The sequence below is a fragment of the Siphateles boraxobius genome, unplaced genomic scaffold (genome assembly GCF_051911475.1).
Source record: "Siphateles boraxobius isolate OS27281-9 unplaced genomic scaffold, OSU_SipBor_1 2, whole genome shotgun sequence".
NCBI classification, from domain to species: Eukaryota; Metazoa; Chordata; class Actinopteri; order Cypriniformes; family Leuciscidae; genus Siphateles; species Siphateles boraxobius.
This window is the reverse complement of record NW_027508810.1, coordinates 8594228-8666316: the sequence shown is the minus strand read 5'-3', so window position 1 is coordinate 8666316 and position 72089 is coordinate 8594228.

Genomic DNA, 72089 nt, shown 5'->3' with positions numbered 1-72089 from the left:
AATACTTCGACCTCGTCTAACATACCCAGTGGTATTAGACAAAGTCTCCACCACAATACTGTTGCCGCGATTGTGATGGTGAGAGACTCTGATAACATGGCTCACTCGCACACTAGCTCCACTTTTGATCGCACTGATTCAATGCGCTCCAACTCGAACATTTTGTATAGAAACATTACGTTTTTTTGAGTCGGGGGTGAAGAATGACATGTCTGCCATCCAGTGGAGGGGAGGTCGAACGAAATTTGACACCCAATTTGAAAAAAAATCGGCCGTTTTATTCAGTGAGCGATCTTGTCGAGTAAACTCGACCGTGGCGCCTAGAGTGTTAATCATTCTATTTTTATTTTTATTTTATTTCAGATATATTATCTAAAAACAACCTTTATTATCTTATGAAAGTTTACATATCAAGCAATTTGTATTGTTTTAAAAATGTTTTTTTTCCAGATTTTTTTTTAATGTAGATGACAACCGTGATGTTAATTAAGTAAGTTGAGCAAACCATTTTTTTTAGTGTACTTTTGCTTCACATGTCTTATCCATCTTCTTATTTGTTTCCTGCAGAGGTTGAAAGTCCAGGTTCAGAAAGTAAAAGTCCTCCTCGGTAGTTTGTTCCAATCACCTGGATTTGCTAATTAGCAGTTTTTCAGCCAGTAGGTAGAATAAATTAGTGAAATCAGCTGGCTGAGTTCATGGGTGGAATAAACTTATGGCAGGACTTTTACTTTCTGACCCCTGGATTTTCCACCTCTGGTTTCCTGAGACTTTCGAAACGTGGTTTTACTTTCTTCCACTAGGCCTATGAGGTGTTTTGTGCTTGAAAGGCAGAAGCAAGAACAACCACTATCTAAATGAGAGTAAACAGTTTGAAGCTACATGTACCCAACACTCTGGCCTTTAACTGACTGTCTGCTATCAAAGTCATTGCCAGGTGGTTGAATATAATAAGCCATTTGAAAGCCAAGAAAATTTCTCCCCCAGTGACGGCTGCTGATGGCTGAACTCTTTAATTGTCACACAGCTGTCATTTTTCTGCTATGCTTTGCTTCTCAGGCAGATGAGGACTGTAGGAAAGAGCTGAGTATAAGGTGCTACTGGGTGAATTGCCAAGGGGGCTTTGCAATTCAACTGAGAATTATATCATTTCAGTGAATGCACAATATAATGTCTTTCTTTTAGCATCAGTACTTATGGGCTAGTCAACATTCCGTCATCTGGTTTATTTTTTTATAAGCACGGAATCAAGTATTTGCATTATTCATCTTCTAGAAGGGCGCTCGATCCAAACTTGGTTCCCAAGGTAACCGTGAGCTGGCTGAGGTGAGCCTGTCACTTCCAAGTTTAAGGTTAAAATATGCTTGGGATTCGTTTAAAGTCTGAACTTCTCTCTTGAAGCTACAATATTGATCCTGTCAGCATGTGTTTGTTCTCCAGAGATAGCTACAAAGACCGTGTCTTTCAGAGTCAACCGTTCTGTTCCTTGATGATGTAATTCTCATGTTAGTCGTGAGTCCAGATGCGATGTTTAATTCCAGAAGTGTCATAAGGTTTAAAGGGGATTCTGTGGTTTCAAGTGTTCACACCATTTCATTATGTAGAGAGTGCTACAGTGACTGTTTTTTAAACAGCCACAAGGCTTTCCCATTCATTCTCTTCAACACCTTCTAAATATTTCTCAATTAAACACTTTAAGGCAACAAAAGTATGAGAATTTGAGAAATAGAAAAATGTGTTTAGTAGGGGAAAGATCATCCCATAAATTGTTGAGAATGATGTAATAATAAAAAAAGAACTATGAAATAACTTTCTAGCAACTTCCTAATAAAAATTGTTACAAGTGCACCACACAATCAAAATGTGTATCATGCGATAAAATTACAAATAAAATGATCCATATCATGATACAGTAATTCAGTCTGTAAAGATGATTAGAAAAGATGTGCATTGTGAAAAACGCTAAACAAAAAGCTAAGAAAATTGCATTTTTGTCTAAGACTTCATCCAGATTGGATTCATAATGATGATCAAAACACAGTTGGAGTAGATCGAGTCCATCAACCCCCCCAAATCTTCACAGTCCTATACCTCGGTCAACATTTCATTCAGTAACGTTAGGCAGTTCAGAAGATATGTAAAAGTGTCCCCTACAGCAAAACAGTGGAAATATGGATTACCTGAAAATTCCATAAATGTTTGTGTTGTGTCATAAATGACTTAAAATTCCATCAATCAATTTTCCATAACAAAATGTTTAAATCAGCATTTGGCTCACAGGAACACTAATCTCTACAAAGGTAACTTTAAACAAATTTTGTTTAGAAATATGAATCAGAAATTAGATGATGTGTAAGGCTGGGCAAGGCTTATCTTCCCCTGGCGATAGACTTGAGACTACTGTGCACTTTCTCACTCAAACCACTGCCTGTTGCTGCTTCTGATTGCTTTTAGAGGGAAAAGCTGCTCATAACTACTGGTTTAGAATCAGTTTTCAACGTAATATTAGCAAATTGGCGAAACATTTGGCAAACGATCTAGTTCATATCTGCGTTGCACTCTGAAGAACTACAAGGCTTTCTGTTTAAAACTTGTTTTTGCAGCATTAAGTAATGTAGCCAAACAAAAACATAGCTATTGATTTCTTGAACGCAATGACCAATCAGAGGTGTTTAAGTTTAAGCACTGAACAAAAACTCTGGCATTTTAAACAGTGAGTGGAGTTCTGCACGCTTGCGAAAATCCCCTCATTATAACAAGCAATGCAATAATAAGAGATTCATTGCACAGTCAACTTCATTTTTATTGTAACAGGAATTCTCGAGATCTAAGATGACTAAGCTTTTTAGTGTTTATAAAGGGAGCGCTCATTGCACACTTTCTGCCATGCCAAGTCTCACGTACAGTACGAAATTTAACTTGTTTGCTTTATTAACAAATAATTTATCAGCAGTGTTTATGTTGGGATGTGTAGGTTGTGCGGTGACAAGTAACTTGAAACTATTTAAATGGGAAGCATCTACTTAGACTTACCTTGGAGTTGTTTCATCCTCTGCCTATTGTAGCAAGTGGCTCAATTTTAGCGACTACGCCACCCCAGGTTAACGGGGAAAACAACCCAAATATAGCACACAAATACGTTCCACCTAGAAAAGGCAAGAGGCATGGGCTTCCGTACAGAAAAAATATTTTATTAACACTAAAAGTAAATCAACAATGATTTAAAATCAATAATTCACACTGATCATGGTTGAATGGAGCAAGGCAAAAAAAAAGATAACAAAAGAAATAAACAAGATTCACAATAAATCCCCACAAGATTTACAATAAACCTTCACAAGATTCACAATAAACCTTCACAAGATTCACAATAAACCTTCACAAGATTCACAATAAACCCCCCCCAAGATTCAGAATAAACCCCCCACAAGATTCACAATAAACCCTCACAAGATTCACTATAAACCCCCCACAAGATTCACAATAAACCTTCACAAGATTCACAATAAACCTCCACAGGGGCTGAGGCTTCCGGTCAGGAGCGAGCTAGTGTTCCGGCAGCAGGCCTACCATACGAAGCACACCAACCCAACGTACACCCACCAAATCCACTGCAAATAACCAAAGAGAGTGACACGGCAATAATGAAACTGCAATAACACTCTTAGTGAAGCAAAACCTGCAGTAAGGCAGACAACCAGCCCGCTCCAGGAAATCCTCAGCTCCTAAAGGAAAAGAAAAATATAGATAATTAATAAGCTAAACAAAAAAAACTAAAAAAATATTCAAAGTCAATTTAACGACTTGGACAGGACAAAAACCCCAAAATAAACAAACTATAAATACTATAAACAAATTAAAGACAGATAATAAACAAATACACTGTGACCGCGACAGAAACTCACACCAAATACAGGGTCAACTGCAATAACGTTACGCCTGGAAGTGTTTCTAGGCAGACACAGTCACTCGAAATCACATGATAACTAGAAAACAAATCTACCAAAAAAAAAAAAAAAATGCCAACAAGTGGCAAAAAAACAACAAAATAATCCTTCAAGCCCGCATACACATACTTGACTTAAACATATCGATGTGGAGAAAGCAGCAGCGTGGCTTTAAAGAGCGAGTGGCGGAGAGAGCACGCTATTTAATGCGAATGCTCACTTTGCCCGCTTTATCGTCCACGAAGACCTTCAAAACAGTAAACAAGAAGGTTTACGACTAACAAAGAGATCGACCAGTTACCGGCCTGATAATGCAATGAAATAATATCCCAGTTTACCTACCAGACAGTATGATCAAGTTACACTCCAACATATACCATAAGAGAATCACAGCCTTGTTGACTGCAACAGCTGGTGTTCTGATCAGTTAAACCGCGATGCCACACCAATGGAAGCCCTGAATGCACCGTACTGAAACAAATTGCCACAACCCAAATCAGGACAAAAAAAAAGAAGACTTCCCACTACGCCCCAAGATGGTACCAAGCCTACCTGGGAGTAAGCAGCAACCCACGCGCACAAACCCTCAGCAACCCAGCAGCACACTCAGTCTGTAATTACAACGGAAGGGGCGGGCTTTCAACCATGACGCACCCCAGGAGGCTTGAATGAATGGTTTATATACCCCAAATGGGCAATTGCTCACTGGTCACCTACCAAATAGTACTGACGTCACACGACTTCACTATACTGTGATCAGAAAATTATAATGTATTTAATGTATTCTTATTCAAAACAGAACTTTAAACATAATTAGGCTAGTATGTTCATAAATGACTATAACTCGGAGACCCGCCACCTTCAACTATTTTAATGGTGAGTACACTCAAAGTCTTTGTTACACATCAATATACATATTTGTATTGCTATTTGCTATGTGTTGTTGGAGGAATTGAAAAGCTTTTGTGCATCGTGTTTACGAAATATATCGGCAAAAATGCAAAAGGGCTTTGGTGTGGTTTGATGGACTATCTTGTGTTTTTCTGTATAGAACTTGGTCTTTTTCAGTATTAATAAATAACAATACGTATGTTATTGTTTTAGTGAAAGTTTCTCAGATCATAAAAATGTGTGTCCCCTATGGCAATGAAATGCCCCCCATTCTATATGTTCTGGCGATGGCCCTGCCTTAAAGAAATACACTCATTTTGATGTGTAGACTAACATTAAAGCATGTGTAAAGTGCTCAAATATAATTTTAAGTGAAGGCTACTGTGTTATTTGACTACATCGAAAGTTCATACATTTTAATTGTACACTAAATATCGACTTCATGGACATGGTTTCTGGACCAACATCCTTGTTGTTTTTAAACAACAATTTTACTATATTAGCTAATAAGATTATACAGTAAGTTAAGGTTCCCTTTCAAGGGAACTTCGAGCTGCGTCAAACGCTGCGGGAACGCCCCTGCGTTGTGCGTCATGAAGCACGTATGGAATCAGCCCAATGGAGAGATGAAACGTCATAGGCGGGTGACGTCATCGACCAGGAAACTATAAAGCACCCCAAAAACACAAGCGCATTAGCTTCTGTGCTTTCAGTCGCGCTACATGTGAATCTGTCCCTGTGTGATATTGTCTGTCTTACATACCCTGCACCACACAAACAATTTATCCCTATATATATATATATATTGAGAGATTATGGCGGACGAACAGCAGTTTAGAAAGTGTGTTCCTCCCTGCTCGCGTTATTTAACGAGCGGGGATACACATGATCTTTGTGTTGTTTGTTTGGGAGTTCAGCATGCCCAGTTTGCTCTCGAGGGAGCAGACTGTGAGCATTGCGAGCGTTTGCCGTTAAGGACGCTCCGCTCCCGCCGATCGCTCTTTGAGGAGAGCGGTTCGGTGCGCGCTCCCCGCGGTTCGGGTCCCGCTTCTGCCGAGGCAGAGCGGCGGCACTTATCGTGGGGATCGCAGATGGATCTCACAGCGGGGTTTGAGACGGGCTCTGCCTTATCTCTCCCTTCACCTGTGAGATCCAGTGCCTCAGTCCCGGGTTCGGAAGCACGCGCTGCGGTTTCTTCCGCTCGGGCTGAGGCACCAATGCTGCAGCTATCCAGTTCTGAGGAACTTGATGTTGTTAGTGTTGAGGGAGATGTGGAGGATTCGCCACCCCACACTCCTGAGAGTGATGAGCTTATGGAGGTGTTAACAAGAGCTGTTGAAAAACTTAATATTGAATGGCCAGTGACTAGACAGGAGTCTGTTTCTAAATCAAAGTTGGATGAGAGATTTTTGCCGTCACGTGTGCAGCCTCCACGCCGGTGCCTGCCGTTTTTCCATGATCTCCACACCGAGGTGTCGAAATCATGGAGAAAACCGGTGTCATATAGAGTGTTTAGTCCCCAGACTTCAACATACGCTAATATTATGGGAGCCAAGGCTCATGGTTATGGTGCTTTGCCTCGTGTGGAAGAGACGCTTGCGAGCCATCTCTCCCCCGAAGCAGCATCATCTTTTAAGGCACCGGCATTACCCACCAAGCCTTTAAGAAACACTTCGGCTTTGGTGGGTAAAGCATATTCGGCAGCAGGTCAGGCTGCGTCATGTCTGCATACTATGTCAATCTTGCAGGCATACCAGGCTGATCTGCTAAGGGACATGAGTGAGAGTGAGGAGGTCAGTACTGACGTAGTTCGCGAACTGCGTCAGGCTGCTGATTTATCCCTGCGTGCCACCAGAGAATCGGCCAAATTAATGGGTCGTTCTATGGCAGCTCTGGTGGCCGCAGAAAGACATTTGTGGTTAAATCAGACTAATATTAAAGAGAGAGAAAAAGCTTTTCTTTTAGATGCTCCTCTTTCTCCCATGGGGTTGTTTGGTGATGCTGTGAATTCAGTTATCGATAAATTCCAAGAAGAAAAGAAACAAACTGCAGCTTTTAAAAAGTTTCTTCCCCTTAAAGTTCATGTCCCTGGGGCTGCTGGGCGGGAGCAGCCCCGGCCGTCTTCGAGCTCATCACATAGAGCGCAGCAGAGGCAGAGTGTCGCGTCTCGTGCTCCCCCTGCTGGACAGTGGGCTCAGCCGCGACACTCTCAGCCGAAGCCTTCTCCCAGTAGAACTGATCTGAGGACAGTTATATTGGCTAAGAAGGCTTCGGCTAAGAAGAAGTCCTGACGCCAAGCCGTTCAGGATGCTGAGGGTGGTCCCCACCGAGGCGGAAAGGTGTTCACCTCTTTTTACGGTGCCCATTCCTCCTCGGTGCCCTCAGGGGCTCGTTCTGCCAACCCCGCCTTTATGCCGGGGCACAGACGATCCCAGCGAGCGCTTTCCCGAGGGACGCTCGCTCCCTCTGAGGAGGGTCTCAGAGCGGTCAGACCAGTTGTTCCCTGCCGGTGCGCCGTTACAGGGCGCTGCGTCTGCTGCTCAAGTTACACCAGAGGCCAGTCTCGAGAGGCTGGTACCCTTAGTAGAATTTCTGGCAGAGTGGAAAAGCCTTCCAAAAATATCTCATTGGGTCCTGCAGACAGTAGAAAAGGGTTATGCTATCCAGTTCAGGTGTCGTCCACCAAAATTCAGAGGGGTTCTGCACACAGTGGTGGGCCCCGAGCAGGCTCTGGTATTGGAACAAGAGGTGAAAACGCTCCTTCAAAAAGAGGCTATAGAACGGGTTCCTCCTCCCAGTTTGGAGTCAGGTTATTACAGCCGATATTTCATCGTTCCAAAGAAGGATGGGGGGTTGCGTCCAATTTTAGACCTGCGCATATTGAATCGCTCGGTAGGGAAGCTAAAATTCAAGATGCTCACTATCAAGCAGATCGTGTCTCAAATCAGGTCCGAGGACTGGTTTGTCACGATAGATCTGAAGGACGCATACTTCCATGTGTCCATCCTTCCACAACACAGGAAGTTCCTGAGGTTCGCCTTCGGGGGCGAGGCGTACCAGTACAGGGTTCTTCCGTTTGGCCTAGCTTTATCTCCCCGCACTTTCACGAAATGCATGGATGCAGCACTAGTGCCTCTGAGGCTTCAGGGCATTCGGATTCTCAATTACATCGACGATTGGTTGATTTTAGCTCAGACCGAGCAGATGGCGGTTCGGCATCGAGATGTCGTCCTCGCTCATATCAGAAAGTTGGGGTTGAGGCTGAACGCAAAGAAAAGTGTATTATCTCCTTCCCAGAAGACCACTTTTCTGGGTGTCGTTTGGGATTCGGTATCGATGCGGGTGCGACTCTCTCCGACCCGCATCGCTTCGATTCTCTCAGCTGTGAAACAAGTGAAGCTAGGCCAGCTACTCACTGTCAAGCAGTTTCAGAGACTGTTGGGTCTGATGGCAGCAGCGTCCAACGTTATACCTTGCGGCCTGTTGTACATGAGACCGCTACAGTGGTGGCTCAGGACCAAGGGATTCTCCCCGAGGGGAAATCCGCTCCGCACGTTCAAAGTCACGCGGCGCTGCCTTCGTGCTCTGGTCATGTGGAGAGAAACTTGGTTCCTATCCAAAGGTCCTGTGCTGGGGGCTCTTTGTCGTCGCATAACGCTAACGACGGATGCTTCCCTCACAGGGTGGCCCCCCACCCTGTGAGGGAAGCATGAGTGGGTCATGAGTGGTCGCCCAGCCCAAGGTCTGTGGCAGGATCATCATCTTTCGTGGCACATAAATTGTCTAGAGATGTTGGCTGTGTTTCAGGCTCTGAAACACTTCCTAACAGACCTGAGAGGCCATCATGTGTTAGTTCAATCAGACAACACGTCGGTGGTCTCTTATATAAATCATCAGGGGGGCCTGCGGTCTCGCCGGCTTTACAAGTTGGCCCGTCAGATCCTCCTGTGGTCCCAAGGGAAGCTACTATCTCTGAGAGCAATGTATCTCCCTGGGTATTTGAATGTGGTAGCAGACTCCCTGTCGAGGCAGGGGCCGAGGCCAGGGGAATGGAGACTCCACCCCGAGGTGGTGGAGCTCCTTTGGTTGAGTTTCGGTCGCGCCGAGGTGGACCTATTCGCTTCCAAGGAGACCACTCATTGTCATCGGTGGTTCTCCATCACTCTTCCAGCCCCCCTGGGGTTGGATGCTATGGTGCAGCCGTGGCCGAGGTCACGTCTGTACGCCTTTCCCCCGATTGCTCTGTTACCAGGAGTTCTGGAGAGGGTCCGCCGGGACGGGGTCAGTCTACTACTAGTAGCCCCGTTCTGGCCGGCCCGAGTATGGTTTGCGGACCTGATTTCTCTCCTGGACGGTTCTCCTTTGGAGCTCCCGGTCAGGAGGGATCTACTCTCCCAGGCGGGGGGCACGATACTTCACCCCCGCCCAGAATTGTGGAAACTGTGGGCTTGGCCTCTGAGGGGGCCCAGCTCATAGACTCCGGTCTCTCAACCGAGGTTGTTGAGACCATTCTTAACTCCAGAGCTCCATCCACGAGGAAGCTTTATGCCTTGAAGTGGAAGCTTTTCACTTCTTGGTGTGGAGAACACCTGCAGGACCCAGTTAACTGCCCAGTGGGTGCAGTGCTGGAATTCCTGCAGGAGCGCTTCTCCACAGGGTTATCCCCCTCCACACTAAAGGTGTATGTGGCGGCACTAGCTGCTTACCACGTCCCTTTCAGTGGAGTTTCTCTTGGGAGACACCCGCTTATAACTCGTTTCCTCCGTGGCACTTTGAGGCTGAGGCCAGCAGTTCGTACGAGGGTGCCGACTTGGGATCTGGCCATTGTATTAGAAGGTCTTTCCCTAGCTCCTTTTGAACCTATCGAAGAAGTTCCCGAGAAGTTTCTCACTTTTAAGACTATCTTTTGCTTGCTATCTCTTCACTAAAAAGAATCGGAGATTTGCAGGCTCTGTCGGTTTCACCCTCGTGCCTGGAATTTGCACCTGGCATGGTTAAAGCTTTTCTGCATCCTAGACCAGGTTACGTTCCTAAGGTTCCTACTAATATTGTTAGACCTACGGTTCTGCAGGCTTTCTGTCCTCCTCCATTTATGTCATCGGACCAGGAGAAACTTAATTCACTCTGCCCTGTTAGGGCATTAGACGCTTATGTCCACAGAGCTGCCCTGTGGAGGAAATCAGAACAACTTTTTGTATGTTTCGGGCCACCCAGGAAAGGGTGTCCGGCGTCTAAACAGAGAATGAGCAAGTGGGTGGTTGAGGCTATCTCACTTGCTTATGAGTCGGCTGGCCAGCCTTCACCTTTGGTTGTCCGAGCTCACTCTACCAGGAGTATGGCTGCTTCTAAAGCTCTTTTGTCGGGGGTTTCCCTGAGTGATGTTTGTGATGCGGCTGGATGGTCTTCACCGCATACTTTTATTAAGTTCTATGACCTAGACTTAAGCTCTACCCCTGGGGCACAGGTGCTCTCGTCCTCTGTGCGCTAGTCTCACATGACGGTCATTTGGTCCTATGGCGACGTGGGTATTCGCGTTCCCGCAGCGTTTGACGCAGCTCGAAGTTCCCTTGAAAGGGAACGTCTCGGTTACGTATGTAACCCTAGTTCCCTGATAGGGAACGAGACGCTGCGTCGCTCCGCCATACTCCCGGCACTCCCGTTAGCGCTTCCTTCAAGCCTATCAGAAGCTAATGCGCTTGTGTTTTTGGGGTGCTTTATAGTTTCCTGGTCGATGACGTCACCCGCCTATGACGTTTCATCTCTCCATTGGGCTGATTCCATACGTGCTTCATGACGCACAACGCAGGGGCGTTCCCGCAGCGTTTGACGCAGCGTCTCGTTCCCTATCAGGGAACTAGGGTTACATACGTAACCGAGACGTTTTAGACTTTGGGGCATGAACAACGTTTATTTCTCGGTTTTCAGCATTAGGGTAAGGGCTTTCATTGTTTGTTCGATGGCAGTGTTATTCCTGGACCAACAGGGGATGTTGGTTTCAGACTTTGGAAAATCACATTGTGCAGCATAAATTGTGAAACTTAGAGTAATCTAATGTTCAATCGGGAGCTGTTTCAGCACTTTTGCCACAGGTGGAGCATTTGATGTAACAATTTCAACTCTGTAGCATCAAGGAAATATAAGTAAATGGCTCTGGGCTCCTGTCAGTTTGCCAAGATGAGCTTGCAGTGCAGTGGAAACAAAAGTATACGAATAAACTCACTTTAGGCCATTTTCTGCTAAACCAACTTAATTATGAAAAATGTAAATTTTGAGAGATCTTTCTTAAAGAGTATAATAAACCAACAGAAAATGTAATTTCCCCGAACCCTTCTTGACTTTTGATTACACTGGCCACATTGGTTGATGAACATATCCCTTAAGTTAATTAGCATACTATTGATAGCATATCATTTCTTCATTTGCTATGCTTACCACATACACATCACTTTAATTAACCGCTTCCATATAATGAGCTCATTATAGCATGACTAATTAAACCATAAACCTATGCTTTAACATACAGTACATGCATCAATGAAAACCCACTTTAGCTATGTGCAAAAATAAAATCAACAACTGAAAAAAAAGAAAAAAGAAACATGATGCAATTAAGAGGTTCAAAGTTAGTCTAACTGGACTTATTGAACGATGCCCTCACAGGCTAGTGTTTTTACCTCATTACTTCAACCAAGAGGGCTTTAAGCTCACAACTAATGGGATGTTTACATGTTATGAAGGAATCTGAGAGACAATTTGGGTCTTAACCTTAATTACATTCTTACCTGTAAAAGCAGTGTTTAATATAAGTCATCTGTGTTGGCTACACCAGTAGAGAGCTTTCTTGGTTGAGTCTATTTCTCAGTAGTTAATTTTCATAAACCAATATAACGCTGCTTTAACCCCATGAGAGTATGGATGATTGGGTCTATTGATTTGCCATTTCGGTCCCTGTTGTTTCTGTATATTTCTCATGAATTCCCACTACACAGTTTTTTTTTTCAATTTATGCTCATTGAATTTGTCCTGGTCTTTCAAAATGTGACATGGTTGATGATCGCAATATTTCCTTAGCATGAATCATTCACCAAGAATGCTTTTCATTGTCAGCAGTAGTGTTTTAAAATAACAGCATCCCTCAAGTCTACATCCGGCGAACATGTGCTTGTTCAAAAATTTTGCAGCATGGGTCAGAGTATCCTCAAACGATTGATCTGCACTCTTGTAGAGCAACAGCGTTTCTTAGGTCATGTGCCCAACAGACTTGAAAGAGCCCAAACTTTTAGCCTGCCTGCAAACTGGGTCACTGATGTACCCCAGGCTCAGTTTGGAGGAAGTCCTCCCAGTCAAGGCTGTTGTGCCCTTAGTGCAAGTCTCCATTTCCATGCCCAAGTCACAACTGACCAGACTGGTGTCTTATAATGCAATAATGTTTGTGTGACAGTAAGGAACAGAGCAGAAGGATGGATATGAGTTGTGACACGCATGCCTAAGCTGTTGCCCCTAGGCAGGGACCTGCAGCGATTGTGCCTGCGCGAGGACAGCCACGCCTCACCATGTGCCCAGACAGCGAGAGAACAGCTGTCGCCAGCGGAGCATCGGTTGGAGGAGCTTGCGCGCTGGCACCATGCGTTCTGACTGGCAGCGGGTGAGTGGTCCAGGCACGCAGCACAAACAGACCGGCCCAAAGTGTGGCAAACATTTTGTTTTCATCTCGAGTCAAAAAATGGGAGTCGCCCAATTGGCGAGACCGACCAAATTCAGCATGCAGCGGCACAAGAAGGGCCCGAGCAATATTTCATAACTGTCCTACTGAAAAATAAAGAGGACTTGCTGTTCTCTGATTTTTCATCTCTCTTCTGTCTCATCTCTCTCTATCTCTCTCTCCAGTGAATTTTTCTCTTTGTGCTCTCACTAGGTTTGGCTTTGCATTGCTCCTTGTACACACATAATGTGGCATCTTACATATTTGAATAATTACATTGCAAATCACATGTAATTTTAGAAGAATGTGAATCTAAATGTTAGAAACAATATCTCAAAATGGCAGGATCATCGAAAAATTAATGTGTCTGATGACATTTCTGTAGTTTGGAAATTGATTGTGGTAACAAGTTGTGTTTGAAAATAATGTATCACAGATTGCCACTTAATAAAGGCTTATTTCCACACTGTTCCTTGCACAATACTATTCTATGAAAACACTTAACATAGTGCATGATTTGTAAACAAATACATTTTGATGTTTGCATCACATAATCAGCTCCATAAGGCTGTTCTGTTAAAGTAAACTTGCCCAGTAGCTCACCTGGTACAGCACTGCACTGGAAATGTGGAGTGATTGAGAATGAGTCCCGTGAAACGTGAGTCACAATAAAAGAGCTCAAAGGCACGTAGAAGCATTTTTATCTCCCATTTGTTTTTGTCTGCACAATCAGGTGTGTTTAGGGTTTAGTGTAGGTGGTACGATATTTTCAAACGCAATGGAGCATTAATATTTGAGCGACGCTCAATGGATATTTAATTTCTGAAGAGCTGCAAACCGTACAAGCAATGCAATACAATTTTGCTGAAATGTCACTACAGGCATATTTTTTCCAACGATCCTGGATTGGAATGTTCTTTGTCAGGACTTTAAGCAGATGTTGTGATTGCATGTAGCTGCATTTATCAGGCATTGTACAAATAATATGAGTAATATAGAGGCATTGATTTTTCAATGATTTGATGAATTCGCTCATTGAATAGCATCCATAATTTGACATTAGGGCTTACTACAGTATAATCCTACATCATGGCTGGCTATCTCAATCACATACTTCAGTCATTATATTTTGTAATCAAGCAAGCTTGCACCATGCAATATTCTCCACTGAAGATCGCGTCAGGGGAAATATCACCCATACTATATCTCCCCAATAGAGTTTTTTTTTCCTTGGAGTATAAAACCCCATCCAGTTTGTTCAGAAACTTTCTAGCAAATCTAACTTCTTATACACAGATGTATAGCAACAGTTTCTGCATGTTTTAGTCCGGGTTCAGCTTTGTCAAAAGTGTCTTTCAATTGCAGTAATTTCTTTGACACAAGCAAGTCTTTTAGCCCTGGAAAGTCATCTCCTGACACAACAAGGCGACTCCCAAACACCACATGTTCCTCAAGCAACCAAAAAAAAAAAAAATAGCTAAATTCCATTACATAGAGACTCTGTCACCTAGATATCATCATATAGAAACTGTGACTGTTCCCCGAATTAGGAAATACAAAAAACTTCCTAACCCATCTAAGGGTAAAAATTGAATTGATGTTCAACAAATAAAAAATAGATATACTACAAATTAACAAATGATAAAGCTTGGGTTGCTGAATATTCGATATCTTACTTCAAAAGCAATTATTGTTAATGATATGATTACAGACTATAACCTAGATGTGCTGTGTTTGACAGAAACTTGGCTAAAACCAAACAATTACACTACTTTAAATTAATCCAGCCCCCAAGATTACGGTTATAAACAGGAACCTCATCTGAAAGGCAAAAGGGGGAGGTGTTGTTGTAATTTATAGTAATATTTTCAAAATTACTAAGAAGTCTAGTTTCAAATATAATTCATTTGAAGTGTTGGTGCTTAATTTAACAATATCTAGTGTAAATGATAAATCACGTTTGAGATTTGTGCTGACTACTGTATACAGGCCACCAGGGCACCATACAGACTTTATCAAATAATTTGCTGATTTTCTATCAGAGTTAGTACTGGCTGCAGATAAAGCCCTAATTGTTGGTGATTTTAATATACATGTAGATAATGAAAAAAATGCATTGTGATTGACATTTAAAGACATTCTTAGCTCTATTGGAGTTAGACAACACGTGTCAGGACTTACTCATTATCATACTCTAGATCTAATATTATCACATGGAATTGCATACAGAGAGGCCTCACAAGCTGCTAGATCTGCTTATTTTTCAACCCTATTAGAAGAAAATAAACAAAACCCTAGGTATTTATTTGAAACAGTGGCTAAACTAACGGAAAAAAAAGCTTCAACCCCAGACGTTTCCAAGCAGCACAGCAGTAATGACTTTATGAACTTCTTTACTTACAAGATTGATAATATCAGGGAGAATATTATAACTATGCAACCATGTACTACAGTATTGCATCAGGCAGTGCATTGTAGTCTCCCTGACGAAAAATTTGATTCATTCATTGCTATAGGAGAGGAAGAATTTTCTAAACTCGTTCAATCATCTAAATCGACAACATGTACAGGTCCTTCTAAAAAAAATAGCATATTGTGATAAAGTTCATTATTTTCCATAATGTAATGATAAAAATTAAACGTTCATATATTTTAGATTCATTGCACACCAACTGAAATATTTCAGGTCTTTTATTGTTTTAATACTGATGATTTTGGCATACAGCTCATGAAAACCCAAAATTCCTATCTCAAAAAATTAGCATATTTCATCCGACCAATAAAAAAAGTGATTTTAATACAAAAAAAGTCAACCTTCAAATAATTATGTTCAGTTATGCACTCAATACTTGGTCGGGAATCCTTTTGCAGAAATGACTGCTTCAATGCGGCGTGGCATGGAGGCAATCAGACTGTGGCACTGCTGAGGTGTTATGGAGGCCCAGGATGCTTCGATAGCGGCCTTAAGCTCATCCAGAGTGTTGGGTCTTGCGTCTCTCAACTTTCTCTTCACAATATCCCACAGATTCTCTATGGGGTTCAGGTCAGGAGAGTTGGCAGGCCAATTGAGCACAGTAATACCATGGTCAGTAAACCATTTACCAGTGGTTTTGGCACTGTGAGCAGGTGCCAGGTCGTGCTGAAAAATGAAATCTTCATCTCCATAAAGCTTTTCAGCAGATGGAAGCATGAAGTGCTCCAAAATCTCCTGATAGCTAGCTGCATTGACCCTGCCCTTGATAAAACACAGTGGACCAACAGCAGCAGCTGACATGGCACCCCAGACCATCACTGACTGTGGGTACTTGACACTGGACTTCAGGCATTTTGGCATTTCCTTCTCCCCAGTCTTCCTCCAGACTCTGGCACCTTGATTTCTGAATGACATGCAACATTTGCTTTCATCCGAAAAAAGTACTTTGGACCACTGAGCAACAGTCCAGTGCTGCTTCTCTGTAGCCCAGGTCAGGCGCTTCTGCCGCTGTTTCTGGTTCAAAAGTGGCTTGACCTGGGGAATGCGGCACCTGTGGCCCATTTCCTGCACACGCCTGTGCACGGTGGCTCTGGATGTTTCTACTCCAGACTCAGTCCACTGCTTCCGCAGGTCCCCCAAGGTCTGGAATCGGTTCTTCTCCACAATCTTCCTCAGGGTCCGGTCACCTCTTCTCGTTGTGCAGCGTTTTTTGCCACACTTTTTCCTTCCCACAGACTTCCCACTGAGGTGCCTTGATACAGCACTCTGGGAACAGCCTATTTGTTCAGAAATTTCTTTCTGTGTCTTACCCTCTTGCTTGAGGGTGTCAATGATGGCCTTCTGGACAGCAGTCAGGTCGGCAGCCTTACCCATGATTGCGGTTTTGAGTAATGAAACAGGGTGGGAGTTTTTAAAAGCCTCAGGAATCTTTTGCAGATGTTTAGAGTTAACTAGTTGATTAAGATGATTAGGTTAATAGCTCGTTTAGAGACCCTTTTCATGATATGCTAATTTTTTGAGATAGGAATTTTGGGTTTTCATGAGCTGTATGCCAAAATCATCAGTATTAAAACAATAAAAGATCTGAAATATTTCAGTTGGTGTGCAATGAATCTAAAAAATATGAAAGTTAAATTTTTATCATTACATTATGGAAAATAATGAACTTTATCACAATATGCTAATTTTTTTAGAAGGACCTGTATGTTAGACCCTATACCGACTAAGCTACTCAAAGAGATGCTTACAGAGGTTATAGATACTGTCACGTGATAATCAGGAAACATAAACGAGGACTCAATTGCAGGAAAACAAAAGGTAAGATTTTAATTAACAAGCTAAACAAAATACAAAGTACAAACAAAACTCCCACGTGGGGGGAAAAACCAGAACAATACTAACAAGGCAAAAACACTAGGAACAAGAAACAGAAACTTAGACAAACGAACCAGCACCGGACTGAAAACACAAAGGAGGCTATAAAGGAAACACACACAGGAGGGTAACGAGACAACAGGTGAGGAATGTTAATTACTAAACAGATAACGAGAAGGGAGGAGCTAACAATTAGACAAAGCACATGGCACAGGAATAATCAGGAGCCATGTGCTCACATGAAACTAGACTAAGATAAACACGAGACAGACAGTAAATGTCACCACACAGAACTAGTAAGAAAAAGCAGAACCATGACAGATACTCTTCTTAATATCATTAATTCATCTTTGTCATTAGGATGCGTACCAAAAACTTTTAAGCTGGCTATGATTAAACCGCTTGTTAAAAAAACGCAACTTGATCCTACAGAATTAGTAAATTTCAGGCTGATCTCGAATCTACCTTTTATGTCAAAGACACTAGAAAAGGCAGTATCTTTACAACTTTGTTCCTTTTTAGAAAGAAAAGCTATTTGCGTGGATTTTTAATCAGTATTTAGACCATACCATATTATTGAAACACCTCTCATTAGAGTCACAAATGATTTGCTCTTTTCATCTGATCGTGGTTGTATCTCTCTATTAGTGTTACTCAATCTTAGTGCTGCATTTGACACTATCGACCACAACATTTTTTTAAATAGACTCGAAAATTATGTTGGCATTAGTGGAATTGCACTAGCATGGTTTAAATCATACTTATCTGACCGTTATCAGTTTGTAGCAGTAAATGAAGAGATGTCTTATCGATCAAAAGTTCAGTTCTAGGCCCATTGCTGTTCGCTCTGTACATGCTCCCCTTATGAGATATTATTAGGAAGCATGGCATTAGTTTTCACTGTTATGCTGATGTAGTAAATGAGTAGGGGTCAGACAGGTCAATTTAGCTCAAAATGAATTATTAATTAATTTATAGGGAATCTTAAAGGGGTGGTAAAACATATTTTTTCGAAGGCTTGATTGTGTTTGTGGGGTGCAATGTGCAAAAATTGCATTATTTTTCATATATTTTACCTTTATTCTACACTGCTCTTCCCCTCCCTGTAAAAACTGATGGTTTCCTGGTTCTATGAAGCCAGTCCCTCAAAACTACGCAATGGGCTCAGATTGGTTAGCTGGCCCAGTGTGTTGTGATTCGCAAACCGCCTAGTGCACGTTTCCCGGAAACGTCACGCCCCTTGCCTTTACCGGTAGTTTGCTATGGTAGTTTGTGCTTTGGTGTATTATAAACAATGGCGTCAATAAAACCAATCGGACCCGGGGAAACGTTAGTGAAGATGATTGAGCAGAACCTCTTCAAGAACGGCTGTTAAACGAGGTTTCAGAAAGGTTTGTTTTTTGTTGTTCTCTCATTACTTTTTAGATACTGATATTTAATTGTACTAATTATTATAGAATTACAAAAAAATAAGCTTCATAAACAAGAATTTCATATAATCGTTCTAACAAATTATACTACAGTCCTCAAAGGAATTTGTCTGAGTAAAGACAGTGATCGTTTCTGACTGTATGACACCGTTACTTTTGTATTTTTAGAACGGTTGTAGACAAATAGCTGTCGACAGAACTATTAACCCAAAACGAACACTAAATATCCGCTGCCAAATCAAACACAGAACCATGTTTAGCATGCCTGTAGATAAACACGCATGTAGATAAACATAAAAGCTCTAATACAAAAATAATTTACACTAATTCCAAGTTCGCTGTTGAGATTAAAAAAAAGTTTGTAACGTTAGGTGTTTGTCAGATAACGTTAAGTATGAATGAGCATTTAATAAACCAGCAGAGCCAAACAGTGTTGTCATTTGTTTACTTCCTTGCTACAACGTACAATTAACAATACAAACTATTACAGGAAAACACATCGATGAAAAATAAATCATACTTACAGGTTGTGGCTCGTAAACAAAAGGTTCTGTTTTTAAAGCTGGAACTGCTCCATCTTTCAGGACAAGCCGTTTTGCGAATCCTACATTGAGCTCGCAAAGATTGTGGAAGCTTTCCTCCGGAAAATGTTCAGGACAGAGAGCGAGATTTGGGTCATAATTATGAGGGACCGAGTTAAAAATAAATTTTAACCACTGATCCCTAACTCCCTCGTCCCTAGGAAGGCTGGTGCAGGTGAACAAAGTGGACCTGCAATCCGGATGAAAATAACAGCAGCGTTTCGACGGCATTGCGACAACTCATCTCCAAAACATCAATATAAAATGGCCTCACCCCGCTTATGTATTTTCAGAGGAGGGTTTATGTAAATAATGGGATATGCTGACGTCAGCAACTCCCGAGGAATGTCGTGTAGTCCAAAACCGGTCGTTTGCTGTAGTCCTTAGAAATGTAATTTTTAAAAAGTAAATATCTCCCTTTGCTTTGAACTTTGAGCGCTGTAACTTTGCAAATGTTGTTTATGCTCAAACAGCAACATTACACACTAGCTAAAGTTAGAAAAGTGAAATCGTGTTTTACCACCCCTTTAAAAGAATCACTTAAACGGCGAGAAAATGACTCGTCCAGCGTTCATTTGAACGGGCCGTAACTATCAGCTCTAAAACGGATATAAATATCCAAACTATAGTGAAAAGCTATATATAAGCAAGGTAACTTAGATCAGCAGTTTAAGACTTTAAATTCATAAGCGCATGACACAAGAACAATTATCTTTAAAATACAATCATGACTTTGTTGATTATTCTAACACATAAAACTAATATCTACCATGTAAAGACTCTGGGGCGGATCTAATCCGTGGGGAATTTGCATATCATAATTAATAATTGGTAATTAATAATTATTCATACATGTTTGGATTAGATCAGTCATACATGTTAATAAAACTCCCGATAAGGGATGATATGTAATTTTACCTGCATGCATGCTTGTGTATCCTTGCACTTAACCACAAGTTGATTGCAATTACCTGCACGGACCACGTCTTACAAAACAGGCTAAATTAATTAGCTCAATTGTCAGACTAATATCTGTGGGAATCCACAATATCATCTTACTTTATAGGATTTCAGGAAAAGCAATTCTGTGGCCACAAGAATTGGGTTTCCTGCCCTATAAACACATACTCTTTAAAGTATCTTTAATTTGTAAGCTTGTTGCTATAAGATCTTTTGGCACTTAAGGGACTTAAATGAGCAAAAAGGCAGTACATCAATCAGATGAATATAATGAATTTAATAAGGCAGAACTACTTATGTATTTACTACGGTTACATGGGATATATTTATTTACAAACATAATAAACAACAAAACACGATAAGGCATCGATGGACGAGAAATGCATAGAGTGTGGACAATGGAAACACGTGTGAGAGGGGAAGGGAGAGAGAGAGAGAGAGAGAGAGAGAGAGAGAGAGAGAGCCAAACTAGGAGAGTAGGAGAGAGCCAAACACTTCAATGACCGGGGGAATCTCTAGATTCTGTGGCCAATACTAAGTGATGGATTTAATACCTTTTCTAGTTTCCCTGGGGTGAACTGAGGTCATTCGGGTTGGAGTCAGCATTTTGGTTGGTCTCTCTGTCGTCCCCAAACACTTGACAGCAGTGTCCCGGGCCCTTCCGCATATCTGTACCGATGTGTGCCCTCACGCAACCCGACCTTGAACACAACCGGCAGTGCCAAATTGGTGATGTCGTGTTGCGGGCTGCACCAACGGAGAAATACAGGAAAGTCCGAGACCCGTGCTCAGTCAGCGCTGGTGACGCAGGTCAGACGAACCAGCCAGCTGGACCCCAAGCAGAGATGACTGTCAAATCACCACAGCACGAGAGAAATTTCTACCTACAAACACAAAACAGGATGAAGGACAAGTGAACCTCAACGTGAATTAAAGATCTCTCTATCTAAATCAAATTGAGTGTCTATTTTTTGTAGAAAAATCAAAGGCAACGGTTTTACTAAAATTATGGTACAAACAAAAAGGGAATTATGACAATGTTAATTATCAGAACAACCTAGCCTCCATTCAGAGAAGAGATTAAGTGCAGCAGGAAGAGCACAGGAGGAAGCAAGCTGTAGTGGCGCGTTTGGGCCACTAAGGGTTTGGGACACTTCCTCCTAGTGGTCAACCTGGCTGACAGAGAACTTGATTTAAATTGCATTCAAACTGGTTTAAATACAATTCAAATCAAGCGTATGCATAGATGTTAAGTAACTTCTAGAATGGTAAGGATACAGTTGTCATAACGTATCCAATACATAACGTAACGTATCAAATCAAAATTATTGAAAATAATTTGAAAAAGGAAATATAGAAGTAAAGTCATAAAACCATTCCCAACAGGAAAGGAGACTTAATTCAAATTGATCTTGAAATTTGTTTGTTTCAAACCAAATTTGATTAAGTGTAGGAAATTAAAGGTTGGCATTATATTTGATGATGATCACGACTACGGTGAGGTATCAATGATAATAACCAAAATAAAACCAACTGGGGGAAAGCCACTTCAGAAAAGAATGATGTTAGGAACTAAGTGATGAGCTGACGTAGAGGGGGGAGGCCACAAGGGGCGCATTCCTCCTAAGTGGTCATCAGAAACTGGTACTGCTTACTTTTAAATTTTAAATTCAACTGTGGTTTGAACCAAATTCAAAATAAATGTACACAGTCGGGAGTGAAATCATGTTAGTAAAACTGGAACTTGCACATGCATTGAAAGTTAGAAACACAATTTCAGAAATTCACTGGAAAAATCTGAAATTGTGATGAGAGAGATTGTTTAGGAAAAGACGGCCTCGTTACTAGTGTCCACGAGATGGCGCCATTTCGCTCATGGAGGGTAAAGTCAGGGGGCGGTGCGTAATTCGAGAACTGTCAAGCACTTAGGCCTCAGTGCTGCCCTCTAGTGTTTGTCAGCGGAATAACAACCACCCTGCTTCCATGTGTGATTCAAATTTGAGCGTGCAGACGCTTTGTTTTCTGTAAGATCACACTTATCCAAAATAAAATCTCAGCGTTTTTTTTTTCAGCTATATTTCACAAAACGGCGTGGCAGGAATTTTTTCTACACACACACATAGGGACAACCGGAATTAGGCATCGGTTTTTCAATTCCCACATAAACAATTAGCGCTATTATTCACACGTGTTCGCTTATGAATTTTAAACCTCGGCGGGTTTTTCTATTCGACACACGTGTGCACGGAAGGATTTCTTCGCTTCCACACACTAATATGGACAACAGGAATTATACGTCTGTCGTTCGGATCCAAATAACATTTATCAAATAGCACTTATGATTAAAAATGTTTTTCGGTTTTGGATTTTTTTGGTGCTATATTTTAACAAACACGTCTGGCAGGATTGCTTCGCTGCGTCGTGCAAAAATAAAACAGGAAATATTCGTCTGTTTTTTCGACTCCCATGACATATTATCAAATAGCACTTATGATTAAATATGCTTTAGGTTTTTTACAATTGAGTAGCTACGTCAATGTTTAACCAGGAGTTCATCGTTAATCTAACGATTATAATATCAGGCCTTTCTTAAGAATAGTGAAAGAGCATCGTTTCACTAAATCTAGTCTTCACCCTGACAGAAGAATCTCGTTCGGACAGGGGAGTTTAACATTAAAATGTCACAATTCAAAAGAGGTTTCTTCGTCTTTTGTTGGACAAATTTAATACTATGAAACTGCAGTTTTACTTTTAGTTATTAACAATGGCAAAAGGAATGTTAGACATTATTTTGCAGCTGTTAATGTGCTGAACTGGACTCGGCTTTGTGCCTTTAATCAGTCAGCCAGTGAGTTCGCGTTGCGTTCGCTCACTCGAGGCGCGCGTACAATATTAAATCACAATATAGACATCGATTGAAACTGAATTGCTCAAAACAAGTTTAAAATGTGCCCGCATTATTCTCCACCATTTATGTAAAGACTCTGGGGCGGATCTAATCCGTGGGGAATTTGCATATCATAATTAATAATTGGTAATTAATAATTATTCATACATGTTTGGATTAGATCAGTCTTACATGTTAATAAAACTCCCGAAAAGGGATGATATGTAATTTTACCTGCATGCATGCTTGTGTATCCTTGCACTTAACCACAAGTTGATTGCAATTACCTGCACTGACCACGTCTTACAAAACAGGCTAAATTAATTAGCTCAATTGTCAGACTAATATCTGTGGGAATCCACAATATCATCTTACTTTATAGGATTTCAGGAAAAGCAATTCTGTGGCCACAAGAATTGGGTTTCCTGCCCTATAAACACATACTCTTTAAAGTATCTTTAATTTGTAAGCTTGTTGCTATAAGATCTTTTGGCACTTAAGGGACTTAAATGAGCAAAAAGGCAGTACATCAATCAGATGAATATAATGAATTTAATAAGTCAGAACTACTTATGTATTTACTACGGTTACATGGGATATATTTATTTACAAACATAATAAACAACAAAACACGATAAGGCATCGATGGACGAAAAATGCATAGAGTGTGGACAATGGAAACACGTGTGAGAGGGGAAGGGAGAGAGAGAGAGAGAGAGAGAGAGAGAGAGAGAGAGAGAGCGAGAGAGAGAGCATTGGCAACATTCCCCTGACAGTCCCCTGCCTGTGACAACACGAAAACATCATCTTAATGCTTCTTAGAAGCTCTATAAAGAGATATACTTAAGTTTCTGGGTCTCTCTGTGTCGCGGCATTCCTGCGCGTGCGTGAGCGGAGTCCTTTAGGAAGCGTCACTGGGTGCTGCTTGGCGCGCGTTGAACGGAGTTTCCAAGTCTTTGGGGTAACATTACCAAAGGAAAATAGTTCGGCTAAGTTTGTTTCACTTTGTGGAAGTGAACAGAGTCGACTACGGAAAACAAAACTTTGACTAACAAAGAAAATAAATAAAGATCTCTACGGGGAAATCACGCGGAGTTAACGTCACATCTTCGCATGGCTGGTGAAGAAGCGTGTGTGCGTCTCTCGCCACGTGGTCACGTGCGCGTGTTTCTCCTTCAAAACGAGCGCGCGCTCGTTTAAAGGTCCCTTGTAGATGGATTTGCTGAAGAGATATGTCACGCGGTGTTCTTTTCACTCGTCGATTGGAATTAAACACGGAGACTTATCTAAGACTGAAAAACACAAACTAAACTAGAAACAAATAAAAGAAAGGCGAAGAGCTCGCCCGGAGGCGAGACCTTACATTTTGACAGTCAAAAGTAACAGAGAGCCGAGCGGAGGGGGGAAGCGTCATTTATCACCTTGGAGAAATCCGGCCTCTTCCTGTTGACTTGGCCAATTAGAGGGTTGGAATTTCACAGGCGGGACTTTGGTTTTTATTGCTCTTTGTCTAAGAGAGAGACATTTGAAACCGACGAAATTAGGGTGTTTAAGAGCAGAATCTTCACAATTCTTATAATACTAATGTGTCACAAGTTTAGCAAAATGTAATGTCAATTAACAAATGGGGAATGAAGATTGGAGTTTATCAAGACCAAACTTGCCACAAATGGATTTGGTTAAACATTAGTTGGCCAAGTTTAAAACATTATCGCATTAGAGTTGTCGAGAAACATAGACCAAACCACAAAAAGGCAACTCATGAAATAGGGAACTTAGATACATTGTTCATACAATTCTCAAGTGGATATATAATAGCATATACTGTATATATATGAATACAGGATTCATTTCTCCTCCTTGGTTAGAATTCAGAGAGGGTGGCAGTTCTGTGAACATTCCTTTGGGTCGTAAACGCCGTTATCTAAGAACACCAGTGATGTTAGTTTTGGTCTCTTTTCACTCCAAAGATGGAAAACATAGTAAACTATATTTTTCATTAACTTCTTACATATATTTGGCTCGAGCAAGTTGAGCGATTTCGTTTAATACCAATCACTCCGTGTTTGTTACGCATACAAGGATATATATATAAACTCTTAGACCTTTATAGAAGTCCGCAAGGTTCAACTACATAACTAACAGTCCTAGATAGACAGGATACAGTATAAACTTCAAACATACAGGAATACATCATGTTTACATTTCATAATCACTCATTTCTGGGTTTTAATGTTATAGATGCATATATGTGTGTGTGTGTGTGTGTTGTCCATTTGCGCATCTGGCATTCCTTCCTCGCTGGGGGGGGGTTTGGAGATAACGGTCTTCTTGGATGTTGGCTCGCGAACAAATCAGGATCGCGCGAGGATCTCTGTGGGGACTCATTACGCTGTAAAGGTGTCACAAACTAATCTACCCTCCAGACTGGCTGGCGCTAACGGAAGATTTAGAATTGGAAGAGTCATAGGTTGGGGCTTTAGAAACCCCTGTTAACGTGTGTTTATTGTGTTAAGGAATGCTGACTCCATGATTCTGCGCTCATACCCTACAGTCCCCCTTTTCGTCGGATGACGTCTCTGTGGAGACATCATCGGACGACAATCATCACAATGGCGGATGGCAGGTGAATCATGAGGGTTTTGTAGCAGGTGGTTATTGAGGCTGAGGGCTCAGCTCGATGAGATTCAAAGCGGTGTCTGGTGTGATCCCCTCTTTCCGGGGGTTCCGTCGGAAACCTCCAGACACGGCTTTCGTGAGCTTGGCTGTCGATGTTCGCATCTCGTTGAGCCTCCTATACAGGATGAAGGCCAGGCCTAGTGACAGGATGTGGCTGACTACCATAGAGATACACAGCGCGGTGTCGGCTGCGGTCCAGGCTTGGACAACAGGTGAGGTGTATTTGTAGAGGGTCAGTTGGCGTGGTGACGGCGGAAGCCAGCACCGTTTGGACAAGGCTTAAGGGTATCAGGTACGGTGGAATCCTTCCCATGGCTAGGCTGTCAATGGAAGAGCTCACCTCCCGCAGCATGTCTGCCATCAGGGCTGTGACCAGCTGAGTTTGAGCAAAGTCATTCTGGAAAACCGTAAACAGCTGTTTCATAGAGTTCACGGTCTGGTTCAGCAGGACGCTGTGAGTGTTGAGAACCACCACAGTTCCCCTCAAAGTCTTGCCGATGGTCTGAAGGGAGGCACTTTGTGTGTTGAGTTGCTCTTTTATCTGTGGGATTTCAGTCCGGATTTCGGCCACGTGCCGTCTCACGGTGGCTAAGTTCACTGAGTTGACACTAGACATACCGATGTTAAACAGAGTTCCGACGGCAGCGGCGGCTCCGAGCAAAGCTCCAAGGAACCGTTTGGAGCGGCGGTTGTGTCCACTTAGCTCCGCTTGTGTGACAGTCATTTTCTCAAGTTGGTTGAGCATGTGCCTGACATCGGCCTCAGCGTGAGTGAGGGAGTCCTCTGTCCATCGGGCACCGGCCCAACTGTATTGGGCCACTGCGCTGGGGTAATGTGCTCTGTAAACATTACGCGGGTCTAGTCGAAGATATACTTTCTGGGTGTGGGTCCGGCAGTTGGTGATCAGGAGTCCCGGTTGTTCCCTCAGGACGATGCCTGATGCCGGACCTGGTGAGATGATCTCCGATTGCGGCTGGCCTCTGGTCGACTGAAGGCACAGGATGGCAAACCACAGCAGCATCCTGGTAAAAGTGAAAGGGAGAGAGAAAGAGAAAGGGAGGAAAAATTTCAGCGAGTGTCGTCCTTGGTTGGCTAGGACAGTCTTTCCGCTTTTGAGGACGCCGGTATGCCACTTGGTTCGGTGTCTTGCAAGTGTCTCTGGTGCTGCGGTGTGCAGCACATGGTGCGTCATGGGCATACATTGGCATGACCCCCCTTTTGCACTGTGGCACCACAAGCTGTGGCGCAGTGATGGCATCAGGTGCAGTACGCTGAATGTTGTCTTGTGCACGCAGCATGTGCCGGTAGACGTCGGTTGTCAGGGGCATTGGTTGTCGGTGGGTGCAGACGGCGTTCTTGGGTGGTTGGAGGGGTATGAGAGGTGGTTTCTCATAGTGTCCATTGTTTGTCATAGTCTTTGGTAAGCTGGACGTTAAGGTCAGGTTAAGCAGAGGCTCTGTGACATTTTGTCGCACTTGGGGTGAGACTAATGCATGACCCTAAAAGTTCAGAACCAAGGTTTAATGGGTTCGCTAGGAATGTAGCATAAAGCTATGCGTTTCACGTGTATCTAGCTAGTGAAGTGTGTCTTGTATCCTTATCATCTTAGCTGTGGATGTAAGGAGGCTAAGACTTATGTGGTTCCGAGAGTATTTCCCGGAAAGGGCATAGCCGAGAATTTAATAACTGACTTAAGATGGTTCTTATGACTAAATTATTTCTCAGGACTTAACTAGTGGTTCACTACGGCTTGAGGAAGTGAATGATAGGGGGAAAAAGGACAGCTTTCCTATTCAAATTAGGCTTATTATCAATCCTCAGGACTATAGTTATGCCCTACTAATCGTTGAAATTACTTGTGTTGCAGGGTCATAAAAATTAGTGCACTTGTTGAAAATAAACAAAATCACAAATAAAGGTGTCTCTGTTTCCTTTCCGTGCCCTATGGGAAATGGAACCACATTCCATCAAGAGAGGAAATGGAATTGAATCATATAGATGACCGAAAAGACAAGGTAATAGCTGAATGCTATTATTATTAAAGTAAAAATAAAAATAAAACGTGGGTGAGTGGTCAAAACAGCGGGAATGATCTGAATGTGAGAATAGTCAGTAGCACTAGTGACTAAACTTTGAATTCGCTTGGACCAACACTCGATGGTGGGTTACAGCGGTTGCGTGTTCACGACCACTTTGTGTGTCCCTTCAAATGTTTAGTCAACATGCTGATGAAAATTCTCATTACTATACAGATTCTTCTCTAGCTACACATTTTACATGTACTTAAGCTTAAGTTTAATTGGCGATTTAGCCTACAGTGCTCAGCAAGGCCTATGCCTAAACTAGTGAAGGTGAACTTTAGCTGAGCAGAATTGAAAGTACGGAAAGTGAAGAATTACAAACCCTAACTGGGGTTAAAGAAAGTATTCTAGAATACTTTGGGCTGTATAAACAGCAGCTGTAATTAAGGCTTAAAGTAAATGATGCTAACTGCTAACTGTAGAAGTTATTATTTAGCTTAGCCTAAGCGGGATGGATGTTAGGTTAGCCTAGCCTAAGCTAGATGGATGCTAGGTTAGCTTAGCCTAAGCTGGATGGATGGATGCTAGGTTAGGTTAGCTTAGCCTAAGCTGGATGGACGCTAGGTTAGGTTAGCTTAGCCACCTAGGCTGGTTTGTTTACAACGTGACATCACGAGTTAGCACTTCCTGTGACAAGTCATTGTCATGGGAACTAGAGCATGTCAGAACAATTCGACAGTACCTGAAGAATGTCTGCACCTTTTAACGGGTTAAAAGGGTTATAAGGGGGCGCCTATACTTTAAAGTCTTTTGAGAACTTGACGTTACATTAAGTAAAATGCGACTGTGTTTTGGCATTTGCTAGTTTTACTCATGTAACTCTTCTCTTTACTTAACACAACTTATTCTATTTGTTTACCGAGTAAGGAAATAGATTTGCTGTAAGTCAAAGGTTGTCTAAGCATCTATAGTTACGTCCCTCTCATGCACAAATGCTGGCTCTTCAGCGAGTGAACAGTTTTGATCGCTAGGTAGCTCTCTGCTTGTAGATGCAGCTAAAATTTTTAGGTGAATTACATCAATCTAACAATAATTTGTAAGGCCTTTACATTGTAGAAAGGGGAGCATCACCCAGGTCTACGTATATATAACACTGTCCTGAGCTTCCTTTGTCAGAAACAGGTTTAGCAATACTGCAATTTGGATTTCTTTAACCAAAGCAGGATAGATATCGGTACAGTTTACAAGCTGCTGAGATGAGATTTTTTTTTTTTTTGTCAAACAGACTTACGCTTTACTGCTGAACTTACTTATATTATTTGGAAATCTAAGACTCTTTCACTTACAGTAGAGATGTCAATTCCAGCTATTGTTTTATCTGCATTTAGACAAGCCAGCAACCAGTGATCAAAATGCTTATCGCATGTTGTGTTCCGTTTGGATTGCAATGATCAAATTAAACCTGTAGGTTAACAGTAGTTTCAACTCAGGTGGTTTTCCTACACTATGGCGTCAAGGTGACGTATGCCTTATTTGGAGCTAGGGTTTCCTGTAACCCTTTATTGTCATGGAAACTAATGTTTAGCAGTGTCATTTCAACCAGCATGTAGCAAATGTTTGTTTCGAAAAAGTTGTGCATAGTGTGTTGGCAGGTGAGGCATACACGTCCATTCAAGATTTTCTTTAAATCAGTTAAATTCTAAATTGTCTAATGCAGAGTCTTGCTTCTCTTCGAGCACACATTTTCATCTACTTTAAAAGTTTTATGTTTTATGCTGACCAGGGACCCTTTTACAGAGTCTTGCATTATGTTCATTCTGTGTGCCTTCTGGTTTTGCAGTTCGGGAACAATGGGATCTTAGGGGACCCTTTCTGAGGAGGCCTTATGTGTTAGAGGCCTTCTGTATCAGTTCACGCATCGTTGAGCAGCATTTCTTGGTCTCTGGCGAGCTGGAAGGTGCAGGGTAGTGAACTTGAATCTTGACTTGGTGCTGAGGCTGTGTACCCATGGATGGCTGCTGGAGTTCCTGGGAACTACCTGTTCGAGCCGGATGTTGTTCTGGCTGTACGACTGCACGTTCAGCTGTCACGTTTGGGGTATAAGAGTTCGATCTTTGCTCTTAGCTTTAGTGCCGAGTCTTTCAAAGGGCTGAGCTGACATTAAAGTGAGGTCTGAGCCGGTGTCTACCAGGGCTTCCAAGCTCACCTCATTTTCCAAAGTGATGGCTAGGTAGAGTTTCCGGGCCACCCCCTTTTTCGATCAGGTTCCCCAGGAGTCTTAGCGTAGGGGCTGGTGTGGTGATCGATGGGCGGTTAGGGCCGGTCTTGTGTAGTTCTCTGCGGAGACAGACAGACAAGCAGCATTTCTAGGTATTTTGGGCTTTTGGACCCAGCTGTAGGAAACTGTGCTGTGTCGCTCAGGCTGTGCAGCTGTCAGCTGTGGTGGCTGGGTGATGCTGTCATTTTGTGATGTGACAGTTAGCTCTGTGCTCTGAGGCTGACGAGCAGTGTTCTGGTTGCCTGGTTCAGGTCTTACGCTTAGACATAGGATGTCTGTCTTGTCCCTCTTGTCTCCTTTGGAAAGTCTTTTGTGAAGAAGCTCTTTCAGCGACTTCAGGGTCTCAGCTGTCTCAGATGTGGCGGCACTGTTTTTTTCTGATGTGGGTTCAGACTTGTGCTTACCAGTGGCATGTCGAGAGGGGTTCCGCTCTGGGCTGTCTGGGCTTGATGGTCTGGTCGATGGGGCTCGGCTCTTTCTGGGCCATTGGTCGGTTTCCCATGTGGCTCCACCTTTTGGGTGGTCGGGTGGTTGTTGCAGGTCCCAGAATCTGTCAAAGCCCTCGCTCTGGTGTCTTGGACGAGCACCATCGCAGTAGTGCTGCCCTCTGTTGGCCTGGAACGGTCTTGACTCTCTGTAAACAGGGCTATGGTGTTGTGGGGCGCCCTCTAGAGGCAGCTCTGAGTAGGGCTCAGAGACAGAGTAGATTGTGGGGTTTTTCAAAGTCTTTTCGGACACAGTCTTTTGCTTTGTGTAAGCTTCTTTTAGCTGTTGAGTAGTCATGCTATGTGGTCAGGCCAGGATGTCTAGATGATGACTCACTGTGGGGTGCAGATTTCGGAGAGACAAAGTTCTGAAGTTGAAATCATCCTCCATGCCGGACTGATTGAGGTCCATGGCTGTGATTAGTCTTTGGTCTGATTCTGGATCAGAGAATTCTTTAGTGAAGGCCTGCCGCAGCGGCTGGTAGTCCGACTTGACTGTCTCTGGTTGACGGTCGAGGAAGCTGCGCGCATCACGACTGGACGTGATTCTGAGCAGGTACAATCTGTCCCACGCGGTGACGTTGGTAACAGTTTGTAAGTGACAGTCAATGTCCTTTAGATGGCGTGCACGTTGTGGCCTCCTGCATGGTTCGGAGTGAACATAGGGATGTTTCTGGCCAGCTTGTTAAGTCTTTTGGGAGCCATGCCGTGGTTAGTGGCCGGGGCTCTCCTGGAAAGGCTCTTCCCCCCTCGCTGCTGACGGGGGTTCTTGTGGGCTGGCTGGTGATGTTTTGAACAGTGGGCTTTCACCCCCCTGTACAGCTCTGGGTTCTTGGCTGAAAGGTGCGGACTGGCTGGTCAGGGAAACTTTGTGTTGTGCGTTTCCCCTTCCCGGTCCTTCTGCAGTCTATAAGAGGGTTTCAACTCTGTGTGAACGGTGTCAAGTTCGTGTTCGAGATCTTGTCTCTGCTGAATGTGCTTGTGGATGGTAGCACGGGCCTCTTGCGAGTTTCTTTCGCAGGCCGTGGCTTTCGAGTCTCTTTAAGTTCAGTCTCTGCTCTTTGCAAGGGGCTTCACTTTTGTCGGAGTTTCTCGTTGAGTTCCTCTCTGGTTCTTTTCTCTGACTGCACTCTTTGGTCTATGTGCAGATGAAGATCAGATAGGGCAGTTTGAAGTCTTTCCACTTCCTTCTGTAGCTCGGGGTCGTTGTCATCCTCGGCTTGCATCCTTAGCGTTGCAACTTCGTGCTCCAGGGCGATGCGGCTCCTTTCGTGGAGACGTGCTTGTGCGATCAGCTGGCAAGTGAGGTTGACGTATCTGACCGGTCTTTGTCGTGGGAGCTTTGGCTTGGTTTGTGCGCCATCAGCCTGTCCACGTCTGCGATGCTCTTGGCTCGGGGCTCTGAGTCACTGGCGACCTTGGTCAGGAATGGAGGTTTCATGAATCTCAGCCATGTCTCCAGGTTGTCCCAGCGGGTTGTGGGACTGTAGGACCGGAACATACTGGCTTCACTGTGGGCGAGAGGAACACAACACACACACAGAGAGACCAATGGAACTAAATTGCCCCTTGGGGATTAATAAAGCTATCTGTATCTGTATGCAGGTTCGTTCTACGTTTAACAAGCTATAATACGGGCTATGCCGCGTATGAAAATTTTGGTTAACTGATGCCGACAGTTAAATCATTTGGTAGGACAATTTGGGTAGGTCAGCATGGGCCTGAATAAAGATTTTTAACGGGGCGGTAGCTTAGGGGTCACCTGTTGATGCTAACGGCTTGGTTGTCAAACTATTATTCAGCGTTCCTTGTTGTCTCAGATAGGTTCTGTCTCTAAGTGAACTGAAAGGAGCAGAGCACAACAGAAAAGAGCAATGGCAAGATGGCAAAGTTTTAAGTAACATGCAACCATCCAAGATGGAAGGTCTGTAATGAAATGGCGTTAATAGTACACAGGAAGTGTTACAGGGGAAGAGGAGGCCTAAGCCTGCGATTTGTGGCTAGGAGAGTAGGAGAGAGCCAAACACTTCAATGACCGGGGGAATCTCTAGATTCTGTGGCCAATACTAAGTGATGGATTTAATACCTTTTCTAGTTTCCCTGGGGTGAACTGAGGTCATTCGGGTTGGAGTCAGCATTTTGGTTGGTCTCTCTGTCGTCCCCAAACACTTGACAGCAGTGTCCCGGGCCCTTCCGCATATCTGTACCGATGTGTGCCCTCACGCAACCCGACCTTGAACACAACCGGCAGTGCCAAATTGGTGATGTCGTGTTGCGGGCTGCACCAACGGAGAAATACAGGAAAGTCCGAGACCCGTGCTCAGTCAGCGCTGGTGACGCAGGTCAGACGAACCAGCCAGCTGGACCCCAAGCAGAGATGACTGTCAAATCACCACAGCACGAGAGAAATTTCTACCTACAAACACAAAACAGGATGAAGGACAAGTGAACCTCAACGTGAATTAAAGCTCTCTCTATCTAAATCAAATTGAGTGTCTATTTTTTGTAGAAAAATCAAAGGCAACGGTTTTACTAAAATTATGGTACAAACAAAAAGGGAATTATGACAATGTTAATTATCAGAACAACCTAGCCTCCATTCAGAGAAGAGATTAAGTGCAGCAGGAAGAGCACAGGAGGAAGCAAGCTGTAGTGGCGCGTTTGGGCCACTAAGGGTTTGGGACACTTCCTCCTAGTGGTCAACCTGGCTGACAGAGAACTTGATTTAAATTGCATTCAAACTGGTTTAAATACAATTCAAATCAAGCGTATGCATAGATGTTAAGTAACTTCTAGAATGGTAAGGATACAGTTGTCATAACGTATCCAATACATAACGTAACGTATCAAATCAAAATTATTGAAAATAATTTGAAAAAGGAAATATAGAAGTAAAGTCATAAAACCATTCCCAACAGGAAAGGAGACTTAATTCAAATTGATCTTGAAATTTGTTTGTTTCAAACCAAATTTGATTAAGTGTAGGAAATTAAAGGTTGGCATTATATTTGATGATGATCACGACTACGGTGAGGTATCAATGATAATAACCAAAATAAAACCAACTGGGGGAAAGCCACTTCAGAAAAGAATGATGTTAGGAACTAAGTGATGAGCTGACGTAGAGGGGGGAGGCCACAAGGGGCGCATTCCTCCTAAGTGGTCATCAGAAACTGGTACTGCTTACTTTTAAATTTTAAATTCAACTGTGGTTTGAACCAAATTCAAAATAAATGTACACAGTCGGGAGTGAAATCATGTTAGTAAAACTGGAACTTGCACATGCATTGAAAGTTAGAAACACAATTTCAGAAATTCACTGGAAAAATCTGAAATTGTGATGAGAGAGATTGTTTAGGAAAAGACGGCCTCGTTACTAGTGTCCACGAGATGGCGCCATTTCGCTCATGGAGGGTAAAGTCAGGGGGCGGTGCGTAATTCGAGAACTGTCAAGCACTTAGGCCTCAGTGCTGCCCTCTAGTGTTTGTCAGCGGAATAACAACCACCCTGCTTCCATGTGTGATTCAAATTTGAGCGTGCAGACGCTTTGTTTTCTGTAAGATCACACTTATCCAAAATAAAATCTCAGCGTTTTTTTTTTCAGCTATATTTCACAAAACGGCGTGGCAGGAATTTTTTCTACACACACACATAGGGACAACCGGAATTAGGCATCGGTTTTTCAATTCCCACATAAACAATTAGCGCTATTATTCACACGTGTTCGCTTATGAATTTTAAACCTCGGCGGGTTTTTCTATTCGACACACGTGTGCACGGAAGGATTTCTTCGCTTCCACACACTAATATGGACAACAGGAATTATACGTCTGTCGTTCGGATCCAAATAACATTTATCAAATAGCACTTATGATTAAAAATGTTTTTCGGTTTTGGATTTTTTTGGTGCTATATTTTAACAAACACGTCTGGCAGGATTGCTTCGCTGCGTCGTGCAAAAATAAAACAGGAAATATTCGTCTGTTTTTTCGACTCCCATGACATATTATCAAATAGCACTTATGATTAAATATGCTTTAGGTTTTTTACAATTGAGTAGCTACGTCAATGTTTAACCAGGAGTTCATCGTTAATCTAACGATTATAATATCAGGCCTTTCTTAAGAATAGTGAAAGAGCATCGTTTCACTAAATCTAGTCTTCACCCTGACAGAAGAATCTCGTTCGGACAGGGGAGTTTAACATTAAAATGTCACAATTCAAAAGAGGTTTCTTCGTCTTTTGTTGGACAAATTTAATACTATGAAACTGCAGTTTTACTTTTAGTTATTAACAATGGCAAAAGGAATGTTAGACATTATTTTGCAGCTGTTAATGTGCTGAACTGGACTCGGCTTTGTGCCTTTAATCAGTCAGCCAGTGAGTTCGCGTTGCGTTCGCTCACTCGAGGCGCGCGTACAATATTAAATCACAATATAGACATCGATTGAAACTGAATTGCTCAAAACAAGTTTAAAATGTGCCCGCATTATTCTCCACCATTTATGTAAAGACTCTGGGGCGGATCTAATCCGTGGGGAATTTGCATATCATAATTAATAATTGGTAATTAATAATTATTCATACATGTTTGGATTAGATCAGTCTTACATGTTAATAAAACTCCCGAAAAGGGATGATATGTAATTTTACCTGCATGCATGCTTGTGTATCCTTGCACTTAACCACAAGTTGATTGCAATTACCTGCACTGACCACGTCTTACAAAACAGGCTAAATTAATTAGCTCAATTGTCAGACTAATATCTGTGGGAATCCACAATATCATCTTACTTTATAGGATTTCAGGAAAAGCAATTCTGTGGCCACAAGAATTGGGTTTCCTGCCCTATAAACACATACTCTTTAAAGTATCTTTAATTTGTAAGCTTGTTGCTATAAGATCTTTTGGCACTTAAGGGACTTAAATGAGCAAAAAGGCAGTACATCAATCAGATGAATATAATGAATTTAATAAGTCAGAACTACTTATGTATTTACTACGGTTACATGGGATATATTTATTTACAAACATAATAAACAACAAAACACGATAAGGCATCGATGGACGAAAAATGCATAGAGTGTGGACAATGGAAACACGTGTGAGAGGGGAAGGGAGAGAGAGAGAGAGAGAGAGAGAGAGAGAGAGAGAGAGAGAGCGAGAGAGAGAGCATTGGCAACATTCCCCTGACAGTCCCCTGCCTGTGACAACACGAAAACATCATCTTAATGCTTCTTAGAAGCTCTATAAAGAGATATACTTAAGTTTCTGGGTCTCTCTGTGTCGCGGCATTCCTGCGCGTGCGTGAGCGGAGTCCTTTAGGAAGCGTCACTGGGTGCTGCTTGGCGCGCGTTGAACGGAGTTTCCAAGTCTTTGGGGTAACATTACCAAAGGAAAATAGTTCGGCTAAGTTTGTTTCACTTTGTGGAAGTGAACAGAGTCGACTACGGAAAACAAAACTTTGACTAACAAAGAAAATAAATAAAGATCTCTACGGGGAAATCACGCGGAGTTAACGTCACATCTTCGCATGGCTGGTGAAGAAGCGTGTGTGCGTCTCTCGCCACGTGGTCACGTGCGCGTGTTTCTCCTTCAAAACGAGCGCGCGCTCGTTTCAAGGTCCCTTGTAGATGGATTTGCTGAAGAGATATGTCACGCGGTGTTCTTTTCACTCGTCGATTGGAATTAAACACGGAGACTTATCTAAGACTGAAAAACACAAACTAAACTAGAAACAAATAAAAGAAAGGCGAAGAGCTCGCCCGGAGGCGAGACCTTACATTTTGACAGTCAAAAGTAACAGAGAGCCGAGCGGAGGGGGGAAGCGTCATTTATCACCTTGGAGAAATCCGGCCTCTTCCTGTTGACTTGGCCAATTAGAGGGTTGGAATTTCACAGGCGGGACTTTGGTTTTTATTGCTCTTTGTCTAAGAGAGAGACATTTGAAACCGACGAAATTAGGGTGTTTAAGAGCAGAATCTTCACAATTCTTATAATACTAATGTGTCACAAGTTTAGCAAAATGTAATGTCAATTAACAAATGGGGAATGAAGATTGGAGTTTATCAAGACCAAACTTGCCACAAATGGATTTGGTTAAACATTAGTTGGCCAAGTTTAAAACATTATCGCATTAGAGTTGTCGAGAAACATAGACCAAACCACAAAAAGGCAACTCATGAAATAGGGAACTTAGATACATTGTTCATACAATTCTCAAGTGGATATATAATAGCATATACTGTATATATATGAATACAGGATTCATTTCTCCTCCTTGGTTAGAATTCAGAGAGGGTGGCAGTTCTGTGAACATTCCTTTGGGTCGTAAACGCCGTTATCTAAGAACACCAGTGATGTTAGTTTTGGTCTCTTTTCACTCCAAAGATGGAAAACATAGTAAACTATATTTTTCATTAACTTCTTACATATATTTGGCTCGAGCAAGTTGAGCGATTTCGTTTAATACCAATCACTCCGTGTTTGTTACGCATACAAGGATATATATATAAACTCTTAGACCTTTATAGAAGTCCGCAAGGTTCAACTACATAACTAACAGTCCTAGATAGACAGGATACAGTATAAACTTCAAACATACAGGAATACATCATGTTTACATTTCATAATCACTCATTTCTGGGTTTTAATGTTATAGATGCATATATGTGTGTGTGTGTGTGTGTTGTCCATTTGCGCATCTGGCATTCCTTCCTCGCTGGGGGGGGGTTTGGAGATAACGGTCTTCTTGGATGTTGGCTCGCGAACAAATCAGGATCGCGCGAGGATCTCTGTGGGGACTCATTACGCTGTAAAGGTGTCACAAACTAATCTACCCTCCAGACTGGCTGGCGCTAACGGAAGATTTAGAATTGGAAGAGTCATAGGTTGGGGCTTTAGAAACCCCTGTTAACGTGTGTTTATTGTGTTAAGGAATGCTGACTCCATGATTCTGCGCTCATACCCTACAGTCCCCCTTTTCGTCGGATGACGTCTCTGTGGAGACATCATCGGACGACAATCATCACAATGGCGGATGGCAGGTGAATCATGAGGGTTTTGTAGCAGGTGGTTATTGAGGCTGAGGGCTCAGCTCGATGAGATTCAAAGCGGTGTCTGGTGTGATCCCCTCTTTCCGGGGGTTCCGTCGGAAACCTCCAGACACGGCTTTCGTGAGCTTGGCTGTCGATGTTCGCATCTCGTTGAGCCTCCTATACAGGATGAAGGCCAGGCCTAGTGACAGGATGTGGCTGACTACCATAGAGATACACAGCGCGGTGTCGGCTGCGGTCCAGGCTTGGACAACAGGTGAGGTGTATTTGTAGAGGGTCAGTTGGCGTGGTGACGGCGGAAGCCAGCACCGTTTGGACAAGGCTTAAGGGTATCAGGTACGGTGGAATCCTTCCCATGGCTAGGCTGTCAATGGAAGAGCTCACCTCCCGCAGCATGTCTGCCATCAGGGCTGTGACCAGCTGAGTTTGAGCAAAGTCATTCTGGAAAACCGTAAACAGCTGTTTCATAGAGTTCACGGTCTGGTTCAGCAGGACGCTGTGAGTGTTGAGAACCACCACAGTTCCCCTCAAAGTCTTACCGATGGTCTGAAGGGAGGCACTTTGTGTGTTGAGTTGCTCTTTTATCTGTGGGATTTCAGTCCGGATTTCGGCCACGTGCCGTCTCACGGTGGCTAAGTTCACTGAGTTGACACTAGACATACCGATGTTAAACAGAGTTCCGACGGCAGCGGCGGCTCCGAGCAAAGCTCCAAGGAACCGTTTGGAGCGGCGGTTGTGTCCACTTAGCTCCGCTTGTGTGACAGTCATTTTCTCAAGTTGGTTGAGCATGTGCCTGACATCGGCCTCAGCGTGAGTGAGGGAGTCCTCTGTCCATCGGGCACCGGCCCAACTGTATTGGGCCACTGCGCTGGGGTAATGTGCTCTGTAAACATTACGCGGGTCTAGTCGAAGATATACTTTCTGGGTGTGGGTCCGGCAGTTGGTGATCAGGAGTCCCGGTTGTTCCCTCAGGACGATGCCTGATGCCGGACCTGGTGAGATGATCTCCGATTGCGGCTGGCCTCTGGTCGACTGAAGGCACAGGATGGCAAACCACAGCAGCATCCTGGTAAAAGTGAAAGGGAGAGAGAAAGAGAAAGGGAGGAAAAATTTCAGCGAGTGTCGTCCTTGGTTGGCTAGGACAGTCTTTCCGCTTTTGAGGACGCCGGTATGCCACTTGGTTCGGTGTCTTGCAAGTGTCTCTGGTGCTGCGGTGTGCAGCACATGGTGCGTCATGGGCATACATTGGCATGACCCCCCTTTTGCACTGTGGCACCACAAGCTGTGGCGCAGTGATGGCATCAGGTGCAGTACGCTGAATGTTGTCTTGTGCACGCAGCATGTGCCGGTAGACGTCGGTTGTCAGGGGCATTGGTTGTCGGTGGGTGCAGACGGCGTTCTTGGGTGGTTGGAGGGGTATGAGAGGTGGTTTCTCATAGTGTCCATTGTTTGTCATAGTCTTTGGTAAGCTGGACGTTAAGGTCAGGTTAAGCAGAGGCTCTGTGACATTTTGTCGCACTTGGGGTGAGACTAATGCATGACCCTAAAAGTTCAGAACCAAGGTTTAATGGGTTCGCTAGGAATGTAGCATAAAGCTATGCGTTTCACGTGTATCTAGCTAGTGAAGTGTGTCTTGTATCCTTATCATCTTAGCTGTGGATGTAAGGAGGCTAAGACTTATGTGGTTCCGAGAGTATTTCCCGGAAAGGGCATAGCCGAGAATTTAATAACTGACTTAAGATGGTTCTTATGACTAAATTATTTCTCAGGACTTAACTAGTGGTTCACTACGGCTTGAGGAAGTGAATGATAGGGGGAAAAAGGACAGCTTTCCTATTCAAATTAGGCTTATTATCAATCCTCAGGACTATAGTTATGCCCTACTAATCGTTGAAATTACTTGTGTTGCAGGGTCATAAAAATTAGTGCACTTGTTGAAAATAAACAAAATCACAAATAAAGGTGTCTCTGTTTCCTTTCCGTGCCCTATGGGAAATGGAACCACATTCCATCAAGAGAGGAAATGGAATTGAATCATATAGATGACCGAAAAGACAAGGTAATAGCTGAATGCTATTATTATTAAAGTAAAAATAAAAATAAAACGTGGGTGAGTGGTCAAAACAGCGGGAATGATCTGAATGTGAGAATAGTCAGTAGCACTAGTGACTAAACTTTGAATTCGCTTGGACCAACACTCGATGGTGGGTTACAGCGGTTGCGTGTTCACGACCACTTTGTGTGTCCCTTCAAATGTTTAGTCAACATGCTGATGAAAATTCTCATTACTATACAGATTCTTCTCTAGCTACACATTTTACATGTACTTAAGCTTAAGTTTAATTGGCGATTTAGCCTACAGTGCTCAGCAAGGCCTATGCCTAAACTAGTGAAGGTGAACTTTAGCTGAGCAGAATTGAAAGTACGGAAAGTGAAGAATTACAAACCCTAACTGGGGTTAAAGAAAGTATTCTAGAATACTTTGGGCTGTATAAACAGCAGCTGTAATTAAGGCTTAAAGTAAATGATGCTAACTGCTAACTGTAGAAGTTATTATTTAGCTTAGCCTAAGCGGGATGGATGTTAGGTTAGCCTAGCCTAAGCTAGATGGATGCTAGGTTAGCTTAGCCTAAGCTGGATGGATGGATGCTAGGTTAGGTTAGCTTAGCCTAAGCTGGATGGACGCTAGGTTAGGTTAGCTTAGCCACCTAGGCTGGTTTGTTTACAACGTGACATCACGAGTTAGCACTTCCTGTGACAAGTCATTGTCATGGGAACTAGAGCATGTCAGAACAATTCGACAGTACCTGAAGAATGTCTGCACCTTTTAACGGGTTAAAAGGGTTATAAGGGGGCGCCTATACTTTAAAGTCTTTTGAGAACTTGACGTTACATTAAGTAAAATGCGACTGTGTTTTGGCATTTGCTAGTTTTACTCATGTAACTCTTCTCTTTACTTAACACAACTTATTCTATTTGTTTACCGAGTAAGGAAATAGATTTGCTGTAAGTCAAAGGTTGTCTAAGCATCTATAGTTACGTCCCTCTCATGCACAAATGCTGGCTCTTCAGCGAGTGAACAGTTTTGATCGCTAGGTAGCTCTCTGCTTGTAGATGCAGCTAAAATTTTTAGGTGAATTACATCAATCTAACAATAATTTGTAAGGCCTTTACATTGTAGAAAGGGGAGCATCACCCAGGTCTACGTATATATAACACTGTCCTGAGCTTCCTTTGTCAGAAACAGGTTTAGCAATACTGCAATTTGGATTTCTTTAACCAAAGCAGGATAGATATCGGTACAGTTTACAAGCTGCTGAGATGAGATTTTTTTTTTTTTTGTCAAACAGACTTACGCTTTACTGCTGAACTTACTTATATTATTTGGAAATCTAAGACTCTTTCACTTACAGTAGAGATGTCAATTCCAGCTATTGTTTTATCTGCATTTAGACAAGCCAGCAACCAGTGATCAAAATGCTTATCGCATGTTGTGTTCCGTTTGGATTGCAATGATCAAATTAAACCTGTAGGTTAACAGTAGTTTCAACTCAGGTGGTTTTCCTACACTATGGCGTCAAGGTGACGTATGCCTTATTTGGAGCTAGGGTTTCCTGTAACCCTTTATTGTCATGGAAACTAATGTTTAGCAGTGTCATTTCAACCAGCATGTAGCAAATGTTTGTTTCGAAAAAGTTGTGCATAGTGTGTTGGCAGGTGAGGCATACACGTCCATTCAAGATTTTCTTTAAATCAGTTAAATTCTAAATTGTCTAATGCAGAGTCTTGCTTCTCTTCGAGCACACATTTTCATCTACTTTAAAAGTTTTATGTTTTATGCTGACCAGGGACCCTTTTACAGAGTCTTGCATTATGTTCATTCTGTGTGCCTTCTGGTTTTGCAGTTCGGGAACAATGGGATCTTAGGGGACCCTTTCTGAGGAGGCCTTATGTGTTAGAGGCCTTCTGTATCAGTTCACGCATCGTTGAGCAGCATTTCTTGGTCTCTGGCGAGCTGGAAGGTGCAGGGTAGTGAACTTGAATCTTGACTTGGTGCTGAGGCTGTGTACCCATGGATGGCTGCTGGAGTTCCTGGGAACTACCTGTTCGAGCCGGATGTTGTTCTGGCTGTACGACTGCACGTTCAGCTGTCACGTTTGGGGTATAAGAGTTCGATCTTTGCTCTTAGCTTTAGTGCCGAGTCTTTCAAAGGGCTGAGCTGACATTAAAGTGAGGTCTGAGCCGGTGTCTACCAGGGCTTCCAAGCTCACCTCATTTTCCAAAGTGATGGCTAGGTAGAGTTTCCGGGCCACCCCCTTTTTCGATCAGGTTCCCCAGGAGTCTTAGCGTAGGGGCTGGTGTGGTGATCGATGGGCGGTTAGGGCCGGTCTTGTGTAGTTCTCTGCGGAGACAGACAGACAAGCAGCATTTCTAGGTATTTTGGGCTTTTGGACCCAGCTGTAGGAAACTGTGCTGTGTCGCTCAGGCTGTGCAGCTGTCAGCTGTGGTGGCTGGGTGATGCTGTCATTTTGTGATGTGACAGTTAGCTCTGTGCTCTGAGGCTGACGAGCAGTGTTCTGGTTGCCTGGTTCAGGTCTTACGCTTAGACATAGGATGTCTGTCTTGTCCCTCTTGTCTCCTTTGGAAAGTCTTTTGTGAAGAAGCTCTTTCAGCGACTTCAGGGTCTCAGCTGTCTCAGATGTGGCGGCACTGTTTTTTTCTGATGTGGGTTCAGACTTGTGCTTACCAGTGGCATGTCGAGAGGGGTTCCGCTCTGGGCTGTCTGGGCTTGATGGTCTGGTCGATGGGGCTCGGCTCTTTCTGGGCCATTGGTCGGTTTCCCATGTGGCTCCACCTTTTGGGTGGTCGGGTGGTTGTTGCAGGTCCCAGAATCTGTCAAAGCCCTCGCTCTGGTGTCTTGGACGAGCACCATCGCAGTAGTGCTGCCCTCTGTTGGCCTGGAACGGTCTTGACTCTCTGTAAACAGGGCTATGGTGTTGTGGGGCGCCCTCTAGAGGCAGCTCTGAGTAGGGCTCAGAGACAGAGTAGATTGTGGGGTTTTTCAAAGTCTTTTCGGACACAGTCTTTTGCTTTGTGTAAGCTTCTTTTAGCTGTTGAGTAGTCATGCTATGTGGTCAGGCCAGGATGTCTAGATGATGACTCACTGTGGGGTGCAGATTTCGGAGAGACAAAGTTCTGAAGTTGAAATCATCCTCCATGCCGGACTGATTGAGGTCCATGGCTGTGATTAGTCTTTGGTCTGATTCTGGATCAGAGAATTCTTTAGTGAAGGCCTGCCGCAGCGGCTGGTAGTCCGACTTGACTGTCTCTGGTTGACGGTCGAGGAAGCTGCGCGCATCACGACTGGACGTGATTCTGAGCAGGTACAATCTGTCCCACGCGGTGACGTTGGTAACAGTTTGTAAGTGACAGTCAATGTCCTTTAGATGGCGTGCACGTTGTGGCCTCCTGCATGGTTCGGAGTGAACATAGGGATGTTTCTGGCCAGCTTGTTAAGTCTTTTGGGAGCCATGCCGTGGTTAGTGGCCGGGGCTCTCCTGGAAAGGCTCTTCCCCCCTCGCTGCTGACGGGGGTTCTTGTGGGCTGGCTGGTGATGTTTTGAACAGTGGGCTTTCACCCCCCTGTACAGCTCTGGGTTCTTGGCTGAAAGGTGCGGACTGGCTGGTCAGGGAAACTTTGTGTTGTGCGTTTCCCCTTCCCGGTCCTTCTGCAGTCTATAAGAGGGTTTCAACTCTGTGTGAACGGTGTCAAGTTCGTGTTCGAGATCTTGTCTCTGCTGAATGTGCTTGTGGATGGTAGCACGGGCCTCTTGCGAGTTTCTTTCGCAGGCCGTGGCTTTCGAGTCTCTTTAAGTTCAGTCTCTGCTCTTTGCAAGGGGCTTCACTTTTGTCGGAGTTTCTCGTTGAGTTCCTCTCTGGTTCTTTTCTCTGACTGCACTCTTTGGTCTATGTGCAGATGAAGATCAGATAGGGCAGTTTGAAGTCTTTCCACTTCCTTCTGTAGCTCGGGGTCGTTGTCATCCTCGGCTTGCATCCTTAGCGTTGCAACTTCGTGCTCCAGGGCGATGCGGCTCCTTTCGTGGAGACGTGCTTGTGCGATCAGCTGGCAAGTGAGGTTGACGTATCTGACCGGTCTTTGTCGTGGGAGCTTTGGCTTGGTTTGTGCGCCATCAGCCTGTCCACGTCTGCGATGCTCTTGGCTCGGGGCTCTGAGTCACTGGCGACCTTGGTCAGGAATGGAGGTTTCATGAATCTCAGCCATGTCTCCAGGTTGTCCCAGCGGGTTGTGGGACTGTAGGACCGGAACATACTGGCTTCACTGTGGGCGAGAGGAACACAACACACACACAGAGAGACCAATGGAACTAAATTGCCCCTTGGGGATTAATAAAGCTATCTGTATCTGTATGCAGGTTCGTTCTACGTTTAACAAGCTATAATACGGGCTATGCCGCGTATGAAAATTTTGGTTAACTGATGCCGACAGTTAAATCATTTGGTAGGACAATTTGGGTAGGTCAGCATGGGCCTGAATAAAGATTTTTAACGGGGCGGTAGCTTAGGGGTCACCTGTTGATGCTAACGGCTTGGTTGTCAAACTATTATTCAGCGTTCCTTGTTGTCTCAGATAGGTTCTGTCTCTAAGTGAACTGAAAGGAGCAGAGCACAACAGAAAAGAGCAATGGCAAGATGGCAAAGTTTTAAGTAACATGCAACCATCCAAGATGGAAGGTCTGTAATGAAATGGCGTTAATAGTACACAGGAAGTGTTACAGGGGAAGAGGAGGCCTAAGCCTGCGATTTGTGGCTAGGAGAGTAGGAGAGAGCCAAACACTTCAATGACCGGGGGAATCTCTAGATTCTGTGGCCAATACTAAGTGATGGATTTAATACCTTTTCTAGTTTCCCTGGGGTGAACTGAGGTCATTCGGGTTGGAGTCAGCATTTTGGTTGGTCTCTCTGTCGTCCCCAAACACTTGACAGCAGTGTCCCGGGCCCTTCCGCATATCTGTACCGATGTGTGCCCTCACGCAACCCGACCTTGAACACAACCGGCAGTGCCAAATTGGTGATGTCGTGTTGCGGGCTGCACCAACGGAGAAATACAGGAAAGTCCGAGACCCGTGCTCAGTCAGCGCTGGTGACGCAGGTCAGACGAACCAGCCAGCTGGACCCCAAGCAGAGATGACTGTCAAATCACCACAGCACGAGAGAAATTTCTACCTACAAACACAAAACAGGATGAAGGACAAGTGAACCTCAACGTGAATTAAAGCTCTCTCTATCTAAATCAAATTGAGTGTCTATTTTTTGTAGAAAAATCAAAGGCAACGGTTTTACTAAAATTATGGTACAAACAAAAAGGGAATTATGACAATGTTAATTATCAGAACAACCTAGCCTCCATTCAGAGAAGAGATTAAGTGCAGCAGGAAGAGCACAGGAGGAAGCAAGCTGTAGTGGCGCGTTTGGGCCACTAAGGGTTTGGGACACTTCCTCCTAGTGGTCAACCTGGCTGACAGAGAACTTGATTTAAATTGCATTCAAACTGGTTTAAATACAATTCAAATCAAGCGTATGCATAGATGTTAAGTAACTTCTAGAATGGTAAGGATACAGTTGTCATAACGTATCCAATACATAACGTAACGTATCAAATCAAAATTATTGAAAATAATTTGAAAAAGGAAATATAGAAGTAAAGTCATAAAACCATTCCCAACAGGAAAGGAGACTTAATTCAAATTGATCTTGAAATTTGTTTGTTTCAAACCAAATTTGATTAAGTGTAGGAAATTAAAGGTTGGCATTATATTTGATGATGATCACGACTACGGTGAGGTATCAATGATAATAACCAAAATAAAACCAACTGGGGGAAAGCCACTTCAGAAAAGAATGATGTTAGGAACTAAGTGATGAGCTGACGTAGAGGGGGGAGGCCACAAGGGGCGCATTCCTCCTAAGTGGTCATCAGAAACTGGTACTGCTTACTTTTAAATTTTAAATTCAACTGTGGTTTGAACCAAATTCAAAATAAATGTACACAGTCGGGAGTGAAATCATGTTAGTAAAACTGGAACTTGCACATGCATTGAAAGTTAGAAACACAATTTCAGAAATTCACTGGAAAAATCTGAAATTGTGATGAGAGAGATTGTTTAGGAAAAGACGGCCTCGTTACTAGTGTCCACGAGATGGCGCCATTTCGCTCATGGAGGGTAAAGTCAGGGGGCGGTGCGTAATTCGAGAACTGTCAAGCACTTAGGCCTCAGTGCTGCCCTCTAGTGTTTGTCAGCGGAATAACAACCACCCTGCTTCCATGTGTGATTCAAATTTGAGCGTGCAGACGCTTTGTTTTCTGTAAGATCACACTTATCCAAAATAAAATCTCAGCGGTTTTTTTTTCAGCTATATTTCACAAAACGGCGTGGCAGGAATTTTTTCTACACACACACATAGGGACAACCGGAATTAGGCATCGGTTTTTCAATTCCCACATAAACAATTAGCGCTATTATTCACACGTGTTCGCTTATGAATTTTAAACCTCGGCGGGTTTTTCTATTCGACACACGTGTGCACGGAAGGATTTCTTCGCTTCCACACACTAATATGGACAACAGGAATTATACGTCTGTCGTTCGGATCCAAATAACATTTATCAAATAGCACTTATGATTAAAAATGTTTTTCGGTTTTGGATTTTTTTGGTGCTATATTTTAACAAACACGTCTGGCAGGATTGCTTCGCTGCGTCGTGCAAAAATAAAACAGGAAATATTCGTCTGTTTTTTCGACTCCCATGACATATTATCAAATAGCACTTATGATTAAATATGCTTTAGGTTTTTTACAATTGAGTAGCTACGTCAATGTTTAACCAGGAGTTCATCGTTAATCTAACGATTATAATATCAGGCCTTTCTTAAGAATAGTGAAAGAGCATCGTTTCACTAAATCTAGTCTTCACCCTGACAGAAGAATCTCGTTCGGACAGGGGAGTTTAACATTAAAATGTCACAATTCAAAAGAGGTTTCTTCGTCTTTTGTTGGACAAATTTAATACTATGAAACTGCAGTTTTACTTTTAGTTATTAACAATGGCAAAAGGAATGTTAGACATTATTTTGCAGCTGTTAATGTGCTGAACTGGACTCGGCTTTGTGCCTTTAATCAGTCAGCCAGTGAGTTCGCGTTGCGTTCGCTCACTCGAGGCGCGCGTACAATATTAAATCACAATATAGACATCGATTGAAACTGAATTGCTCAAAACAAGTTTAAAATGTGCCCGCATTATTCTCCACCATTTATGTAAAGACTCTGGGGCGGATCTAATCCGTGGGGAATTTGCATATCATAATTAATAATTGGTAATTAATAATTATTCATACATGTTTGGATTAGATCAGTCTTACATGTTAATAAAACTCCCGAAAAGGGATGATATGTAATTTTACCTGCATGCATGCTTGTGTATCCTTGCACTTAACCACAAGTTGATTGCAATTACCTGCACTGACCACGTCTTACAAAACAGGCTAAATTAATTAGCTCAATTGTCAGACTAATATCTGTGGGAATCCACAATATCATCTTACTTTATAGGATTTCAGGAAAAGCAATTCTGTGGCCACAAGAATTGGGTTTCCTGCCCTATAAACACATACTCTTTAAAGTATCTTTAATTTGTAAGCTTGTTGCTATAAGATCTTTTGGCACTTAAGGGACTTAAATGAGCAAAAAGGCAGTACATCAATCAGATGAATATAATGAATTTAATAAGTCAGAACTACTTATTTATTTACTACGGTTACATGGGATATATTTATTTACAAACATAATAAACAACAAAACACGATAAGGCATCGATGGACGAAAAATGCATAGAGTGTGGACAATGGAAACACGTGTGAGAGGGGAAGGGAGAGAGAGAGAGAGAGAGAGAGAGAGAGAGAGAGAGAGAGAGAGCGAGAGAGAGAGCATTGGCAACATTCCCCTGACAGTCCCCTGCCTGTGACAACACGAAAACATCATCTTAATGCTTCTTAGAAGCTCTATAAAGAGATATACTTAAGTTTCTGGGTCTCTCTGTGTCGCGGCATTCCTGCGCGTGCGTGAGCGGAGTCCTTTAGGAAGCGTCACTGGGTGCTGCTTGGCGCGCGTTGAACGGAGTTTCCAAGTCTTTGGGGTAACATTACCAAAGGAAAATAGTTCGGCTAAGTTTGTTTCACTTTGTGGAAGTGAACAGAGTCGACTACGGAAAACAAAACTTTGACTAACAAAGAAAATAAATAAAGATCTCTACGGGGAAATCACGCGGAGTTAACGTCACATCTTCGCATGGCTGGTGAAGAAGCGTGTGTGCGTCTCTCGCCACGTGGTCACGTGCGCGTGTTTCTCCTTCAAAACGAGCGCGCGCTCGTTTCAAGGTCCCTTGTAGATGGATTTGCTGAAGAGATATGTCACGCGGTGTTCTTTTCACTCGTCGATTGGAATTAAACACGGAGACTTATCTAAGACTGAAAAACACAAACTAAACTAGAAACAAATAAAAGAAAGGCGAAGAGCTCGCCCGGAGGCGAGACCTTACATTTTGACAGTCAAAAGTAACAGAGAGCCGAGCGGAGGGGGGAAGCGTCATTTATCACCTTGGAGAAATCCGGCCTCTTCCTGTTGACTTGGCCAATTAGAGGGTTGGAATTTCACAGGCGGGACTTTGGTTTTTATTGCTCTTTGTCTAAGAGAGAGACATTTGAAACCGACGAAATTAGGGTGTTTAAGAGCAGAATCTTCACAATTCTTATAATACTAATGTGTCACAAGTTTAGCAAAATGTAATGTCAATTAACAAATGGGGAATGAAGATTGGAGTTTATCAAGACCAAACTTGCCACAAATGGATTTGGTTAAACATTAGTTGGCCAAGTTTAAAACATTATCGCATTAGAGTTGTCGAGAAACATAGACCAAACCACAAAAAGGCAACTCATGAAATAGGGAACTTAGATACATTGTTCATACAATTCTCAAGTGGATATATAATAGCATATACTGTATATATATGAATACAGGATTCATTTCTCCTCCTTGGTTAGAATTCAGAGAGGGTGGCAGTTCTGTGAACATTCCTTTGGGTCGTAAACGCCGTTATCTAAGAACACCAGTGATGTTAGTTTTGGTCTCTTTTCACTCCAAAGATGGAAAACATAGTAAACTATATTTTTCATTAACTTCTTACATATATTTGGCTCGAGCAAGTTGAGCGATTTCGTTTAATACCAATCACTCCGTGTTTGTTACGCATACAAGGATATATATATAAACTCTTAGACCTTTATAGAAGTCCGCAAGGTTCAACTACATAACTAACAGTCCTAGATAGACAGGATACAGTATAAACTTCAAACATACAGGAATACATCATGTTTACATTTCATAATCACTCATTTCTGGGTTTTAATGTTATAGATGCATATATGTGTGTGTGTGTGTGTGTGTGTGTGTGTGTTGTCCATTTGCGCATCTGGCATTCCTTCCTCGCTGGGGGGGGGTTTGGAGATAACGGTCTTCTTGGATGTTGGCTCGCGAACAAATCAGGATCGCGCGAGGATCTCTGTGGGGACTCATTACGCTGTAAAGGTGTCACAAACTAATCTACCCTCCAGACTGGCTGGCGCTAACGGAAGATTTAGAATTGGAAGAGTCATAGGTTGGGGCTTTAGAAACCCCTGTTAACGTGTGTTTATTGTGTTAAGGAATGCTGACTCCATGATTCTGCGCTCATACCCTACAACCACAATCAGACGCACACACACATTCATACAGAAAGAAAGATTTGCAGAAATAAAGAGAGTGAGGAAATAATGAGTTTTAAGAGTGAGATGATGAAATCCCAAGTTTCTATATGCACTTATAAGACATGACCTGAACAAACCATCAATCATTCATTTAACCCTTCTATCGTTTCTTAGGCGGGGTTATTAAATGTTATATCAAAGCACCAGTTCAGTTAAGAGTCTGGAGGCTACTTGCTTGTCTTTGCGTTCCTTTGGGGATTCCTTTTGTCGGCGTAAAAGGGAGTTTCCCGGGTTCGTTGATTGGCTGGCGGTCTCCTCGTGCCTGGCTTTGCAATCGAATCGTTTAAACGGAACTTTGCAGCAAAACTTACCTTAGAACCGAGACTCTCAACGGAAAAGAAAAGAAAACTAAGAAAAAGAAAGAAAAGTGAGACGAGAGTAGTTAGATGGCTTGAATGAAGCTGTTTAACCCATGTTCTTCTAGTCAAATCAAGTCAAGTCATCCTCATTTATATAGCACTTTTAACAATGTAGATTGTTTCAAAGCAGCTTTACAGAGATAAACATACACTCACCTAAAGGATTTTTAGGAACACCATACTAATACTGTGTTTGACCCCCTTTCGCCTTCAGAACTGCATTGATTCAACAAGGAGCTGAAAGCATTCTTTAGAAATGTTGGCCCATATTGATAGGATAGCATTTTGCAGTTGATGGAGATTTGTGGGATGCACATCCAGGGCACGAAGCTCCCGTTCCACCACATCCCAAAGATGCTCTATTGGGTTGAGATCTGGTGACTGTGGGGGCCATTTTAGTACAGTAAACTCATTGCCATGTTCAAGAAACCAATTTGAAATGATTCGAGCTTTGTGACATGGTGCATTATCCTGCTGGAAGTAGCCATCAGAGGATGGGTACATGGTGGCCATAAAGGGATGGACATTGTCAGAAACAATGCTTAGGTAGGCCGTGGCATTTAAATGATGCCCAATTGGCACTAAGGGGCCTAAACTGTGCCAAGAAAACATCCGCCACACCATTACACCATCACCACCAGCCTGCACAGTGGTAACAAGGCATGATGGGTCCATGTTCTCCTGTTTACGCCAAATTCTGACTCTACCATCTGAATGTCTCAACAGAAATCGAGACTCATCAGACCAGGCAACATTTTTCCAGTCTTCAACTGTCCAATTTTGGTGAGCTCTTGCAAATTGTAGCCTCTTTTTCCTATTTGTAGTGGAGATGAGTGGTACCCGGTGGGGTCTTCTTTATTTCAGTCAAAGTTGCTCTTCTATCAGCTTGAATCAGTCGTCCCATTGACCTCTAGCATCAACAAGGCATTTTCGCCCACAATACTCCCGCATACTGGATGTTTTTCCCTTTTCACACCATTCTTTGTAAACCCTAGAAATGGTTTGTGCGTGAAAATCCCAATAACTGAGCAGATTGTGAAATACTCAGACCGGCCCGTCTGGCACCAATAACCATGCCACGCTCAAAATTTCTTAAATCAACTTTCTTTCCCATTCTGACATTCAGTTTGGAGTTCAGGAGATTGTCCTGAACTCCATTGTTACTATAACAACATTACAGTGTGTTATAGTAAACCCACTCAAATCAGTGCTTAATTTATGAAGCATAGGTTCCTTCCCCGACTCCCCCGACACCTGGTGATTGTTGACTTTGTATGGACCTGATCAAGGTTGTCTCAATGGCAACTTGCTGTGTATCGCTATGACAGTCCTGCGGACTGAGGCATCTAGATTATGGTGCTGGCTTAGCGACTCTCTCCAGGCCTACACACATGAACTTACATATGTGACCGGTCACGGAAACTAGGGACACAAGTCGGTTCTGGGGCATTTTGAGTTATTCATAGATTTTGAAAGTGTAGTCTCCAAGCTTTCCAACGATGTGTAACATGTGGAAATCTGATAATATTTGGAGAAGTTGTGGCCATTTGAAGATAGGCGCTTAAAAAAGCTCAAAGATGAGAAAACGACCTCTAAAGATTGTGCAGTTCTCACCTGTCTCTGCTGCTGGGAGTGACAATAGGGCTCATTTACATCTCATTTAGATAAGCCATACCCCCTGTAAAGCTCCCCCTGTGCTTTACAGCTTTTTTGCACTTCGAATGAGTGCACTTCTGCCGCACTAGGCGAAAAACAATTGTGCTGCCCCTCTATTTGCAATGCACCAGCAACAACACACAAAGACCAATATGCCATATAGCCTACATATAACGCAAAACCAGCAACAACACACAAAGACCAATATGCCATATACATATAACACACAACCAGCAACAACACACAAAGACCAATAAGCCATAGGCCTACATACTGTATAACGCAAATAGCGCGTGTGCCCAAAATGTCAACAATATGAAAGTTTATGCAGGAGGCAAATGCCTGCTGGCATTTTTCTTTAAGCAGTCATAACAGGAATTTTCCAAATAATCACATTTCACCTCCTCAAATTACTGTTGCAAATCTCTTTACACCACTTTCTTATGTGCGTATACACACACAAATGAAATGTCCGCAAGCACATTATATCATCAGCAGGTTCAGCATCTTAAATAACGACTAAAGAGCAAATGAAGCTTAACTTACATTTCAGAAACGCGCACGGCAGGCCTTCATCGCAGCAAAGGTCTTAACTGCATCCTCTATTTCGATTCTCTGTGCCAGTTCATGTTCTATGGAGATTGTTTCCAATCCATTAACTCTGTTCCCTGTTCCCAAAACGTTCCCCATTCAAAGCAATCGGGACGTCACATATAAAACAGCCAGCCACCGCTGTCAGCGAGCCGAGCCGCCGCATTCAAGCACTGAGGGCGCGCGCGCCGCGCCGCGCCAATACCTCCGGTTCAGTTTCCCGAGCCCATGAAGTGCGGCGAAAACATTTTCGGTTTAACTGCCACGGTTCAGCTCGTCTGCGACAATCTTTGCGGCATCCATCTTCATTGAATTTTGATATCAGATAGAGCCGGCCAGAGCACAGCATAATAAGTAGCCATGCGGTTCACTTGGAGGGCGGGGGCAAAAGCGCTGGGTTATTCAGAATGGAAATACACACAGACAATGACACGCCACGCCCCTACTGCATGCTAGAATCTCCGAAAACAAGCCGATTTCAACCTCAAAATTTAAGCTTTTAAATATACCAATACTGCTATCTCAAACATGGAGAGGTTTCTTCGTGATTTCAATTAACAGATTCTGCAAAAAATTGAAATTCACCAATTTTGAAAAAAAACTCTTCTTTCTCATTTTCCTCGAAAGTTGTGCTGCCGACTTGTGTCCCTGGTTTCTGTGCCGGGTCACATATACACAAATATGCATCCCCCCCACACCCCATCCCCCGCCTTCGCCGTTTCGTATCCCCAGTCTGACAGGCGGGTCTGCGACCAGCGCCATAATGGCTGCAGGACCGGATGGCTGCTTGCCTGGGCTGGACTAACTCCATCCCCCACTCGTGTTGCAATGTCTTGTTCATGTTGTAGATTGTACTGTTTATGTGCTAATGTTGCTGAGGTGTTTATTCCTGTTCCCAGACTGTACTCCTTACAGGAGCATAGTTTGGGGGTCGCCTTTTTTTTCTCCTCACCTCTCCTCATGTCATGCTGTATTTTTTCTCAAGATTGGCGCTGATTATAGCTGTAACGGCAAAAACCACAGAAGCAATAATGCAAGTGAAGTTAATAAAAAGATCCACGGTCTGATGACACAACATCAAGACTGGTAGCGCAGGGACAAGATGGTCAGGGTCCAAGTGATGAGTCTTGATGTGAAGTGAAGTGAGGGTCCAGGTTATGTGAGGTAATCCACGGCAGTGATAATCCCAGGGAAACACGAAACAAGACACGAGCTGACACGCCGACAGGAAAGGATAACCACACAGACGAAGGACTTCCAACAACGATCTGACAATGAGAGTACAAAACAGTGAGTATAAATAGGGAATGGGATGAGCTGCAGCTGGTGAGTGGATAATGATCAGCTGGATCGCTGATCAGCAGAACGGAGTGGTAACGCCCACTCACACACACCCACACAGATAACAACAGAAACACGAGACAAGAAGGAATCAATGAATTTATGAACCGTGACAGTACCCCTTCTCCTAAGAACGCCTCCTGGCGTTCCCAGACTCCCTTACCTGTCGATTGTAATCATCAATAAGGGAATGATCCAGGATGTCTCTAGCCGGTCCCCAATTTCTCTCCTCCTGACTGTAACCTTCCCAGTCCGCCAAGTACTGGAATCCGCGTCCCCTCCGCCTCAAGTCCAGAATACGATTTACCGAATAAGTGGGTTCCCCCTTCTACGAGTCGCGGCAGGGGAGGAACCGGGACTGGCGGATTAATACGAGAATAAAACACGGGCTTGATCTTGGATACATGGAAGGCGGGATGAATCCTCCTGTACACTGGAGGCAATTTGAGGCGGACTGTCTCCGGATTAATGATCTTGGTGACAGTAAACGGGCCAATGAATTTGGGAGCAAGTTTATTAGAAACGGAGCAGAGAGGAATGTTCTTAGTAGAAAGCCACACTTTTTGACCAACGACGTATACGGGAGCTGACACTGGTAACGTATTGTGGGCGTACTCCACCATGGACAGTTGCTGGCTCCAAGAGGAAGGATTCTTGGAGACCAAACATCGTAACACCCTTTCCAGATCTTGGTTGGCTCTCTCGGTTTGACCATTGCTCTGGGGATGAAACCCTGAAGACAGACTAACAGTCGCTCCCAGTAATCTACAAAACTCTTGCCAAAATCTGGACACAAACTGGGGTCCTCTGTCGGAGACCACGTCTGTCAGGAGGCCATGAATACGAAAGACGTGATCTACGACTATCAACGCTGTCTCCTTAGCTGAGGGTAATTTGGGTAAGGGAATAAAGTGAGTCGCCTTCGAGAATCGGTCCACCACGGTTAAAACCACCGTGTTACCCTGAGAGGGTGGGAGGGCGGTGATAAAATCTAGAGCGATATGGGACCAGGGTCTCGAAGGGACAGGCAGCGGTTTAAGAAACCCATCTGGGGTCGATTGGAAGTCTTACCAGTGGCACAAACAGAGCAAGCCAAAACAAAACTGTGGATGTCACGAGCCATACGTGGCCATCAGAATCGTTGCTTGACTAAAAAACTAATGGCAAACCACGTTGGAACAATGAGCCCACTGGATAACGTCAGACCTTAATTCCTCTGGCACAAATAAACGGTTCGGAGGGCAGGCGGGCGGAGGCATTACCCCTTCTAAGGCCGTCTTGACCTTCGATTCGACCTCCCATACGAGTGTGGAGACGAATAGATTCCCCGGTAAAATGCACTCGGGAGAAGACGGGCGTTCGGATCGATCAAAAATGCACGATAAAGAATCGGGTTTGATGTTTTTGGAACCCGGGCGGTACGAGAGAGTAAAGTCAAAACGTCCGAAAAAAAGTGCCCACCGAGCCTGCCTAGAGTTCAATCTTTTGGCAGTTCTGATATATTCCAAATTCTTATGGTCGGTCCAGACGATAAAGGGTACCCCTGACCCCTCCAACCAGTGGCGCCATTCCTCCAATGCTAACTTGACTGCCAACAACTCCCTTTTACCAATATCATAATTGCGTTCGGAAGGGGATAAACGATGGGATAAAAACGCACATGGCCGGTGCGGGGGGCGCAGTGGGATCTCGTAGCTGTTGTATCTGCTGGGTGAGCTCGGACACCTGCGCCACCAGTACTTGGACAGCGCGTCCCGTCTCATTAAGGTTCCTCTCCTGGGTCTCCATGCGCTGAATGCTGGAGTTAACAAAATCTTCCAACGGGTTCACCTCACTCGCTGCTTCCATTATGGGTCAGATCGTTCTGTAACGGCAAAAACCACAGAAGCAATAATGCAAGTGAAGGAAGTTTAATAAAAAGATCCACGGTCAGATGACACAACAACAAGACTGGTAGCGCAGGGACAAGATGGTCAGGGTCCAAGTGATGAGTCTTGATGTGAAGTGAAGTGAGGGTCCAGGTGATGTGAGGTAATCCACGGCAGTGATAATCCCAGGGAAACACGAAACAAGACACGAGCTGACACGCCAACAGGAAAGGATAACCACACAGACGAAGGACTTCCAACAACGATCTGACAATGAGAGTACAAAATAGTGAGTATAAATAGGGAATGGGATGAGCTGCAGCTGGTGAGTGGATAATGATCAGCTGGAGCGCTGATCAGCTGGATCGCTGATCAGCAGAACGGAGTGGTAACGCCCACTCACACACACCCACACAGATAACAACAGAAACGCGAGACAAGAAGGAATCAATTAATTTATGAACCGTGACAATAGCAGCCATGGTAGTATCTTGTTAATGAAGCACATTCTTTGTGTGTGAAAGCACTACTTGGCAATAAAGTGATTCTGCTTCTGATTCAATGGCCAGGGAGTATAACATTCATGGCATGGCACATCCGTCTAATTCCCCTCTGAATTTCAAAAGGAGCACTCAAACCACCATTGACTTTGAGTACACTCTCAATGTCACGATACATGGCCTCAATCATATTTGCTAAAACTCTGACGCTTCTAAAACATCTCTCAAATATGCATGATCTACACGGTCAAAGGCTTTTTCCGGGTCTAATGAAATTGTTGAATCAATCGGCTGACACCTCTCTCTTTTTTTATAGATTACATTAACAGAGAATATTTATTTTAGTTTTGAATTAGATATTTTAAAAGTACAAACTTAAATGATTATAAAGATATATTGCTCATGCCTGGGTGAATAGTATTCGCTGAGCTTTGTTTAAGTTTAGAGACGTGCTCAAGGAAAAAAGTTAACGGAGACAGAGAGGCAGAAAGCACACCCTGTTTATTTTCTTTATTTTACAAAAGCACAATGTTTTATTTCGATTGTAAGTGGACACATAAAAAAGTACATATTCAACAGTTTATTTTTTTATATTTCTTAAGTCTGTATGACCAAAAATGACAGAGTATTTTAAGTCTATTTTGCTGCTATGTGAAAAAAATCAAGCAAAACGCACCGGCGGTTTGCCGACCCCAGGGGGTTAAGAGTTCCAATTTTAAAATATTTCATTAAAAAACTTTGTTTAAAAAAAACATAAATAATTAAAAGAAACAGTCAGCAAGGCAAATACTTCAACCAGAAAAAAAGAAGTTACATTATGTGGCAAGTTGTGCGTTGTTCAGGGACCGCTGCAATGGGAGAGAGAGCTGGGAGGCGAGCGGCACATAAGTGGGTTAAGTGAGAAATGATGAACACCTGATCTCATTTGCAGTGATTGCCGTGGGGAGACATAAAAAGCCACCTGGAAGCGGGAAGCGTTTGATAGAGAAAAGGACTTGGGACTCGCACACCGAGCGGGAGCGGCCGAGGGGTCCAGGGAAGTAGCTCCAGACACATGGGACTGTCCCGGCCCGGTCCTCCAGCGGGACGGAGCTTGTGGCGGCAAGATGGAACGGGACCTGGGTAAAGGGACAGGTTTAGAGGGAGACAGAGAGGGGGAGTCAAAAGTAGAGAGAGAGACAGATGGCAGGGGTTCGCCGACCCCAGAGCACGCCACCATCTGGTCCTCCGCCAGTTGGATGGCCAGGTCCAGCGACGTCGTCCTCTTGGGGAGTCGAGTAATGAACTGCTCCAGTACCACCTTCTCGATGACAGCCTCAACGTCTTTTTTCCCGGCCAATAGCCATTTGCGGCAGGCGTCCCGGAGCTGCTGGGCCATCACAAAAGGGCCAGCCGCCTTCCTCCAGCTGAATCGAGCGAAAGCTTTGGCGATGTTGTTCCGGGCTTAGGCCGACCCTATGGAGGATGGCCATCTTGAGATCGTTGTAGACCAGGAGGTTCTGGACCGGTAGTTGTTGGGCAGCCTTCTGAGCCTCCCCCGAAAGCAGCGGAATCAGCCGCACTGGCCAGCTGGACGGGGGCCACTCACATGCCTCCGCAGTCCGCTCGAAGAGGTCCAGGAACACCTCAGGCTCGTCCAGAGAGCCCATTTTGCTCAGGGTCATGTGAGCAGCGGCAGGGGGTGGGCTGGAGGGAGAGGCTTCGGTCCGAACCTCCCGGCTCAGCAAGCTCCGGAACAGCTTGCGGTCCTCTTGTTGCGCCTGGATGAGGGCTTCGAAACGGCGGTCCTGGTTGCTCCTCATATCCAGTAGCGCTTGATGGTTCTCCTGGTGGAGGGCCGCGAGCGATCTGATGATTTCTGCAAACGGCTGTCCTGGCGGGGTTGACATAATGGCGGCGGTGTTCTCCGTCCTCCCGGGTTTCGGCACCAGTGTAGTAAAGTTTAAGGTTCACACGTTTATTGGAAGGAAGGAGACGGGGTCGGCAGGACTGGGACTCGCACTTTATTAATACAAAACCAAGAAAATAAACAAAAGTTGCGCCTGTCGCGCCTTTCTCTCCGTGGTGCACGACTCCCAAGTCCTTTTCTCTCTCAAACGCTTCCCGCTTCCAGGTGGCTTTTTATGTCTCCCCACGGCAATCACTGCAAATGAGATCAGGTGTTCATAATTTCTCACTTAACCCACTTACGTGCCGCTCGCCTCCCAGCTCTCTCTCCCGTTGCAGCGGTCGCTGGACCATGACCCCCTGGCCACACATATCTTGTTTTTCATCATTAAGAGTTCACTTTCCAAGCTTACTCACAAATTTCCTGAGACAATAAACTTCTTTATCTGGAAAAGCACCTTCTCTCATTAGAAATCATTATTAATGAAAGTTGAGCGATCAGGGAAGTTATCTTCAACCTGAACTCCAGGTAGGCCTTTAGTTTCTTGTGCAATGTGCAAATTTCCTCAACTTTATATACTGTTGTCTGATTTTCATTTTGCGATGAAAGATAAGAAGAATCAGAATTTTCGAATCGGTAGAGTCACTGTCACTTTCCGCCTCATTTTTGTCTTTTTTTATTTGTTTAATAACCTTGCTTTGGTAGACTTTTTCCTTTTAGTAGGGTCTTTGAAGATTGACTCAGTTTCCATCTCCAATTCAATTACAGTGATGTCAGTGCTTAAATTAGCCGTCTCATAAAACATGAGATCTGGTACAGAGAACAGACCTGCGGTAACCTCAGCCATAGTGGGTTTATTCCCAACTGACCCACCAGAACCTGACTCAACAGCAGCAGGGGCCACAACATCCAATGTGACAGACAGATGGCCAATTGTGCCACAGCCAAAGCAACTTTTAACATTAAAGGACAGGTTCAGCTCGTCAGCACTGTTTTTCAGAATCATGTAGACCTGTCTCTGAAAAGACACTACGTGTTTCAGCAAGGGTGATTTATAGCTAAGAGCAATTTTCCTAATGGGATAGACTATCTTACCGAAGGAAGACAATTTTTTAGCAATGCTTGCATCAGAAACAAAAGGAGGGACATTTGACAAAATAATATTTTTGGAAGGGCTACCAAGAGGGAGTTAAATGTGTAATCGCATCATTAATTATGACTCTCGTTTGAACAACCTCATTAACTTTTTCGATCGTGTTTAAAAATAAAACAATCGCATTGTTCATTTTAGATGCAAAAACAATAGCGTTGTAACCAACTACATTGCCAACCGCTAAAGCACATTCCTCTACACTGAATTTACACAAAATCTTAATCCCATGACGCCGAGTTAGGTCATCACTACTCGTAACACCTGAAGCAGACATGCTTCCCGGCAAAAATGACGCTGGGAGCAGACTGCCACAACTTTCTAAAGAAAACTACTCCTCTACGCCACAGAAAAGTTAGAAATCACTAAACTACAGAAAAGTTAGAAATCACACTCAGACTCACCACACGCTCTTCTCACTTGCTCCGCAAATGCTCGCACATGCGCACAGAAACAGAGAGAGAGAGAGAGAGAGAGAGAGAGAGAGAGAGAGAGAGAGAGAGAGAGAGAGAGAGAGAGAGCTGGTCTCTGAGAGTCCTCAGCTGGTTCTATTTTACTCATTTACTCATATTTTACTCATTTACTCATAAGCTGCCTTTCCTCCACCTGCATGTCTACACAGAAATCCTTACATTGTTAACAAAGTTTCCTTGCATCATTACACTGCCTGATGGGTTTGATTCCAAATGAGACAGGAGGGGCTGGATAATACATACTAGATACATTGACAGAAATTATGACTTTGGATTTGAATTATTTACACTGCAGACTTACTTGCAAGTCTGTATCTTTCATGGTCTGTAGCTTTCATGATCTATTAACATTCATCAAACCACAGAATACTTTAATCTTCCTTTTTTTTAAGATGACAAAATACAGTAGAATATATGTTGGTGGCTATAAAACTTTGGATATGTTTTGAACATTTCAGAAGTGAATGAATGAATGAATACATAAGCCCCTTTCACACAGAAATTCCGGAAAATACACGGATAAAGTGTCCCGGGATTTGACCCGGGTTCGTTTGATTTTGGTTCATTCACACTGCCATTGATTTTCCGGAATCAGAGAGTGCGTTCACACACAACCCGTAAAAATCCCGTAAAGACACGTGACATCGATGTGACATGTAATGTCTCAGCAGCGTCTATAATTTGCTTATGGACTGCGATTTCTCTCTCGAGAAACCACGCTTGTGCATTTTTTTCTCTGATTCGGTCACAAACTAGCGCATTATGTACAGTTTCACTAGCCTGCTTTCACTTCAGCGTCATCATTACGACACGTCATTGATTACGGCTTTTGTTCACACAGCGCGCGTTCTGGGACTGATCCCGGCAATGTTACTAGGTCCCCAACCCGACATCGATCCCGGGATCAATCCCGGGTCGTGTTTGCGTTCACACAGAAGGCTTTCTGGCAATTTCCCTGCAATTTCCCGGGATCAACGCGCTGTGTGAAAAGGGCTATACACAGGGCTGGACTGGCCATCGGGCATACCGGGCAAAATGCCCGGTGGGCCGACGTGGTTTTTGGGCCGATACAGATCATTCTTTAAAAAAAATATAAAAACAGTTTTTTTGTGTAAACGGACCATAATACTCGTACATCGGCAGCCCATTCGTTTAGTTTTATTTAATTGGCGGCGCTGGGATCTTTGTGCCGGTGTAATGCATTGGACAAAAAAAGTCGGCGTAGTTTTTATTTTATTTTTTTAACAGACCGGCCCATGAAACACGTAGATCAGCGGCCCATTGGTTCTTTTCTTGATTGGCACTGGGCTGGGCCGGGTTTCCCGATAACGATGTATCTTAGCTCTAAAGAGCGCTCTCTACGTGCAAGGTTACGAACCCTCGCCGCAATTCCACGTCCGTTTCCCAAAACTGCACTTAACATGAACGCGCGAGAACGCGTTCTACGTGCTACTTAAGCGTCGCTGTCCATTCGCGAAGTGCTGAAATATAACCTTATATGGAATCGTATTCTGGATGTTTAACCTAATAATCGTTATTTGTTGTGGATTCGAAATCAAGACAAGTCTATATGGATATAAAACACCTATACAGGCTGACAAAATGGCTGAACAAAAACAAAAAAACAAGAGAAGAGACCTTTCAAAAAGATAAAATTAATGTCCTTTTAGAGGAGATAGAGGGAAACAAAGATTTTATTTTTAACAGATTTAAAGGACACCATACAAATAAGGAAAAACAAAACATCTGGAAGGACATTGTCACATTGCAAACTAACTGCAACCGTGTTCAAAGATCAGGGAAGGAGGTCTGCAAGAAATGCCCAATACATGGCTGGTTTTCGTGCACGTCAGCAAGTCATTGACAGATTTTTTTTTAATTCATCCCTATTTTGCCCGGTCTTTAAAGCATATTTCCCAGATTACTTATTTTATGATTTTTATGTGCAGTGTCAGTGTGTATCTGTCAAAATAGTCAGAGATGGAGAAGAAACGCAAGGAATGTGCAGAGAAATAGCTTGAAAAAAGAAACGGGCCCTTCAAGTGTCTGATGAAGTTATTGAGGAGGATCAGGAGAGAATGAGTGAGTGTAGAGAACTGTGGTAAGCAGAATTAGGCAACTTTCAGAACACTTAAGGTGATGATACACAGGGCAACTTCTTGAGCAATTTTGCTGGGCAATCTTGCCTAGTGATTGTTGCTAGGGCACTTTCCCATTGAAAATGGGCAATACATTTTTATCTGGATAATTTAGATCAGTTATGGGCCCTGCGTCTCATCTGGTTGCCCGTTTATGGCAACATTGCCCAGCAACATTGCTCAAAAAGTTGCCCTGTGTATCATCACCTTAGGCTATGAGTGAGGAACCCATCACCCAGTTACGCATTATTTTCACATAGTTGATGATTACGCATTTTACTATAGAATTGTAATGAGATGTGTTTGTAAACCATGTTTTCAGCCAAAATAAAAGATCATGTGTTTATCTCTTTCAAGCATGGAAATTAGTACAAAACTAATTATGAAAGTTCCTTTTATTTTTCAGTGCATTTGTTTTACAATATATGGCTATTACTGTCATGGAATTAATATTCTAACTATTATTATGTAGTAGTGTAATGCAGACAGACACTATATCACAGCTAAAAGAGTTTTGAGTTTTTCTTTGTTCATTTGCACACTGATTATGGGTTGGAGCTCTTCATTTTTAACTCTCCAAGTGCACCAGGTTGATGAATTTAACATTAAAAAGCACAATTCTTTCTTACGGGGGGCTCCCCCGGACCCCCCTAAAGGGACTGAAGTCCACCTACCACAGATATACCAAAAATCCTGTGTCAAACACTGGTATTGCTATGCCAATGCAGCTTATAGCTTGTTTTAGGATTCATCATTGTGGAGTAGTTCGATTGTATTTTACAATTAGTAGTTATTTCATCTATTAACTCTTACTCATTCCTACTCACTCATTAGGCTACATGGCATTAGTGGTTTTAATAGGAGTTAGTATACATATTCAGGGGCGTGAAAAGATCGGTTGTGTTTATGATTATATGCAGTGGGCCAGTATGGGCAAAAATGCCCGGGCCGATTTTTTGTCCTAGTCCAGCCCTGGCTATACATACATACATACATACCCACACTGTCAAATCTAATTAGTTAGACTTACTTTAAAAAAGCATGCAAACCGATTGCCTTAAACAAACAAAAAACAAAAAAAAGTTAAATAAGAATAGTATGTTAGCCCTAATGCTTAGTTAGTATAGTTCACTTACACAATAGTTCTAGTAACTAAAAAAATAACTGAGAGTGCTAGATAATTTACTTGAAATGTTATTGTTAAAATGTGTTTTGCAGGATGAATGTTGAACTCTGTGTGTGACTCAAGCATGGTCAATTGCAAGATTTTGTAACAAATATAGAGAGATTATATCAACCCTATTAAACGTTTCACAAGGTTTTCACAATTGTTAACAACAAAATTTTAAAATATCATTAGTGGACATTAAATATAGTTATTTTATATATCATTCATATATAATATTTATTTATTCCCTTCCTTTGAAAACAAATAACTGTGATTTATTGTTGCATCACTGCATCAATAGGAAGAGAATTACAATAAATAAATGAAATTCCAAGTGCTAAACCAAATGGAACACTAATCACCATAATGGTGAGTTTTAATTATTGAGTTTTTTAAATTATTTTTTGCTTGACAAAATGGCACACAAACTTATCAATTACTCTGAACTAAAAAAGTGTTAGTTAGAATCAGTGTTGGATTTTACAGTACAGACAGCAACATAGTCTCGGCCCAGATCATGCCCACATCTGGTACACGTGGATTCCACATGTCCCAAATGTGGACCGGATCTGGGCCGACACTATGTTGCTGTCTGGGTACATACATGCATAGCGTAACACCAATTATAACTACTTGTACTTATAAAAAAAATAAAAAAATGGCTACAGAAAACTACAAAGTACAAAGCTAAATGGCTGCAGAAGCATTACAGTAATACAGTTTGGCTATCTGAACTTTATTGTTATATCACTTATAGCCTTGAAACTGACAAATCTGTAGTTGACTGAATTTCAGTGTTTCCTCAGATATCAATCATGCAAAACAGACCTAGAATGATCAAATTACACATGCAGTTATTTGATAATCCAATTTGAAAATGGAGCTAACAATCTCTTTCGGAGACCATTTTGTGCTGATTAAAGAATGGTGTTGTGTTAATAGGCTAGTCAGTCCTCTGTGATTCAAAAGCAAAGTCTTTCTTTTCAAATGTATAATAGCATAGAACTTTTTACTACCCAAATCTGAGCTGCATTTACATTTTAGCATTTTGCTCTCACTATGTCATTTATTATTCTGCCTTAAACCAGGTTTGAGGTTTCATAAATGACTGATCCCTAGATGTGGGTGATGATGTAAACAATATCTTAATGAGAGAGGTGAAATGACCATCGGGAGAAATCCAGCTTGTTTGCGACAGGTCTCTACACAATTGAGTCATCATATGCCAGATTTGGGAGACTGAGGGATACAAAATTCTGTTTGTTCTCAAATCAAATTTTTTTAGGAGCTATTCTTAGCCTTAAAAGTTCACTTTAGGATTCAGATTCAAGACTTTTAGTTCTAGACTGTATCTTGTTTAGCTTGAAGACTGTTTTAGCCTGACAATCAATTTCTCAAAAGCATCTCCATTCTTATACCCACATTAGCACTGAAAAGACGTTCCTGACATAATGGCTGCTAAATGTCTGCTAATTAAAAACTTGACACATGAATGAACTAAAGTGCCATTGCATTATTTAACATTGTGAGCTATAAACTTAACACTTTACCATAAATTAGCACTGAAAGTGAGAGAAAAGAGACAGAGATGGTCAATAAATGCTAAAAATAGATCAATTAAAACAGAAGGGCAGGCAAATAAACAGATCTAGGTTGGCAAAGACCCAGATTGGAAGGATACAATCTATATATATATATATATATATATATATATATATATATATATATATATATATATATATATATATATTAATATGACAACATTTATATATTTTTTTCTAATCACATAAATATATGAACATACAATAAAGGTCTCTGCAGAACTATTAAAATTAAACAATGCTGAGTCCATTTTCAGTAATGAATATCGGCCATAATATTGCAGGTGTTATCAGCCAAGCTTAGAGTTGTTTCACAGCCTGTGCTTGTTTTCAGTTTTGATCTGATTTGAATAAAAAATGTTCAGCAGACAGCATCCATAAGCAACAATGCATCTCTATCTGTTGCTGTTTGGCAGAGAAAATATAACATTTAGAAATAAACTCTTCCGTTAAAAGCTCTGCCACACAGCCAATGTGCCTGTCTCTAATTGATCCAGTCTCTCTAAACCTCTCCTTTCCAAGAGCCTACTCTACTCTGAGTGGTCAGATGGTCCAGTCTGTTGTGACTGGTCTACTCTGCTCTGATTGGTCAGATTGTCCAGTCTGTTGTGATTGGTTGACTCTGTTATGATTGGTCAGATGGCTCAGTCTGTTGTGATTGGTCTACTCAGTCTGTTGTGATTGGTCAGATGGCTCAGTCTGTTGTGAATGGTCTACTTTGCTCTGATTGGTCAGTTGGCCCAGTCTGTTGTGATTGGTCTATTCTCCTCTTATTGGTCAGAGGGTCATGTCTGTTGTGATTGGTCTACTCTGCTCTGATTGGTCAGAGGGTCATTTTCTGTTGTGATTGGTATACTCTTCTCTGATTAGTCAGATTGCCCAGTCTGTTGTGATTGGTCTACTTTGCTCTGATTGGTCAGCTGGACTAGTCTGTTGTGATTGGTTTATTCTGCTCTGATTGGTCAGATGGCCTAGTCTGTTGTAATTGGTCTACAGCTTACAGTGCATGTCAGAAACAAAATGCTCATTACTATATCTGAATTCTAGCACTTGATACACAGTGATATGAACAGTAATGATGATGTCAGTTTTACCATATAAATTCCAGCCTGAGTCCTCATCCTTTGGAAGTGTCATCCTCTCGACACACAAATCATCCGTGCGCTCGTTCAATGGCCAAGGCATTGCAAGTATTATACAATTAACTAACTAAACAGAGGTTTAGTCTAAGCTGCAGACTCTTTGTTAACAAGTTGCTTTGAACTAAGAAACCAATTGTTCTGTTTGAATCTACATAAAATTCTTTAACTATTACATATAGGAAAATGTTGTAGATTTGTTGAGGGTTTGAGAGCTTGAAATGCATGAATAAATTATGCAGTTACTGTTGAGGATTATTGTTTTGCTGTATACTGGCTTTATTTATTCTGTTGTTGTTGTTGTTGTTGTTGTTGTCACTGTTGGTTATTTGTTGTGTGGTGATGTTAAGAGCTCATCTTTTTACCTAATGCAGTTTGTTAGTTGCCACAGTTATTGAAGTTTATGTGCTGAGTACCAAATGCATCTATATAAAACTACATAACTGCTCAATATATTTGCCTCTGAAGTAGATCATATTTTAGAATGCAAAGACTGCAGAGTTAGCTTTATATTTAATTTCAACGGTGTTTTGCTGGGGACCATTTTTAAGAATGTTATTGAAAAAATAGAAGTATCACCTTGCCTTTTTTAACGGCAGAACAGACTACCACAGCAACTTAAGGTGAGTATACACTCAGCAGAGTGGATACAATGATACAATGCACATCTAAATATAATGTTTCTCTAATGGGATTTGCATTCTGCCAGATGGAAAGATCTCTGGGTCTCAATAGACTCAAGGACATTATAAGGTTGTCTATTTCCATATGTCTTCCTGGTTTGATATTGACATTTTAGACGTATCCGAATCATGCCCTTGCGGGAACGGCTTCATTACAGCTCTTTGAGGTGTCGTAATCAGCATGAGCGTCCCTTGAATGTACTGCTCAATAATGCAAAGCCAAAGTATTATCCTTTCATAAGTCCTGTCATTTGCCATCACATATCACAGGTGTCCTTTAGCTTCCCAGCTGGGAACACACTCTTATGCAGCTCATCTGGTAGGCAAGAAACAGGAGTAAACGTAAACCAATAAATAAAATGTAAAGGAATAGTTTGCCCAAAAAATATAATCTGGTGTCATACTCATTCTGATGTTGATTCTATGGAAGCTTGTTTCTGCCACAGAATAAAAAATAAAAAAGGTAATTGCGTCTTTTTATCTTGCAATTCTGGCTTCAAGAATTGCGTGATTTAAAGTTGCAATTGTGTGTTATAAAGTCAGAATTGTGAGATAAAAACTCACAATTGTAAGTTTATTTCAGTAATGTCCAATTTCTGTCTTGTCATCACCTGTTCTTGTTATTCCTGATTAGTTAATCTTCCTCCACCTGTGCCTAGTTAGTTTCCTGATTTCACCCTGTGTTTTTATACTCCCTGTTCTGTTCTATCCCTTGTTGGTTATTGTTTGTGTAAACGTGTATGTTACTCCTGAGTTTACTATTAAATACCATGTTTTTCTGCATATCCTTTCTTTGTGCGGTTTCTACAGCCCAGAAACGTTACAGGTCACACTTTATTTCGATATTCCACTTTAGACATTCTACTAACTATAAGCCACTTTGCAGCTACATGTCAACTAACTGTCATTAGAGGATTTAGTAGACTGTTTGCTTAATATTTGCTAACACTTTATTTTGTTGGTCCCCCAACATATATTATACTGACCATAAGTAACTTGGCAACTACAAGTCACATTATTCTCTGAACCCTAACACCTAACCCTAACCTAACAGTCTACTACAGCCTACTAATACTCTAATGACAGTTAGTTGACATGTAGTTGAAAAGTTACTTATAGTTAGTGGAATGTCTAAAGTGGACTATCGAAATAGTGTAACCTTTTATTTCTTGCAATTATGTTTATATCTCGAAATTATTACGTTATAACATGCAATTGTTACTTTATATCTCGCAATCCTGAGAAATAAAGTAAGAATTGTGAAGTGTAAACTTGCAATTGTGAGAAATTGTAGCCATTATCTTTTAAAATGTTTTATTCTGTGGCGGAAACAAGCTTCAATATGTTTCAAACCTGTATAACGAAAAAGACCATGCTGGTTTACATGTAACAATGAATGTGGACTAAAGATTTCAAGCTTAAAGGGCTCAAAAGCACAATGAAAGAATCCTAAAAGTAGCCTATGCAATGTTTGGACTAAACTGCAAGTTTGAAGCCATACAACATAGGGTTGTGTAAGCAACAGACTGAGAAGTAAATAATGATTTGAATTATTCCTTTATGGAAAGCAAACCAGTCAATCATCCTCTGCATCCAAGGCCATATTGATTTTATGCATATTTACTACCAAAAGTTGATCCAAAAACCCAAAGAGCATAAAAAAGTGTGGTACCCTAGGCTACAACATCCATAACCTGGAATAATTGTATAATTTGTTTTAATATGTTTTACACATTCAGCTAGGATACTGAGATCGACCAATCAAATGTTTATGGCTGTTCCACAATCCAAGATGTCAAAGGGTGATCAAGCTTTCTCTGTAGCACTGGCGTAGCCACGGGTGTGCCGGTGCCACCCACAGTGGCAGCTGGCACACCTAAAATAGATGCAGAATTCTTTTTTAAAGTTTTAATAAAAACGTTTCCTAAACTTGGACTATTGTTGTTTACCTAAAATATTTGTACATTTAAAATGTATTTCAATTTTTAAATTATTATTGTTAAAAAAAATATCTGCCGACATTCGAACTGCCAACCAATCCGCAAACAGCCACTGACTGGTAATACGGTTGTGCTGTTGATGCTCGCGCCTCATGAGGAGAAATAGAAACAATGAGCGCAGTTCACACAAAGAAACTTAATGAACATAGAGCGGTTAAAAAAATAATGTGGAGTTTTCATATTTGCAACATATGATATGATACAGTTAAGCAACATCACAGTGACCATGAGTGCTGAATACCATCACAATTGAAAATGTGACACTGATTTCATATGACAGTTCAATAAACAAGTAATTAATATCAAGTCACTTACATTTTAGACACAATATTGACTGTTTTTGTTCTGTTTGAGCAGCGAAAATAGTTCCAAACAAACATCCCAAGAACCACAGCGCAGCTCACCGGAACACATAACTGCATTAATGAATGATTCCGCGATTTGAATGAATCGATTGAGTCAAAGATTCAATGACCCAATTCAATGACAACTGCCTCATTCCTTAACGATTCAGCCGTTTGAACGAATCATTTGAAGAAATGACTCAATAACTCACTCATTAAGACAGTCACCTGCCACCTCCTACTGGTGGTTTAGTTTTGTGTTTAAAAGTAGGCTATAATTCTTTCCAATATGATATTTGTATCTTCAAAAAATATTTAAAACAATCTCGTAACATTATTTAATGCAGTTGTAATTTTTCAGTGTAAATTAATTAATTGATTGGTAACAGCATAGTGTCTTATTATTTCAATTGAATTTATTGATCAAATCTAAGAATTTAAAATGAAAGATGAAGCATACTTTTAAACCGATTTCTGGATTTTTACTTGGACAAGAGAATGGCTGATTTACTTGTTCGAAGGACAAGCACATGTAAAGCCTTAATGCTGAACCCTGAGTTATATTTTATATACTGTAGGCCTAGTATTATGTTTATGTGGCAAGCCAGTTTTACACATCAGCACAGTCTATTCTGTAAAGTTAGTGATAAGCCGGGTCCGAGTTTTTTTTCACATTAATTTGACAATAAATGTGGCACACCCAATTTTTCTTATCCACAGCCAGAGACGCTTTTCTGGCTACGCTAGTGATCTGTAGTATCGCCTAAATTGTGGGACAGTCTTCCCCTTTACATTCGGCAGGCTCCATCTATCAAAGTTTTTAGGTCTCAGCTGAAAACACATCTTTTTAAATTAGCTTTTGAAGTAAGGGAATCTTGAGTATTGGAAACATTTATTTCTAAAGTGATCTCATTGGACATTTTCTATTTTGGTGCATTAGAAAGTTGTATGTATGTGTGTGTGTGTGTGAGAGAGAGAGAGAGAGAGAGAGAGAGAGAGAGAGAGAGAGAGAGAGAGAGAGAGAGAGAGAGTCTGTAGGCTTGGTAAATGTTACTCTTTTTTTTAATTAAATTGTGAAGCAGTTTGGGCAAAAAAGTTGTTTTTAAATGTGCTATATAAATAAATCAAAGTTGAAAGTTAAAAATGGTAGAAATAAAATCCATCAAGATTATGGTTGCTTTTCTTCATCACATCAACTAGCACTTTTGGAGAGTTGCTGGGATGGTCATTGTCAATTCCAAATAGAAAGGCAGTGAATTCTCAAAACCAGGAGGGCAAAGTAAATTAAGCAGTGATTTATAGACATTGGCCATATTTTTCCATTTTAATCCTGCCACCATGATATATGAATGCGGGTGTATTCATGTTGAGTGTTTCCTCAGGGATACGTGTGAATAAACGAGATGATTTATATATTCAGATGAGGGCGAATGCATCTGGCTCTATCTGTTCGTTCGTGTAAGATAATAAAGTGGTTATCTTTAATGACAGTAAAAGCATTTTGGTGTCTAAGTACATTTTGACAGGCACCTTTTGCTCGATTGCTCACATAAAAAACTGTGTAGAAATAGCATGCTGTCTCAAATAAATTATTTCACACAAAGCACTGTCCTGCAATGACTTACCCATTAGCTTGCTACTGCTGGACCATTGCATTGTCTTTTTCATGCTGTGAAGCTGGGTGTAATGGCTGTGATTGTCCCAATCATGAATGCCTATTATACCTGGAACTAACGGTTAAAATTTCAATTCATTTTAAAGGCAATTGCTTGCATGCGGCATTCAACTTTAAAAATATGCCACATGGAAACCCTGACCCTTTGGTCCTAGTTGTTTTTTTAACCATTAGAAAGAGACGGAAATTGCAATTTTACTCACAACATCATAAACAACAGAAATTATATTCTGTGCTCTCTAATATAACAGTGCGAAAAGAAAGCATGACTGCTCAACTGGTAAATTGAGCACTTCTTAAAGTTTCATGTACCCCAGACTTCATCTTGACAATGGCTTTCATTTCAAAGGCTTAATCAAAGTGAAACAGTTTTATAAATTATAGAAGGCTGCACATGCTATGAAGTGTCGACTCACTGTGAATTCAACAATCATTGCCCCAGATAGAGAGTTCAATAACCCTGTACTCTCAGTGTAGGTGGTAATGTTAAAGTGGGCACACAGTGTGCTGTATATTCCACACAGGGTCTTTGGAGTGTTGGTTTATAATAACTTGACCTGCCCTTCCCTCCCTGGCAAACTAACCAAAGTATTTTCTTATCAGTGGGAGGCACATGATGTAAAACTTATGCAACTGAATGAGAAGCAAAGAACAAGTAATTGGAACTCCTACAGCCAAAAATAGTTTGCTTTGTTTCCATCGCATCCTCAGGCTGTGAAATAACAGATTTCTAAAAATAAAACCTTTTTTGTTTAATCCTACTTTCATTTACCCAAATAAAAGCCAGGCAACCCTCACAGTAGGAGGCTAGAATGAATCATAATCTTATGAAGAAATCCATGTCTAAATACCTGTAGAAAATATCCCGTTGGTTTAATATTCCCTTTAAATTCACCTACCAAGTGGCACTGGCATTTTCAAGAACAACTAAAAGAACTCATTGCTTTGCAAATACGTGAGTGAAATTTACTTATGCAAAACTCATCACTATGATTATACTACAGCTCTAAAGGTGGTTGCCAGAGTGTCGCTTTTCGCTGTGTTTTCTGTGAGGTATTTAGCACATTATGTTTGGAGTTGTGGGTGGTTGTTTGGGTGTTGTTAGGTGGTTGACCCCACCTGTGAATTCTAGTGAACATTCAAGATTGAAATGCATAGTTATTCCCACTATAATAATGGTATTGAAGCTTCCCCCTTTTTTGTGACTCAACCTGTCTGAATTTTTGCCAAAGGCTGATGGCTATTACCAAAGGCTATTACTAAAACAACTAAAAGAACTCATTGCTTTGCAAATACGTGAGTGAAATTTACTTATGCAAAACTCATCACTATGATTATACTACAGCTCTAAAGGTGGTTGCCAGAGTGTCGCTTTTCGCTGTGTTTTCTGTGAGGTATTTAGCACATTATGTTTGGAGTTGTGGGTGGTTGTTTGGGTGTTGTTAGGTGGTTGACCCCACCTGTGAATTCTAGTGAACATTCAAGATTGAAATGCATAGTTATTCCCACTATAATAATGGTATTGAAGCTTCCCCCTTTTTTGTGACTCAACCTGTCTGAATTTTTGCCAAAGGCTGATGGCTATTACCAAAGGCTATTACTCAGATGTGAATTCACCAGTATACAACCACACCGCTAATGAACTGTTAATTAACTCCCCCAATTAGCTCATCTCCATTTATACAGTAGTTGCTCAGACTAGGTAGTAACCGGTACTGGAGTTCTCTAATGTTCTTTGTCAGTTTCAAATACCATGGACAGCCTGAAGCTATGTCACTGCTCAGTGACATTTGACACAGTGAAGGCAGTGATGGGCAAAGACATTATGACCCTAATGTTAGTGCACTGCTCTCAAAAAGCCCTTTCGCTTGTCAAAATATTCAGACGGCAAAATGGTGCCACTCTTCCTCAGATGACTCATGCTCTTGTCACCAAGGTTACAATTTTCATACTGCCTTTAAAATATTCAAACCATGGTCCACATCACATTTATGAGGAAACATCACTCTAGATACTTTTAACCACCGAAACATCACTCTGGAGTCATATTCAGTATGTTTCGGAGACTAATCTGTCTTGAATTAAATTTTGGTCATTATTTACTAAACCATACATTGGTTAAAATCTGTATAATTTTCCTTGGAACACAAAAATAGTTATTTCATAGAATATATGGATACTGTTATATTTATAATTTTATATTATTTTAAATATGATATAGTTACCTTTGTAATATAATCATACTAGTAGGCAATGGCAAAAGTGTCTAAATCAACCTGAATTCACCACCATGTTTAAATATTTCAAATATTATATATAATACAATATAATACATAATAGTAATACTATAGTAATAACATAGTTATATCGCT